This window comes from Anabrus simplex, chromosome 1 (genome assembly GCF_040414725.1).
Source record: "Anabrus simplex isolate iqAnaSimp1 chromosome 1, ASM4041472v1, whole genome shotgun sequence".
NCBI lineage: Eukaryota > Metazoa > Arthropoda > Insecta > Orthoptera > Tettigoniidae > Anabrus > Anabrus simplex.
Window position 1 is genome coordinate 1,703,976,906 of NC_090265.1, and position 72,089 is coordinate 1,704,048,994.

General features: G+C 41.4%; 1 protein-coding gene across 1 annotated transcript; it reads right to left on the reverse strand.

Annotated features, from left to right (window-relative positions):
• Positions 1-3,392: 3,392 nt before the first annotated feature.
• LOC136882054 (enoyl-[acyl-carrier-protein] reductase, mitochondrial) lies at positions 3,393-25,045 on the reverse strand. The gene is made up of 4 exons (XM_067154561.1): positions 24,826-25,045; positions 24,194-24,430; positions 23,725-23,999; positions 3,393-4,168 (listed from the first exon to the last, which is right to left on the reverse strand). The coding sequence occupies exons 1-4, from the start codon at positions 25,024-25,026 to the stop codon at positions 3,760-3,762; spliced, it is 1,122 nt and encodes a 373-aa protein (XP_067010662.1). The 5' UTR covers positions 25,027-25,045; the 3' UTR covers positions 3,393-3,759.
• Positions 25,046-72,089: the final 47,044 nt, after the last annotated feature.

A 72,089-nucleotide genomic window follows, 5' to 3' on the forward strand; every position in this document is an offset into this window, starting at 1 on the left:
GAGAAGCAATGCATTCATTTTTGAAAAATGGTGTAAACAAACAGATATATTAAGTACATACTGTCTGCCACAAATTTTCATATCAGTGTATGTTTGGAACCCTAAATGTTATGCTAATTTTCAGTTGACATTTTAGAATTTGTTATGAAGTCAACGACTACAAAAAACGGCTTCAGTGTATCGATATTATGCCATCTCATTGTAAAATATGTTTTTTAGTAAAAATGAATTGATAAAAAGGTTTATATAACTGTTTATATATCGGGTCTACCAAACCCAGCCTGACCGTGTATGTAACATTTTCCATCCAACTGCTCTATGGTTAATGTAAATAAGCAATTGAGTTACTTGTGTGTATACACACCCTACCACATAACATGCCTAATCCTAGAATATTCCAATTTATTTTTATTTTTTTGAGGTGTATACCATATAACAATTACTCATAATAATACAGTATTTACTTAGTACTAATATGAAATGTTTGTTGCAAATTAAATGTTATAAAAGATAGGTACAAAAATTGTACAGACAGCTTCCAAGTGATATTTGAAATTTACTGCATACAGAATATAAGCATAAATAATAAATTCAGGGCGCCATTCAGTGTTGAGATGTGTAATGTTATTTTGAGACTAACAGGGTTCATCACTGTCACCTCTCTTATTTATTCTATGTATGGATACATTCACAGTTGACATCCAGACACCATACCCATGGCCATCTAATATGCTGATGATGTGTTCCTTGCGGATCAGTCCCAAAGGAGTCTGGAAAATCTGCAAATTTGGAAAGACCATTTAGGGGCATATGGCTTTGCGCCTTAACATCACTAAAACCGAGTACGTGCAATGTGGCTTGCAGACTGCTGATACTATTCTCATCGACGGGCAAGATCTAGTTAAAACCAACCAATTTAAATACCTTGGATCACTCGTCACCTCAGATGAAAAGACATTACCAGACTCCCGAGCACGAGTAAATGCTACATGGTTGAAGTGGTGTAAGGCCGCTGGTGTACTATGTGACACGAAAATTCCTAACCACCTGAAAGGAAAAGTCTACAAATCCATGGTCCAACCAGTTGCACTCTATGGGTCGGAATGCTGGCCTACAACTAAGAAGCATGAGCAGGTTCTACATGGTATGGAGATGAAAATGTTACGTTGGTCACTGGGTCTTACAAGATTGGACCATGTCAGAAATGAAGATGTCCAAAGGCGATTGGAAGTGGCACCTATCTCAGAAGAGATACGAGAAGCACGACTTACTGTACATGGTATGGTCATGTCGTCCAAAGCCCTGCAGACTCAGTGATACATATAGCCCTTTGATTAGATCTGGATGTTCTCGATCCCGAGGTCATCCCAAGAAGCGATGGTTCGACTGCATCAAGAAAGACATGCGTGTTGTAGGCGTCACTGAATCTGACACCCATGACTACAGGAAGTGGAGGATGGCACGCTTAAAAGCGGACCCTGCACCAATGCGAGACTAAATGCTAGGAAAGACGAAGGTTAAATTGTTACTGTGTGGCTTAAATCATTCATAACAACCAGGAAGACATTTAAATGGACCAGTGGTTCCTAATGCATACACCTCTTCCTCCTACCTGGATGCTTCTATTTCAGGAACTAAACGTTATTCCAATTTTTATTTAAAAAAAACTATCATATTAAATATGTTAAATACACTGCCTGACAAAGAAATTAAAGCATCCAGAAAGGGAAGAGGAAATGAAATGAAACTTCACATGTTGAGAGGATATGTGATGTTATTTCAGTTATTACACAATCAAGTCAAATTTACAAAGAACTTGGCAGTACGAGCCCACTTATCAGTATGATGTTGCATTCTCTCTGGCCTGGTTGCATGCATTGATTCGGTTGGGAAAGGTGTCATAAAGCCATTGTATCCTCTCCTGAGGCAAGCTGGCATACAACTGTTGTAACTGGTCCTTGATATCCTGAATACTGGGACTGGGATGAGGTTGATGTCTGAGTTGGTCCCACACGTTCTGTCACGGACAGATCTGGGAATCTTTCTGGTGATGGGAGTACTTCAGCATCACGCAGACAGTTTGTAGAAACACGTGCCAAGTGTGGACGAACATTGTCCTGTAGAAAAATGGCACCATGATACTACCACATGAGGACGCAAGATGTCTGTGACTTACTGTTGTGTCGTCAGAGCTCCCTCAATCACTACTAGCTGTGACCTGAAGTCATAACCAATAGCTCCCCACACCGTGACGCCTGGAGAAACACCGCTGTGCCTCTCCAAAACACTGGAAGAATGGAACTTCTCCCCAGGTCACTGCCATACTCACAGATGATGGTCATCTGGGGTAGTGCAGAAGCGAGATTCATCAGCTGTCCATGCTTCCTGGTCACAGCACCACTTCAAACGCAGCAGTTTGTGTTGTGGTGTCAACGTCCGTCCATGCATGGGGTAGTAATTTCCTAGTCCGACTGCCGCTAGTCTCTGACTAATGGTGCAGGATGACATAGAATGTTGCAAGGAGTCCATTACTTATTTTAGGATGGCAGGTGCAGATGTGCTTGGTGCACAATATGGCGATCCTCCCTTCTGGGGGTCAGACATGGTTGACCAGAACCTTCAAGATGTGTATGCCTGCTCTCACATTCTCATGCAGTCCAACATCGGGCCACTGTTACATCTGACTGTTCCACAAATTTGGGTATTGCACGATTTGACCAACTGGCCAAACGGAGACCCACAATTGAGGCCCCTTTCAAACTCTGTCAGGTGCTGATAACGCTGTCTCACACAAGTACGCGGTATCTCTGTGTCCTTAACAGTGATCAATCAACATCTGATGTTGTTCATGTCTCTTATATACTCTACCATGCCTGGTAACAACACTAACGCATTCTGGTGGCTGTTCTACCAGTCACAGAAAATTGCAACTCTAATCATTTACATACCCGCCAATGGTGTGTACATGTGCAAAGTTAAATTGGTATCTGACTATTTCTTCTTTTTTTGTCAAGCAGTGTAGCACACTCCATTGCAAGTTCGAGTTTACCTCACTTATGTATAATGGTGACTCAATGTACACAGCACATACTAGTGACATCATGGCCGAACTGATTACTCGCATCTGACATTGCTGGTTTAGAATAGCAAGAACTGTTCTTGCAGTTCTAGGCATCATTCGTTCGCGTCACTACTGTAGATCTTTCCCTCAGTTAATTTGAGGGAGTTGTACTTTCCTGAAAGCAAGTGAGAAGACAAGAAAAAATTGTTAGCAATATTCCTTATTTGAGGAGAAATCAAAGAAGAATGAAATGGACAAGGCAGGAAATTCATAATTATCCTGTTGGTCTGAAGTCACAGCAAGTTGGTAAATGAGTGTATCTTCTCTGACATTTATCCTTGTAACTAAAAATAAATATTTTATTGTACATACAAATTTACATGCATGGTTTTAAACTTAACTTCAAATGCCTCAAAGAAAATTTCATAATTTACACAGGTACAATTTACAATACAGGAATGTACAATAAAATAGTACAGCACGAATCACATTTGAAACATTATATCTGATGTATTCACATCTAGATTGGTTTTCAAAGCAAGAGAAAGCATGATTAGCTCTCTCTCAGTTTTGCTATCATCACACACTGACAAAGTCAGCTCCCCAAGGTAATCTTTCAGAATTCTCACGCATGAGAAAAACAACATTCTGTTTGTTTTAAGCATTAATTATTGTATCAATAGCCTACCTAATGATTATCAATCCTTTTGAAAATCAAGAATGTATTTCATTCCTGTAAAGCCTTTAGATGACAGAGTATTTGATAAGGCCTCTTTGTAGTTGTTGAAGGCTACCAGTTTATGGGCAGGAGGTCTCAACTGTCCATTTACCATCATCTGAACGATATCATCTAACATATCAACTCGTTCAGGGCTGCTCTCATGAACAGTACTCCAACGTGTCATCCAAAATCCAAAAACTCTGATATCTTTGAAGATAAGAGAGGAAGTTGGTATACTGACAGGTTGTCTTGACATTCCACCATATGTAACCATGGTACCACGTTGATCTAAATGTCGCATCATTTCCAGAGCATTCTTGCCACCAACGCAGTTCAGTGCCAGTCGTGGTTTTGGAAGAATGGCTTTCTTGAACAGATCTATAGCCCTGTAAAGAAAGGGACAAATTGAACACAAAAAGCATTTAAATGTATTTCATATTCAAATTCTTACAATCATTTTAAAACTGAAAAAGCTCCAATTCTTTTCAAAATTGTATTTCTTAGCTGCTGCTAAATATGAAGCATATATAAATATGGCATGTTTTAGAATAGTGTTTATGATCTTTACTGCTGACTGGTGATGATCATAATCTAATTAAATGGGCTCTTAAATAATGTGAGTTTATAATACAAGTTTCATATGCAAATCTTTCAGTAAATTCTCAATGAAATGTGTAGTCTTTGGATATATCAGATGATAAGCAGTTATCACTTTGGCTACAAGACAACAGGAAGCTGAAACTAACAGTGTACAGTCCGACTAGTGCAGTAGATAGAACAGCAGCTAGAATCCTTCCCTGTATATTCGAGAGCGAGAAAGGCATCTCTACAATTTCAGTAAGAAGAAGTAATCCTGGTGAGGGTCCCACATACTGGAATCATATTCTAATTAAGGTCTTACCACGGAATTGTATGCCCTCCCTTTACATCTTAAATACCCTCGTAACCATTTGAAGAGATCTGTAACCTTTATTTACAATTCCATTTACATTATTACCACACCGAAGATCTTTCCTACATTCCCAAGTAGTCTTGGACACTAAAACATAATATTTTGAACTCTCAGCTTAATGATGTGAAGCTCAAATTGGTACTGAAGCTGATCCAATATAACTATGGAATCTTCTCATAATTGATGATATTCTTGGTATTTGATGGACAACGTAAAATTCACCAGAGAGAAGCAAGTGCAAATCATGGAAAGACTTGAGAACTGTAGATATAAAGAAAATACGTAATTAGTCCACCTTGGTCAATACAATAAATATTAAGTAAACACATATTAAAGGTACATATTTTGGCCCTACTGGGCCTTTTTCAGCCTTGAAAGAGAAATAAAATTTCCAAACATTTTTACAGGACAAAAATTCTGATGCTATTTTACATACGGATATTTATCACCAAGATTTCAAGAACAAGTGCTTTATATATATTCTTCTATATTATTTTTTGGTTATGTTTGTTTTTATGTTACAATAAGTTAAAAACATCTCAAGATGAATTATTTCATATGGACTTTTATAGTGTGGTGATTCTTTAGAGTATTCTGTAAACTTTATATTTCTTTTCCAAGGCTGAAGAAGGCCTAATGCAGCCAAAAACATGTACCTTTAATGTGTTTTTACTTAACATTTATTGTATTGACCAAGGTGGACTAATGTACATATTTTCTTTATTGTAAGATCAATACAGAGCAAATATGAGATTCTTAAATTGAATTGTCGATACGACTGAGCTGAAAGCCTTCATAGGTTTGTTATTTTACTCTGCAGCTTTTAAATCCAATACTGAAAGCATAAAGTCAATCTTTGTGATAGATAGTACCAGAAGGGAAATATACTGTTGCGTGACGAGTTGGAACAGATTTGAAACTCTTCACTCCAACCTAAGATTTGGAAACCCAGACAAAAGAAGTGAACACAAAGAGCTTGTTGCTACAGCAACATTTTCTGAGGTATTTGACTAATTTGTCAGGAACTGTCAAGAGTGCATTCAGTGTTGGATCCTCTGCCTGTATTGATGAGATGCTGGCCAGCTTCAGGGTGAGTTGTAGATTCAAAATTCCATTGTTGGGTGCACTTGTAAATGGTTAGCTGTTGAGAGTGCTCTTGCATTATCACAGTGATAGAGTAGTTAAAACCTATTGAAATTGTTTAAATTTGTGTTGTCGCGTCCTCCTGGGGACATGAACTCAGGACAGCTATTACCTCCCAGTATCGAACTGAAGGGGACGTAGGAGGAATTGCTGTACCTGATATATTAGAATCAGCCAGTCATAAAGGCTAGAACTCAGTAAGTGAATACAGGTATAGTCACACCTAGTAATATGAAGATTATAACTTAATATAATTCATATTCAGGAAATTAAGAATTGTAAGATTAGAAGTCATAATTCAACTTGTTGAGAAATATTGAGTAAGAAAAGTTTGTCATGCGTATAGAATCACAGGCATGAGGACGTGAGTCATGTTGACCGGTACATAGGTCAGGCCATAAACAATGCTAAGACGTATCAGAAATATACAGAGAATAGAGACCTCTGATTGATCAGAACTACGGAAAGTTCGGTAGTCACGTAGACGGATAATCTACAAGGTTCTAGAACATTAGGTGGGGCCACTGAGGATATATAAGGGCCGAGAAGCCATTGTTCAGGGCTTCTACTACTAATTCGCGGACGAGTTGCAGTCAGAACCCTTGTCGGTCGACAGGGCAATTACGCAATCTATAATAATAAGTCTTCTCATAACCTCATTTCGAACAGGAAAACTGAGAGACAACTTCTCACTCAAGACTTTCCAGAGTAAAGTCTTAATGTACTTGTACATAGTGTACATACTTGTAATTACATTCAGTTTGGAATATAATATCATCGTGGGATTCTACTCCATTGGCTACCTTTCTTCTCTGTACCTTAGTTGAAACTTCCCAACCCAAACGTTCCAACTGCTCAGGAACGATCCAACCAATCTGACATTCTCCTACAAGCTCTAATCCTGTCTGTCATGAAAGTGTATGTGTGTGTGATCCATTTAGCACTATTTAAAGTCATCTCCGTACAGGCCATGAAAGCCCTTGGAGGGGTGGAAGGTAAAGGCTTCTATTATCCGTAACCTCGGCACTCGATGTGGTAGAGTGGTTAGCGCTCTACGCCTGGCTGCCTTTGCCCCCAGGATGGTGTTTAATGCTTGATGGTAGAAGTTGGGAGTAGTGATATTTAATCTGAAAATTATATCAGGTGATTCAGTTAGTGTTCAGTAGATTATGTTTTCTAGGCTAAGAAGATGCCTTTGCTGGCGGGACCTAGTGTTTACAGTGCACTATGTCTTCTGGTATGGGCTAGAGCAATCTTGTTACTTTCATTGATCTGTCTCAGCTTTATCCTTGGCTTTGACAAAATGAAAGTGACTGAGGTATGAGTGATGCTAGTAATGCCATTCCTTCTGCAGCCAGTCCCTGCTCTGAATGGTGTGAAAATATTGCTCATAGGGTCAGTTGGTGGATGCATTTCAGTGGGCTTGGCAGACTGATATGTAATAGCAACTTCTGGCCCGGTGAGGAAAGCAACGGGAAACTACCTCACTCCTCATTTCCCTAGTATGCCTCTTCAGTGATGCCTAGGCCATCTATGACAGCTGATGGCAGAGCTGTTGAGGATCCAACCAGCCTTCGGGCTGAGGACTAAACAGGCTAAGAAGGCTAATTAGGTGTACTTTGTTTTGAATTTAGGTTTAGGAGATAATTTATGTAATAACATTAACTTTTTAATTTTTTTAAAAATTACCGTAGGTTCATAAGTATAATACTTACAAAGGAGTTGTAACTTCCACAGCTTACCCGACATTTCGTATAGATATCAGTTCAAACTATCACGAAGGTAATAAATTCAATTAAATAACACGGTATGCCAGTAAACTTCTATTTAAAAAGAAGTTAAAGAGAATACACAATATTTCACTGAATAATTACTCAACAGTCTTTGGATTGTTGAAGATTGTTTGGTGCATTCAGAGGTAAAAAGAAACTTGTGTCGTCATCCTGAGGTGGTGCAGCTCTTTTCAGGCACACCCCCATTGGAGATGAGCTGCATGTACCATTTCAACCACATACCAGCCCTCCTGCCATTCTTAAATTTCTGGCAGTACCGGGAATCGAACCCAGGCCTCCGAGGACGGCAGCTAATAACACTAACCGTTACGCTATGAAGACGGACATTCCGAGGTGATCAAAGAGTATATTATGGTAGTTAAGTAAAAAAAATAAATGCAAGAATAAGCTGATTACTGTATTCCAATAATTTGTAGTAATAAGTCCCCGGCATACTTTGTACTTTGCACCTTCGTTTATTCATCCAGTTAAAGTTAATAATCAAATTCCTATATCCCAAGAACATTGCAGTTCAAGTCCCCGGCGTAGTATTGTAGACAACCTCTTATTTTAATACTGTATGGTAAAATATTTGTGTAGTATATAGAAGTATCTGTAGCAACTCTCTTACTAGAATTCTGTTGTAATTGGGATAGGCTCAACTACAGTTTAGAATTGTGTAATTTTCCCGCATAGTAGGGAAAATATAACAGTAATCTACCAGCTGTAAAATCATACAGCCTAACCACATTTCAGTTGACAATTGTAGTGTAGATATGACAGATAGTATCTTGCCTGCTATATTCGTGTGTGTATCTATTAGAGCAAAGTAGGATAAAATAGTACTAATAATAATCTGTCTGCACATATAGCTTTGTTGGTAATCTTTGAGTAGTTCTTGCGAATTTCAAACTTGCAATATTCATTTCTGTTTGTGCTTAGTAGTAACATATTGTAATTAGGATACGTCTGAACGTAGTTTAAAATTATTTTAGTGTACTGTAGTATCTTACTGGAAATCAGTGTGCTTATGGTAAAATATTTGTGTAGTATAGTAGAAGTATCTGTGTAGCAACTCTCCTACTAGAATTCTGTTGTTGTAATTGGGATAGGCTTAACTGCAGTTTAGAATTGTGTAATTCTTGTGAATTCCTTTTGGTATTCTGTAATTAACAACAGTTAATATCCTGTTAGGGTGTTGCAGGATAAAGATATAGTATGACTAAGTAGTACTGTAGTGTAGTAGTATATTAATTAATTACCTTATTGTCGTGTGATCTTAGTGTACTGTCCTAGACAATATTTCTTTCCTTTCACTTTTTTTTTGCACAAATCTTTTTTTCTTTTCATTTTCCTGTACAGAATGGCTAAGTAGTGCAAGTGTAGGAACTGTGGGTGTGGTCAGGCATTAAGGAGTGTGAGGAAGGAGTTGCTAGTGGTTTTACGTAGCACCGACACAGATAGGTTAGGAAACGATGGGATAGGAAAGGCCTAGGAGTTGGAAGGAAGCAGCCGAGGCCTTAATTAAGATACAGCCCCAGCATTTGCCTGGTGTGAAAATGGGAAACCACGGAAAACCATCTTCAGGGCTGCCGACAGTGGGATTCGAACCCACTATCTCCGGATGCAAGCTCACAGCCACGTGCCTCTAACCGCACGGCCAACTCGCCCGGTGAGGGAAGGAGCTGGAGAGTTTGAGGGAGACAATTAGGATTCTCTCAGAAGACAGGAAGGAAGGTAGGCTTCCCTCAAACAATGTAAAGGATACAGTAGGTATAAACGAGGGATGGGAAGGAAAGTAGGGAATTGTATAAGACAGGTCGTCTAATGTTCTAAGGGGAAGGAGACTGCAGGCTAAGGGCTCCATTCAGGATCAGAATTCAGGACAGGTGTCTGTGAGAAATCAGTACGAGTTACTGTAGGTAGAACAACAGAGGGAAGATAAGGAACAGGGCACTGTTGCTAAGAAGTGTGGAAGTAGGAGGAAGGGAAAAAGTAGGAAAGGGAAATGTAGAGTAGAGGATAGGAAAAGACAGGTGGAACAGGGTAATGGGAGGGAGAAAAGGGAGGAGGAAGTAGCTTCTGCTGCTGTCAGAAAAGATAGGGCTGACAAGGAGAGGAGGGAATCAAATGAGGTGGGTAGGGTTGAGACTCTGGTAATGCGGGATTCCACTGTTAAACATATGGGGAAAGTGTGTGGAGGAAAGGTAACCAGGGTAGAGTGTTATCCAGGAATTAGGTTGAGGCAGATATTGAGGAAAGTAGAAGAGAAGGAGGAGGGAAAGGGGACGGTGGTAGTGTTTCACGTTTGTACCAAAAACGTAAGGCAAGCAGGTACAAGTACCTACATACTTGGGGATGTGTGGGATCTGGTAAATGCAGCACGGGTAAAGTTTAAGGAAGCGGATATTGTTTCAGTGGAAAACTGTGTAGGAGTGATACTGATTGGAAGATGATTGGGGATTTAAATGAGACTATGGAGTGGGTATGTGGAAAACTGGGAGTGAGATTTCTAGATCCTAATGGGTGGGTAGGAGATAGGGATATACGATCAGATGGCCCTCACTTAAACCGCAGTGGTATGTTTAAGTTAGGACATTTGTTTAGAAGGGTTATAGGGAGGTACATTCAGGGAAAAGGGGTGGTCTAGGGAGTGGTGATAAGGGTACAGGGATCTGGAAGTCAAGTAGGGATGACATAAAAATGTTAGTGTTGAAGTATTGTATATAAAGGAATATAATTAAGTAATTTAATAGATACTAGATATTATAACAGGAGTTGAATCAAGGCTGAGAAATTATATAATGGATACAGAAATTTTCTCACGGAACTGGAGTGTGTATCGTAGAGAAAGGATAGGATGGTAGGAGGAGTATTCATTCTGATGAAAGGAGAATTTGTAAGCTACAAAAAGGTTACAGATGACAAACATGAAATTCTAGGTGTAAGGTTCATTTCTAAAGATAATAGGCAACTTGAGTCTTTGGAGTGTATAGACTGGGATAGGGTAGTGCTGATGCTGATTCACAATTATTCAATAAGACAATCAGCTATGTGGGAAACGACATGGAAAGGAAAGTGATTGTAGTGGGAAATCTCAATTTACCAAATGTCAATTGGGTAGGTAATGTGAGCGACAGGAAACATGACCAACAAGTGGTAAATAAGTTAATATGGGAAGGACAGCTGATTCAGAAAGTGATGGAACCAACTAGAGGGAAGAATATTCTGGACGTGGTACTGGTAAAACCAGATGAACTCTATAGAGAAACCGAAGTAATTAATAGTATTAGTGATCAGGAAGCTATTTTTGTTGTACTTAAAAATAAATGTGATAGAAAGGAAGGGCTTAAAAGTAGGACTATTAGGCAGTACCATATGACTGATAAAACAGGCATGAGGGAGTGTTTAGAAAGTAACTATGATCGGTGGAAAACGGTAAATAAAAATGTAAACCGACTCTGGGACCTTTGAAGGTGGTAAGAAATGGTAAAGACCCATTTTATTATAACAGAGAAATAAAGAGACTAAGAAGGAGGTGCAGGCTGGAAAGAAATAGAATTAGAAATGGTTGTGGAAGTAAGGAGAAATTGAAGGAACTTACTACGAAATTGAATCTAGCAAAGGAGTCAATCAGGATAATATGAGGGCAAGCATAATTGGCAGTCATATAAATTTTAGTGAAAAATGAAAGTGTATGTATAGGAACGTTAAGGTGGAAACAGGTTCCAAGGACATTCCAGGAATCAATATTGAACAAAGGGAGAGTGTATGTGAGGATCTTCAAAAGGCAGAAGTATTAGTCAGCAGTATGTAAAGATTGTGAATTTACCTATGATAACAATGACATCTATATATATAAGAGTTTTGTCTGTACATTGCTCAGAATTTAAAAAGGATGGTATTTCTGTATCAGTTGTGCCCACAGTAACAAGGAAATGCACTTTTTAATTTTCCGTAATTTCTGTCTGTCTGTCTGTCTATATGTATGTACACGCATCACAAGAAAACGGCTGAAGAGAATTTACTGAAAATGAGTATGCAAAGTCGGAGAATATGTCGCTACAATCTAGGCCAAAAATAATTTTGTTCACGCTGAGTGAAATGGTAGTTTAGAGGAAGGCCTAAAATTTAATTCTCAAATAAGTATGTTATTAGCGGTCGTATCTTAATGAAAATCTGTATGCAAAGTCGGGGGAATAAGTAGATATAATATAGGTAATAAATAGTTGTATTTACACAGACTGAAATGGTAGTTTAGGGGAACACCTAAAATTTAATTCTCAAATATTTATGTTATTACTGGTTCTATCTTAATGAAAATCAGTAGGCGAAGTCGGGGAATAAATCGCTTCAATCTAGGCTATAAATAATTTTAGTCACGCTGAGAAAATGGTAGTTTAGGGGAAGGCCTAAAATTTAATTCTCAAATATGTATATTATTAGTGGTCATATCGATGAATACTACATAACTAAAGTTACACAGTATTAAATTTTTGATCATTTATGTCTTATACATTGTTACTGTAACAGCTATGATCACAGAGATATTAATGAATTTGGATTATCGTTACTAAGTCCATATCAGCGCCGAGTCACGAGAAAATGGTCAAACAGAATTTAATGAAAATCGGTATGTAAAGTCGGAGAATAAGGAACTACGGTCTACGCAATGAATAATTTTATAAGACGCCCTAATATCACAGAGTCGAAAGAAAACTAAATGTGAAGGTCTACAATATAAAAAGCTCACAAAATTGATCAACAATAACATTACATTGACCATTGTTTGTTGTGATGTGCTCTGTCTTGTCTGTTGCCACTCATCTCCGACAGACAGGATTGCTGCTGTGTACCGAGTTATTTAAAATTTGCTTTACGTCGCATCAACACAGGTAGGTCTTATGGCGACGATGGGATAGGTAAGTGTGTAACAGCCGGCTTGAATATTGGCGGGAAGTAGCTGGGGAGTTAGATAACTTTCTTCTTTAGCATGCCACTCCTCTGGTACGTAAATTTTCTGATGCTACTGGTATGTAACACACTGGTTCATCGTAGCATTCGAGTAATTCAATCTCTACTCTGAGGCACTGATTGGAATGAGCAAAGATGGGATAGGAAAAGTCTAGGAGTGTGAAGGAAGCGGCCTTGGCATTAATTAAGGTACATCCCCAACATTTGCCTGCTGTGAAAATGCGAAACCACAGAATACCGTCTTCAGAGCTACCAACAGTGAGGTTCGAACCCACTATCTCCCGGATGCAAGCTCATAGCTGCGTGCCCCTAACCATATGTCAAGTCGCTCGGTAGTACGGAGTGTAACAGCCGGCTTGAATATTGGCGGGAAGTAGCTGGGGAGTTAGATAACTTTCTTCTTTAGCATGCCACTCCTCTGGTACGTAAATTTTCTGATGCTACTGGTATGTAACACACTGGTTCATCGTAGCATTCGAGTAATTCAATCGCTACTCTGAGGCACTGATTGGAATGAGCAGTGTGCATATTTAATGGAATAATGGCAGAGGGGTGCTCACGGCAGTCTGCAGCCTGGTCATTCCAGCTCTGGAAATTTGGACTGTTAGATTGGCACCGTAGTACTGTAATAACAAAGTTTTTATTCTAATCCACCTGTTCAATACATTATAATGTTGTCACATTTAAAATACCTTCATTAATTGACAAGTTATTTGTGGGACATGTTTCGCTCCCTTACAGAGCATCATCAGCCAGATCTGAAACTCGAAGAATGGTTATGTTCGTAAACAATGACTGCAGAACTATTGAAACATTTTTCACAAACTTAAACCTACTCTATTAGAATATCATAAAATACATACACTTTGATCATGCCTTAATAACATGGGCTTTAGTAGGAGATACACATTAAAATTGTGGTAGAATGAGTTATTCTAAAATACTTAAAACAAGTAGCATGATTAACATCTTTGAAATATGTGAAATTCAATCTTAAGAACTAGATTTGAAAGTTTCTTTGCAATGAGATCTGGTAAAATTTTTTTATATCCTTTAAGGATAAGACTCTATAAACATTCAAAGATCTCGTCGATTTGATAATTGGACTTGTGACAGGATCAACCAAATCTGAATATTGAAGAATGGTTAAGTTACATTTGTAAACATTGACTCAAGAACTATTAAACCATTATTTCACAAACTCAAACTTGATTTACTAGAATCTTTCAGAATCTTTGGTGACATGCCTTAATAACTTGGGTTTAGTAGGAGAGACACATAATTGTGGTAGAATGAGTTGTTCTAAAATACTTAAAACAAGTAGCATGTCTAACATCTTAGAAAGACTTGAAATTCAATCTTAAGAACTAAATTTGAAAATTTCTTTGCAATGAGGTCTGGTGAAAGAATTTTATATCCCTTAAGGATAAGGAGTCTATAAAGATTCAAAAATCTCGTCGATTTGATAATTGTATTTGTAACAGGATGATATTGATCTTCATGAAATTTAAATACTTGTTGTCATTTGACCACGGCAAGAGCTGTTGAATAAATAGCTCTGGTTGACGTCGGTGACCATACGTTGAAATTGCAGATTTAAAAAGGTATGTGAAGGGATGTAAATCGACGATCGTGGTTAAAAGTTGTTAAGTAGTTTATCTTGTTGTATTTCTGTAACAAGAAAAGGAACCTTGTAAGTAATCGGAAGTTGTATTGCTTGTTAATTGCGTGCTTCTCGAACTTTACTTACCCCTGCAACTGCCGTTTGTCAATTTGGTGTTAACTAAGGTTGTATGGCTACTGCTTGCTGTTCCGTGTCTACTCCTTGTGTTGTATGAGTGAGATGGTAGGAGTTGAGGGGAGGGAGTAGGGGTACGAGGAGAACTGTTAGTAGGTTTAGTTTTGGAAGGGGAATGTCTAGTAGGGTCGCAGGGAGGGGTTGTGTTCCATGATTATTATTTGTTTTGGGGATAAAAACTTTGGCAAAACTGCTTTTTTCTAGATTAAGCATTTGTAAAAGTTCAGGTAATTGTTCGTGAAAAGGATTTCTTATTTCGATTTCGTCATTTAAATTTTTTCTTTATTGAATATTTTTTTACAAGTTGTTCTACGTCGCACCGACACAGATAGGTCTTATGGCGACAATGGGACAGGAAAGGCCAAGGAGTTGGAAGGAAGAGACCGTGGCCTTAATTAAGGTACAGCCCCAGCATTTGCCTGGTGTGAAAATGGGAAACCACGGAAAACCATCTTCAGGGCTGTCGACAGTGGAGTTCGAACCCACTACCTCCCGAATGCTGGATACTCTTTATTGAAATGCTGGTCTAAACGGATATAGATATTTTCTAATCCTGTCATTAATTTTCCCTTTTCTATCTTTTTGATAATTTTTAGGTCTTTTTCTACAGTTGTAAAATTTAGTTCTTAAGATTGAATTTCAAGTCTTTCTAAGATGTTAGACATGCTACTTGTTTTAAGTATTTTAGAACAACTCATTCTACCACAATTTTAATGTGTCTCTCCTACTAAACCCAAGTTATTAAAGGCATGTCACCAAAGATTCTGAATTTTATGATACTCTAGTAAATCAAGTTTGAGTTTGTAAAATAATGGTTTAATAGTTCTTGAGTCAATGTTTACAAACGTAACAATTCTCCAAGATTCAGATTTGGTTGATCCTGTCACAAGTCCAATTATCAAATCGACGAGATCTTTGAATCTTTATAGTCTTATCCTTAAAGGATATAAATTTTTTTTAACCAGATCTCATTGCAAAGAAACTTTCAAATTTAGTTCTTAAGATTGAATGTCACCTATTTCAAAGATGTTAAACATGCTACTTGTTTTAAGTATTTTAGAATAACTCATTCTACCACAATTTTAATGTATATCTCCTAAGCCCATGTTATTAAGGCATGATCAAAGTTTATGTATTTTATGATATTCTAATAGAGTAGGTTTAAGTTTGTGGAAAAATGTTTCAATAGTTCTGGAGTCATTGTTTATAACATAAAAATACTTCGAGTTTCAGATCTGGCTGATGATGCTCTGTAAGGGAGCGAAACATGTCCCACAAATAACTTGTCAATTAATGAAGATATTTTAAATGTGACAACATTATAATGTATTGAACAGGTGGATTAAAATAAAAACTTTGTTATTACAAATAACACACTTCAATACGGATTAAAACATGAGATTAGTCACTTGCAATCGTTGTACTGTTCATTAAAAGTGAGAAAATGTGCAGTTTTTCATTTGATGAATTATTTTTTATGCTTTTAATCGCTACATTCTTACTGACGTTTTTGTAATGACTTATGTTGACTTCAGTTAGGAAAACCACAAAGTCAGTCTGAGAATTCCGTAGCGAAGCACGGGTACATCAGCTAATTTACAATAAGGTACAGAAGTTGAAAACTAGAAAAGCGGCTGGAATTGATAAGATTTTGGAGGATATACTACAACAAATGTGTTCGGATATAGTACCATATCTGAAGTACTTATTTGATTATTGTTTGCATCAAGGAGCTATACCAAATGAATGGAGAGTTGCTATAGTAGCCCCTGTGAATAAAGGAAAGGGGATAGATATAAAGCCAAAAATTACAGGCCAGTCAGTTTGACATATATTTGGCATGTAAGTTCCGGGAAAGCATTATTTCCGATTATATTAGACATGTTTGCGAAATTAATAACTGGTTTGATTTTTTTTTTTGCTAGTTGCTTTACGTCGCACTGACACAGATAGGTCTTATGGCGACGATGGGACAGGAAAGGGCTAGGAGTGGGAGGGAAGCGGCCGTGGCCTTAATTAAGGTACAGCCCCAGCATTTGCCTGGTGTGAAAATGGGAAACCACGGAAAACCATTTTCTGGGCTGCCGACAGTGGGGTTCGAACCTACTATCTCCCGAATACTGGATACTGGCCGCACTTAAGCGACTGCAGCTATCGAGCTCGGTAACTGGTTTGATAGAAGGCAGTTTAGGTTAAGGAAAGGTTATCACACTGAAGCTCAACCTGTAGGATTCCAGCAAGATATAGCAGATATCTTGGATACAGGAGGTCAAATGGACTGTATGACGATTGACCTGTGTATGGTATTTGATAAGGTGGATCATGGGAGACTACTGGCAAAATAAGTGCAATTGGACTAGCCAAGAGTGACTGAATGGGTGGCTATATTTCTAGAAAATAGATCTCAGAGAATTAGGGTAGAGGAAACTATTTGACCCTGTTTTAATTAAGATGGGAATTCGTCAAGGTAGTATTATTGGACCTTTATGTTTTCTTATATATATATATAAATGATATGAGTAAAGAAGTGGAATCAGAGATAAGGGTTTTTGCAGATGATGTTATTCTATATAGAGTAATAAGTAAGTTACAAGACTCTGAGCAACTGAAAAATGACCTCGATAATGTTGTGATATGGACAGCAGGCAATGGTATAATGATAAACGGGATTAAAAGTCAGGTTGCGAGTTTTACAACTAGGAGAAGTCATCTCAGTTTTAATTACTGCACTGATGGGGTGAAAGTTCCTTATGGGGGTAATCACATAAATGAGATTGTAAATAAAGGATACAGATCTCTGCACATGGTTATGAGGGTATTTAGGCATTGCAGTAAGGATATAAAGGAGAGGGCATATATGTCTCTGGTAAGACCCCGAACAGAGTATGGTTCCAGTGTATGGGAACCTCATCAGGTTTACTTGATTCAAGAACTGGAAAAAATACAAAGAATAGCAGCTTGATTTGTTCTGGGTAACTTCTGACAAAACAGTAGCATTACAAAAATATTGCAAAGTTCGGGCTGGGAAGACTTGGGAGAAAGGAGGCGAGCTGCTCGACTGTCTGTAATACCATATAAAGGGTCCGTTATTGGACATTATAAATTTTCCAGCTAGCTCATTTGTGATATCATAAGTTGTATGTTCCGAGCTGTCAGTGGAGAGATGGCATGGAATGACATTAGTAGATGAATAAGTCTGAGTGGTGTCTTTAAAAATAGGAAAGATCACAATATGAAGACAAAGTTGGAATTCTTTCTTTTTTTAAGTTGCTTTTTCGTCGCACCGACACAGATAGGTCTTATGACGATGATGGGACAGGAAAGGGCTAGGAGTAGGAAGGAAGCAGCCGTGGCCTTAATTAAGGTACAGCCCCGCATATGCCTGGTGTGAAAATGGGAAACCACAGAAAACCATCTTCAGGGCTGCCGACAGTGAAGTTCGAACCCACTATCTTCCGAATACTGGATACTACTGAAATAATAACAATAAGTGATTTTATTAATTTGACCACCTAATCAATCCAATAAATCTTGTCTTTGTTGAATTACATTGACATGTTAATTAAAATGGTACATTTTTGCCTTACATATAGGCATCATCAGCCATGGTTTAACCTTGAAATAAAATCAGGCACCTGATTTACATATAAATAAAATAAAACTAATTTATAAAAAGCCTTGAAAAGAGTTGAAAGAAAATTAACATATGGTAAAAGACTAGTACAATGTTGGTTTTAAAAACTATGCTATGAGTTAGAAGTTTATGTTTGGTGGAAGTATTTGCAATAGTGACAATGGAAGACTACTAAGTAAAATGAATAAAGCAACAGTTTGTTATAGACAAGTGGTAAAATTGCTATAAAATGATGTTTACCGACTAGCGGTTAGAACTAGATAACAATGAGAATGACGATCAAAATAGTATCTTTTAAAACATGATGTTGAATAAAATAATGATGAAAGATGGTCAAGTGCCTGTAATTATTTGTTATCGTAAGATAAAAGTCAAAAATCAATAGCATATGGTGATGATGTGGTTCACTTTGATGAAGAAGTACGAGGTTGTAGTTGAAGGTTAATATACAATGTTGATATTGGACCTCTATGGGCCATCTCATTTGATATGATGCTATAATATTGTTAAGACATGTAGGTTTGTTGACATGCTGGTCGAAAAGCCAATGTGACAGTTGAATGTAGCTAACGTGTTTTACCATATGTTAATTTTCTTTCAAGTCTCTTCAAGGCTTTTTATAAATTCGTTTCATTTTATTTATACGTGGGTAAGTCAATAAATAAGTCGCAAACATGTGTGGACCTTATACCATTTGAAATTCAGTGCGCAAGTTTTGCCAGCAGATGGCAGCATATGTATGCCTGTCGTATGACACCTCGCAGGCACTCAGTCAGTCAGAGGCTGTTAGTGCATGATGGCACATGTGTTGCATGACTATACACGAGAACAGCGTGCAGTTGTGCGTTTTTTTTTTTTTTATGGGCCAAAGGATTATCCACAGAAGAAGTGCATCACGAAATGCATCCCGTCTATGGTGAAAACTGTTTCTCATGGAAAGCTGTGTTCAATTGGATCCAGAAGTTTAACCATGAAAGGAAAAACATCAGAGATGGGGTGTGTCCTGGTCGTCCTGTGGAAGTGTCAACTGCAACCACACTGCAGTGTGTGCATCAACTCCTGACTTAGCCCCCAGTGATTTTCATCTGTTTGGGCCCCTAAAAAAATCATTTGGGTGGCCGTCATTTTGATACAGATGATGCCATAATCTATGAGGTTACACGCTGGCTGCGACAGCAGCCAAAGGACTTCTTTGCTGCTGGCTTTCAAGGACTTGTAAAGAGATGGCGTAAGTGCCTGAATGTACAGGGTGAATATGTGGAAAAGTGAAATAAATGTCAGAAAGTTACTTTGTTTATTTTTGCCTCAATTCAGTTTTGAGACTTATTTATTGATTCGCCCTCGTATGTAAATCAGGTGCCTGATTTTATTTCAAGGTTAAACCAATGGCTGATGATGCCTACATGTAAGGCAAAAAATGTACCATTTTAATTAACATGTCAATGTAATTCACCAAAGAGAAGCTTTATTGTATTGATTAGGTGGTCAAATTAATAAAATAACTTATTGTTATTATTTCAATCAAATATCATCAATATGGATAACGAATTATATTTATCACATGTAATATTGGATACTAGCTGCACTTAAGTGACTGCAGCTATTGAGCTTGGTGAATTTGGAATTCAGGAGGACAAATTGGGGCAAATATTCGTTTACAGTAAGGGGGGTTAGGGATTGGAATAACTTACCAAGGAAGATGTTCAATAAATATACAATTCCTTTGAAATAATTTAAGAAAAGGCTAGGAAAACAACAGACAGGAAATCTGCCATCTGGGTGACTGCCCTAAATGCGAAGCAGTATTGAATGATATGTCCAGTAAGCCGTGTAAGTATGGGCTAAATCTGAATTGCCTTCTGATGTAACAAACAATATTATTTCCAGTAGTAACATCTATTGTAGTAAGAACTCTGATAGGTCAATACTAAGTGTACAAGAACAATGTCTTTTGAAACCTACTCGAGCAGTACTTCAATAATAATAATAATAATAATAATAATAATAATAATAATAATAATAATAATAATAATAATAATAATAATAATAATAATAACAATAATAATGTTACTGGCTTTATGTCTCACTAACTACTTGTACGGTTTTCGGAGACACCGAGGTGCGAGATGCTGGAATTTGGTCCCGCAGGAGTTCTTTTACGTGCCAGTAAATCTACCTCCAAATACTACCGGACTGAGCCAGGATTGAACCTGCCAAGTTAGGGTCAGAAGACCAGTGCCTTAACCGTCTGAGCCACTCAGCCTGGCTAAAGCAGTACTTCGACCCAGTGCCCCCCTACATGGATCTAACAGAAATATAACTACAGACAACTGGTTGGAGTGAAAGAAGTCGTGAAATATGTCAAAGACAAGAATGCAACATACATAGGAACTCTTTAAAAGAATACACAGGGAATTCCACTGGCATTTTTGTCAACAAAGTCAAGAGAAGTAGGATCATCTCTATTTGCATTTATCGGAGACATTAACTTTGGTGTCAGAAGTCCCAAAGAAGGGGCGAGCTGTAATTGTCTGGTCTTCAATGCACAATGACAGTGCAATTGATACAGAGTTCATAATTTGAAATCACAATATACTATAACTGCAACAAAGGAGGTGTATATGCCTTGAATGAAAGTGTATGGTTTATTGCATTGGATGATGCACACGTTGGTGACCTAGCCTATGGCTATTTTCTACAGGGTCTTGGAAATCAGTGTTGTCAATGCATTCATGGATAATCCAGTGAGAACAAGGTTAGATTTCATGTTGGATCTCGCCTCCTCTTTTGTGAAACCGCAGATGGAAAGAAGAGTGAACAATTTTCATCTTATTTTCGAGCTGAGATTTTGCATCCACAGAGTAATGAGAATATCATAAGAACCACTACCCTCGAATGAAAAGCTACAAAAAAGGAAAATGTGTTATCTGTGTGATCCAAAATAGAAGAAGAGGAAAACCTCAAACTTGTGCCACGGGTGCAAGAAATCAGTCTGTTTGGAGTGCGCCTGATGCACTCAACATGAGTAGGAATGGAGACTAAGTTCCTACCTTTCAGATTTTTTCTGTGCTAATAATCTTAATTTCCACCATTTTAAGTTATTCATGTCAGTGTTCTAAGAAACTGCAGTAGAATTAGTCATGTTACTTTGTGATATACAATTTTTTTTCGTTTATTGCTACCTTTCATCACAATTAAAAAGATTGTCAACAAACGGTACATTATTTCATTACTATGTGCATACTTCCCCATCAGAAAAGGTCATTATTGAGTACTAGACAATGGTAAAATTTATACAAATTCTGACTGGACCTCGTGATTAGTGTTACAAATCAAGACCTCAGTTATTAGAGGTTAATTAAGCGGCAAATATAACTAATGCCAGATATTAGTTTTTCATCAGACAACTTCCTCAAGGAGGAAGCAGAAACAATACTTTTCTAAATGTGGTACCTTATTCAGAGTTTTTAATACTGAAAATCAGAAATATCAGTCAGTTACCATACTAGTAATAAATGTACATTGTAAAAATTAACCCTTAAACTTGAATTTGTTTAGCTGGTCACATACTTTTACTTGCATTTATAGTTCTGGAAATATTTGGCTATACTGCTATCTGTTCTCAAGGCAAAAACAATTTTTGTTGCAAAACTTTAGTTGGAATGAAATACTATACATATTTTCACAAACACTGAATATGCAGAATTTTATTTACTTGTACACTTTTGCATTATGTGGGAACTTCATAAAATCAGCATAGGCAGGCTTGTACGTTACTGAAGGTTATCATGTTCTGATGATCTGGAACCTTCAACTTCAGATTCACTGAATATTTCTGAAGCACCCTAAATCAAGTTCCAGGAGACAATCTTCATTCAAGTTCAAATCTTTCACAATTACACCAATTACACTAATGCTCAACCCACTTAATTTGTACGAGGCCATTTTACACCTTCCAACCGCAAACATAGTGCTCGATATATGTTCTCGGATTGCCTGCCCCCAGACCACGCGAAGAATTATATTCAGAAGGGCAGGGATTATTTACATTCTATGCAATGCTCGAGAACTCCTAGCTACTTAAATTCTTATGTTAAAACAAGTTATTCTTGGAGCAAACATTATGTCGGAACATTTGTGATCATACAAACACAACAGAAGAGCTTTAAAAAGTTCTGTTTCCGTTCTACGTATCTACAGAACTGCTCAACCCTTAGCATTAACGTTAAAATTGAATAATTGAAAAAGAGGTTCAACCTATTCAATACATAAGAGAAAGAAATGTAGTGATTACATTCTTATTTAATAGTAATTAGAATTGGGACCGGTTTCGACCATAGTCCAGGTCATCGTCAGCCGATCAAAACATAAAAAACATGAAAAACAATGCATATGAAAAAGAAAAGGATTAAGTGAACTCTGGATCGGTATAAGAGGCAATATAAAATGATGATGGGGGTAGAAACTGTGAGTCACTTAAAAGAAAACAGTGCGTAATTTTATGAATGGTGGTATGGTACACGCAATGATAGGTAAAGTCTCACAATGTTTATGAACAGCGGAGAACGGTCAAATGGGTCAGTTTTTACACACCGTCAGGCACAAAGTCACAACACTATCGAATAACATATGAAGATCTATCAATATGTTGAAGTCGAAGACGAATAGATTTATAGAAGCAAACTGCCAGTTCCCGGTGATCAGCGTGGCACACTCAAGGTCATGCGCTATAGTCTCGAACGCTAAAGTAGAATGGAGAATATCCTGAAGATCCAGTATTTGCCTCGGTTGCGGGAAATTAAGTATGTATATATAGATACATACAACGCAATTCAGTATAACTGAATGAGTAATTGTGTTACGTACTGACCAGGAGATTCTTAGCACCCCCTGGCCACTGAAGGCCTGCCAGGAACTGGGGACCGAAGTATTTGTTAATTCAGCCATAATGATAATATTCTGGGGAATAAATTAAATATCTTGGCTACATAATCTACGAGAATGATATGGGCTCAGTACCCCCACTCTTTTTCCAGTTGCTGAGAACAAGAACCATATTGCCCTGATGGCAGCCGACATCCAATGAGGATATGGTAGAAGAAGAAAAAGAATATATTCAGCACGGTGAAAGAAGGAGAGATATGGAGAATTAGAACTAATGAAGAAATAAAATCCTTGTATAAATTGCCTGATTTGGTAAGATCTGTTAAAGTTAAGATAGTTAGGGCTTCTGCAACAGATAGACTAGAAGAAGAAAGGTATCCATAGAAGGGTCTAATGGAACATCTAGGTGGTAGAAGAATGAGAGATCGGCTCTGTGTGAGATAACTGGATGATATAGGGGCAGATTACATAGCTACTGGTACAAGATGATGGCAGAGGCATGTAGAAGACAGAGTTGACTGGAAATTTGCGGTCAAGGAGCTTGAAGGTCATCAAAGAGCCATAGAGTGAGTAAGTAAGTACTGTAAATAAGTACCATAAGTAAGTAATCTTAACCTAGATTGCATTCTAGATCTAGAAACGTTGAGGTTAACAGGCAGGTGGACATAATTTCCAAGTGTATAAAAAGACAACATTACACCGAAGTTACGTTTGAATACAGAGCATACCTAAGTAATAGCAGATAAATAATGATAACTAGGCTATGCTGTAAATGAATAACTTGCCTCACTTCTTCCTCTGTAAAGACATATGTAGCACCTAAGTCTTTGAGATAGCCTCTCAGCTCGCAAATATTGTCCCTGTTTCTCACAATGTTAATAGAATTTATTCCCCAGGCCTTGCACATCTGAATCACATTCTGGCCACAAGCACTGTTGGCCCCGTTCTGAATAACTGTATCTCCAGGCTGCAATTTCACAAAATCTTTCAACATTCGATATGCAGTGCAAGGATTTACTGACAATGTAGCAGCTTCCACTACACCAAGCTGATTTGGAATCTGTAAATAACAAGAGTATAACATTTATTTTAAACTAAGTTTGGATAGATATATAATGATAAACTTAGATGTCAATAAGAGATATGTTTCCAAATGAAGTTATTCAGTAGAACATTACAGCATTGAAAATAATGAGAGGACAATAGTTTTTCTATTTCCTAATAAAATAATACAATAAATACATGTAAGCCTACCTTGATAAGGTCATTTGCATCACAAACTGCTCGAGACCGCCAGGTGCCCCAAGCAACACCTTTAGGCAACACTCTGTCACCTTTTTGAAGTCCTACAACTTCTGAACCCATTGCTTCTATTTCACCGACACCTTCATTTCCTGGAATTGCTGGAAGAGGTGGTTTGATAGGGTACACACCTTGTATAGTATTAATATCTGCAGGGTTCACAGGGGCTGCCAGCATTTTTATAACAACCTGAACACACAAGCAGGGCATGTTTATTAGGAATATAATCAGATATAAAGAAATAAGTTAGTTTACAACTTTCCAACCAATAAACAAATGTTAATAATGAAGAATACCCTATAAAATTATCCAATTATTTGTGACTGTCTGAAATGCAATATACGCAATCATATTTGAGTACAGGGAAGAGTATGTTCGTAACTATGGCCGTTCTTCCCAGCAAATACAAAAATTTGTTTTTTCAGCCGAAAATTCGATTAAGACAAATCTCTTAATTAAAGCCAATTTTCAAGCTTCCCTATAACCGGTGAAGGAGATCTCTCTTTGCTGGCATCAAGTTATGTGAAATCTTTCACACAGTGAGTGACATAACCTGCAAATGCATGGTTATCATGTTTACCTACCTCATTTGGTTTTGGAGCTGGTAGAGGTTCTTCTTCTTGACGAACAACCTTCAGAGCATCTCCGAATTCGGAAAATACAAGCTTTTGGGTTACATGTCGGCTGTCAATTGGCAGTTTAGTTGAAAATGCTGCACAGTTTCGTAATAACCGGGCACTTCTACCAAAACGCAACGCCATGATTTTAACGCATATGGTCATCATTGATCGATAACAACAGCTGTAAATGTTTACCCCCGAAGTCAGAAACTGATTCATAGATGGCTCCGGTATCTGGCGAATGGCGGCGGGCAATACAAACGGAAATTTTTAGTTCATTCATTTTCTGATAGAATCAGAAATCTTTATTCTCATCAGTTTCTGACGGTTACATAGCAACCAAGAAACAAAGCAATTAATAATTGATTGGAATTTTTTATAACCTATAGGCTAACAGATAGGTAGCATAGAAGAATATAACGGGAGCATAACAACTGTATTCTGCGTAATCCTTACAATATCCAGAAATGTCCAAAATCGATCCCATTGTCCTCGCGACTCTTCGCAATAAATCAGGTAATGAAAATCTAAAAGAGCAGCTGGCTAGAGTGGATAGAAATAACCAGTGTGAAATGCGTATGATAAAGACGGCACAGCAACGTTTAAACCGTAAATACCGGTTTCAGAAGAACGCAATCCTTGCATCTCCAAAAGTTGCAGAGGTAAGATTTGCTATCATATTTCGATCCGTAGAAATTGTCGCTATTATCAACATTAGGTTGGGTTATAGTGGTCATTATTCTGATGCATTTGGGCTCCATTATATCTGCTATTTCCTGACATACGGTATGTTATTTCGATTAAGAATTCCACAAAATATACACCATGACAGACTTTTCACCTTCATTTTTCGAAGTATTGGATCCCTTCCATTTATCCTCTCCGATTAGTGTTAACAGAGAAGCCTCCGTGGCTCAGGCGGCAGTGCGCCGACCAATCACCATCGAGTGTCGTGGTTCGAATCCCGGTCATTCCATGTGAAATTTGTGCTGAACAAAGTGTAGGCAGGGCATGTTTTTCACCGGGTACTACGGTTTTTCTAGCCAATTTTCATTCCAGCAACGCTCGATTAATATTTAATTTCATCTGTCAATTATTGCCCCAGAGGAGTGCGACAGGCTTCCTATTCTCGCCGCTAGGTAGATGATTCATTCATTCCCTTCCTTATCCGGTCGAATGATTGGAAACATGCTGTGGATATTTTTTTGGGGGGGGGGTGTCAATAGAGGATGGTTACACAGTTGTACTTTCTCTTAAAACAATAATCACCACCACCACATCCACAGTATCCTTTGCCTGTCGTAAAAAGCGACTGTAAAGGGATAGGAGTGTGAGTTGGCGACCACGGGTCTCCTAACTGAATCTGGCTTTAGTTCCACTTACTTGTGTCAGGCCCCTCGCCTTCACCTTTCCTATCCGACCTCCCTTGGTCAAATCTTGTTCCTTTACGACTCCGACGGTATTAGGTTATCGAGTCGTAGGGAATCTTTTATTTTCATGTCCTACGTGACCCTTCCCTTTCTTTTGCCGATACCTTCATTCTTCAAAGTGTCGGACCTCTTACAGTTTCCCTTCTGATTACTGTTAATTCGTCTTAAATCCCCACCACCGCCACCTCCACCTGGTGGTGAAGTAGCGTTATCTTTGCTGTAGCACGTTGGGCACAATACTGACCTGTTCGTCCGCCAACTGGGATGATTGTGCAGATATGTATGTCATATTTGGAGAGTGTCCGACTCGTTGGCTGAATGGTTAGCGTACTGGCCTTCGGTTCAGAGGGTCCCGGGTTCGAATTCCAATGGCCCGGGGGATGGGTGTTTGTGCTGTCCCCAATATCCCTGCAACTCACACACCGCACATAACGCTATCCTCCACCACAATAACACGCAGTTACATGCCAGATGCCGCCCACCTTCATCGGAGGGTCTGCCTCACAAGGGCTGCACTCGGCTAGAAATAGCCGATGTGTCGATGTAGGGCTATCATGCTGCTGAAAGTGCTGACAGGATTGATTCCAAGATTTGAGATGAGTATTTCTGCTAACGAGGGAAACTTCGAACAGTTACTCTAGATCAGCCAATGAAGTGTGTGTGTATTGCTTTGCTAGGATCCGAGTTTGATCGAATGGTTTTATTTAACAGATAAGGAATCTGTCACCTTGGGTGACTGCCCTAAATGCAAATCAGTAGTGACTGATGATGATGATAATAATAATAAATAATAATAATTATTATTTACAATGTTAATTTCACATCTGCACGTTACTAAAATTACTGGTACTGTTTTAGTTGATACAAATGTGCACACTTCCAAATTTGCAATAATAGAACGCGTTCCGGTAAACTGTTAGGTACCGGGCGAGTTGGCCGTGCGGTTCGGAACGCGCAGCTGTGAGTTTGCATCCAGGAGATAGTGGGTTCGAGCCCCACTGTCGGCAGCGCAGAAAATGGTTTTCCGTTGTTTCCCATTTTCATACCAGGCAAATGCTGGGGCTGTACCTTAATTAACGCCACGGCCGCTTCCTTCCCACTCCTAGGCCTTTCCTATCCCTTCATCGCTATAAGACCTATCTGTGTCGGTGCGACGTAAAACAAATTGAAAAATAACTTATAGGATTTGTCTTCTTCACGAAATGTTAAGTTTCGTTGCAGTTTGTTCCTTCATCATGAGGATAAGTGGAAAGGAAGACAATATGTACATTTATTAAAGGCTGTTACAATATCGATCTAAATATTTCTCTACATTGCTGTTGCCCAATTCTTGGCGTATTCTGCAAAAGTTGTAGAAACTTTCTTGACACCGGTACCACATTGTGAGAATTTAGTCCGTACTCTTTCTTATAATGTTTTATTGTTTTTGTTGTGGCTTGTGTTTGTTGCCGCAGTGTAGATGTTTCTTATACTGAATAAGGCATTAGCTGTGTCAAGCTCCTCTTTTTCATCTTTCTTATAGTTGGGCTCACGAGAGCTGGAGGCTGACATTTGAGCGGCGAAAGCAGTAACTACGAGGTACGGTGATGATGATGATGATGATGTTTTTACGACCGAGCTCGATAGCCGTAGTCGCTTAAATGCGGCCAGTATCCAGTATTCGGGAGATAGTAGGTTCGAACCCCACTGTCGGCAGCCCTGAAAATGGTTTTCTGTGGTTTCCCATTTTCACACCAGGCAAATGCTGGGGTTGTACCTTAATTAAGGCCACGGCCACTTCCTTCCCACTCCTAGCCCTTCCCTGTCCCATCGTCGCCATAAGACATATCTGTGTCGGAGCGACGTAAAGCAACTAGCAAAAAAAAATATTTTTACGTCCCACTAACTACTTTTTGATGGTTTTCGGAGACGCCGAGGTGCCGGAATTTTGTCCCACAGAAGTTCTTTTACGTACATCTAACAACACGAGGCTGACCTATTTGAGCACCTTCAAATACCACGGAGTGAGCCAGGATCGAACCTGCCAAGGTGGGGGTCAGAAGGCCAGCGCCTCAACCGTCGCTCAGCCCGACACGAAGTATGCTGCGTTGTCATAGTTACCTCCATCTGCGGCGTATCACCGTTTCATACAGGCTGCGTGTTTAATCTAAGATGTAGGCCTATAGCAATTCAATAAACTTTGACTTGTTCCTAATATCGTGCTAATAATTCCAGCATTTAAGGCAGAACAGTCCATTGCCGATAAATATGAGATATAATCGCCCACAAAATCATAAGTTTCTGACAATGACCTTAACGAATGCACATGTTAATACAGAATAGAACTGTACAACCAACCGCTGATTAACCAAAAACTAAGAACTAAAATAATATTCAGAAAACAAACACGTAAATATATAAAGCAGCAACAGCTAACACAATACCACTCCGAATAATATCACAAACGTGATTGAGAGCAATCCAACTCACGTAGCGATAGCTTACTTAAATGTGGCATCGCTATTATCGTTGCCATAGCAACAGACCATTTTTGAGCAGCGTTAGTCAACTTTTTCTCGTGGACCTTAGTATCACACATAATTTCTTTTCTTGGCTTTACGTCGCACCGACACAGATATGTCTTATGGCGACGATGGGACAGGAAAGGGCTAGGACTGGGAAGGAAGCGGTCGTGGCCTTAATTAGGTACAGCCCCAGCATTTGCCTGGTGTGGAAATGGGAAACCACGGAAAACCATCTTCAGGGCTGCCGACAGTGGGATTCGAACCTACTATCTCCCGAATACTGGATACTGGCCGCACTTAAGCGACTGCAGCTATCGAGCTCGGTACTTTCCATTTTCGTAGCCGATACCCACATTCTTCGACTGGTTGAACTTCTTTCTGATCATAACAATTTCATTTGCTTTCTTTCTAGTCTCGAAATATACGAATGTATGAAACGCACAATCCTGGGTTCTGCTATCGCAAAGATGGAACTTGTCGTAGAACGATTGCTCCAACAGAGGAAGAGAGCCATGCATACGAGGTAAGTGTTGGAAGCTGCTGATATTTCAGCTCTGGTTGTACGCTCCTTAGTCTACGCGGATGAATAGTTACCCGCATTGTTATTTAATTGCTTTACAGTCAGGTTGATAAGATATATTACGGGATGAGCAATTTCTTTGGCTCCAACGGGTTTCTCCACTCCTGGGCGAGGAGATAAGTGTTAGGTAGGTGGCCAGGTTGCAAGCTCGCTGAGCTCTGGGAAAGAGAAGAATGCTTAGTTTACACATCTGAACTAGTTGTGAGCACGAGCTTCGCTTTGCGACTACGCAGTGGTGGGAAAATTTGAAATTACCGACCTATTTGGTCTTACATTGCATTTTGACGCGGAGGCTCTTATATCGTGGACTGTTAGTTGTTTGGTAAACTTGGTGTATTAGACTGTAGGGTGAATTAACCTACTGTTTGAGGTGTGTTCGGCAGGATGTAAAATGGTTTGTTTTCAAGTTGGATTTTTGGTGGGGAAGGAAGCAGGGTGTTGACTGTAGAGTTGTCAGATACCTGAAATCAAAATACGGGACAGATGTGCGATCGAAGAAATCAACGGGCTCGTATTTTACAAGTTATAAACTTCGTTTCAAAATGATACGCTTATTATTATGTTGACATCACAGTGCAGTTTATTAATGCATGCCTTAACATGAAACTTATAGTTGGCCGCGCGGTTTGGGTCACGTAGCTATGAACTTGTATTCGGGAGACGATTGCTTCGAACCCCTCTGTCGGCAGCTCTAAGGATGGTTTTCCGTGATTTCATATTTTATACCCGGAAAGTGCTGGGGCTGTAGCCTGTCTTAAGGCCACGGCCGATTCCAGTTCTAGCCTTTTTATATCCCATCGTCACCGTATGACCTGTCTCTGTTGGTGTGACGTAAAACAAATAGGAAAGAACTTAGTTTATTTAATTATTCATACCAGTCCTTTCAGTTTCAATATATATTATTTCTCTGAAGAGCTGTTAATATTTTTTATGCCATTCTTTGGGGTAGCAGCCTTTCGGAAGTTGCAAGGGCGGCAGTCTAGGTGATTGACTGATATGGCCTTGTAATAATACTCAGCATGGTTTAACTGTGTTGAAACTGCTACACGGCTGAAAGCAACGGGAAACTACAGCCGTAACTAACTCCCGAAGACATGCAGCTCTCTCTGCATGAATAATGTACTGATGATGGCTTCCTCCCGGGTAAAATATTCCGGAGGTAAACTAGTCCTCCATTCGGATCACCGGGTGGGGACTACACGAGAGGGGCTATCATCAGGAAGATTGATACTGATATTCTGCTATTTGCTTTACGTCGCACCGACACAGATAGGTCTAATTGCGACGATGGGATAGGAAAGGCCTAGGAATTGGAAGGAAGCGGCCGTGGCCTTAATTAAGGTACAGCCCCGGCATTTGCCTGGTGTGAAAATTGGAAACCACGGAAGACCATCTTCAGGGCTGCCGGCAGTGGGGGTCGAACCCACTATCTCCCGATTACTGTATACTGGCCGCACTTAAGCGACTGCAGTTATCGAACTCGGTCTGACATTCTGCGAGTCGGAGCGTGGAATGATAGAAGTTTGAATCGTTGTGGTAGATTAGAGAATCTGAAAAGGGAGATGGATAGACTAAAGTTAGATGTAGTTGGTATAAGTGAAGTACGTTGGCAGGAAGAACAGGGTTTTTGGTCAAGCGACTACCGAATTATCAACACAAAATCAAACAGAAGAAATGCAGGAGTTAGTTTAATAATAATGAATAAGAAAATAGGGTAGCGGGTAAGCTACTACGACCAGCATAGTGAAAGAATTATTGTCGTCAAGATATACACCAAACCAATGCCCACCACAATAGTGCAGGTCTATATGCCTACTAGCTCAGTGGATGATGAGGAAATCGAAAGAAGCGATAGAAGATTTAATACAATATGTAAAAGGCGACGAGAATCTAATTGTGATGGGAGACTAGAATGCAGTGGTAGGCCAAGGAAGAGGAGGTAATACAGTAGGAGAATTCGGATTGGGACAAAGGAACGAAAGAGGAAGTCGGCTGATTGAATTCTGCACTGATCATAATTTAGTCCTTGCCAATACTTGGTTCAAACACCACAAACGCCGGCTTTATACGTGGACGAGACCTGGAGACACTGGAAGGTATCAAATAGACTTCATTATGATTAGGCAGAGATTCAGAAACCAGGTGTTGGATTGCAAAACTTTTCCAGGAGCAGACGTGGACTATGACCACAACTTGTTGGTCATGAAATGCCATCTGAAGCTGAAGAAAGGAAAGAATGCAAAAAGATGGGATCTAGACAAGTTGAAAGAAAAGAGCGTGAGGGATTGTTTCAAGGAACATGTTGCAAAAGGACTAAATGAAAAGGCTGAAGGAAACACTATAGAGGAAGAGTGGATAGTCATAAAAAATGAAGTCAGCAGGGCTGCTGAAGAAACGTTAGGAAGGAAGAAAAGATCAACTAAGAATCAGTGGATAACTCAGGAGATACTAGGCCTGATTGATGAACGACGAAAATACAAGAATGCTAGAAATGAAGAGGGCAGAAAAGAACACAGGCGATTAAAGAATGAAGTGGATAGAAAGTGCAAGGTAGCTAAGGAAGAATGGCTGAAGGAGAAGTGCAAGGATGTCGAAGGTTGTATGGTCCTAGGAAAGGTAGATGCTGCATACAGGAAAATCAAGGAAACCTGTGGAGAAAGGAAATCTAGGTGTATAAATATTAAGAGCTCAGATGGAAAGCCACTTCTAGGGAAAAAAGACAAAGCAGAAAGATCGCAGGAACATATCCAACAGTTGTATCAAGGTGAAGATTTAGATAATTTGGTTCTGGAACAAGAAGAGGCTGTTGATGCTGATGAAATGGGAGACCCAATTTTGAGGTCAGAGTTTGACAGAGCTGTGAGCGACCTAAATATGAACAAGGCACCTGGAATTGATGACATTCCCTCTGAATTACTGACTGCCTGAGGAGAAACCAGCATGGTAAGGCTATTCAATTTAGTGTGCAAGATGTATGAGACAGGAGAAGTCCCATCCGATTTCCGGCAGAATGTTGTTATACCTATTCCCAAGAAAGCCGGCGTTGACAGGTGTGAAAACTATCGCACCATTAGTTTAGTATCTCATGCCCGCAAAATTTTAACACGTATTATTTACAGAATAATGGGAAAACAAGTTGAAGCTGAGTTGGGAGAAGATCAATTTGGCTTCAGAAGAAATGTTGGAACACGTGAAGCAATTCTGACTTTACGTCTGATCTTAGAGGATCGAATCAAGAAGGACAAGCCTACGTACGTGGCCTTCGTAGATCTAGAAAAGGCATTCGATAATGTTGATTGGACCAAGCTATTTAAGATTCTGAAGGTGATTGAGATCAGATACCGAGAACGAAAATTATTTACAATCTGTATAAAAGTCAGTCTGCAGTGATAAGAATCGGGGGCTTTGAAAAAGAAGCAGCAATCCACAAAGGAGTGAGGCAAGGCTGCAGTTTGTCCCCCCTCCTTTTCAATTTTTACATAGAGCAGGCAGTAAAGAAATCAAAGAGGAATTTGGAAAGGGAATCACATTCCAAGGAGAGGAAATCAAAACCTTGAGATTTGCCGATGATATTGGTATTTTATCTGAGACTGCAGAAGATCTCGAGAAGCTGCTGAATAGTATGGACGAAGTCTTGGGCGAGGAGTACAAAATGAAAATAAATAAGTCAAAACAAAAGTAATGGAGTGCAGTCGAACGAAGGCAGGTGATGCAGGAAATATTAGATTAGGAAATGAAGTCTTAAAGGAAGTAGATGAATATTGTTACTTGGATAGTAAAATAACTAACGATGGTAGAAGTAAGGAGGACATAAAATGCAGATTAGCACAAGCAAGGAAGAGCTTTCTTAAGAAAAGCAATTTGCTCACTTCAAACATTGATATGGGAATTAGAAAGATGTTTTTGAAGACTTTCGTGTGGAGCGTGGCATTGTATGGAAGTGAAACATGGACGGTAACTAGTTCAGAAAGAAAGAGAATAGAAGCTTTTGAAATGTGGTGTTACAGAAGAATGCTGAAGGTGAGATGGATAGATGCGATCACAAATGAAGGGGTACTGAATCGAATTGGTGGGAGGAGATCGATTTGGCTAAATTTGACGAGAAGAAGAGATAGAATTATAGGACATATCTTAAGACACCCAGGACATGTTCAGTTGGTTTTTGAAGGAAGTGTAGGTGGTAAGAACGGTAGGGGTAGACCAAGGTATGAATATGACAAGCAGATTAGATCAGATGTAGGATGCAGTAGTTACGTAGAAATGAAAATGTTAGCACATGATAGGGTGGCGTGGATAGCTGCATCAAACCAGTCTATGGACTGATGACTCAAACAACAACAAACAATGTCATTATTAGCAATTTCATAAAATCTCTGCATGATATTGAAGAAAAATTTACAGAAATGAACAGCTCAGACCTAATCAAGTTAACAGAACATAATATTTCTCACAGTTGACAATTTCACACGAACATGCGGTGGATTCGGACTACCTCCGGTAGCTGTCCGCTATTATGCGTCTTATTCGCCAGGATGGACAACCCGAGAACTGCAAACAATAAAATTTTTAAAAAATCTACGAACTTACGCCAGATAAAGAAACCAAGGAGTGAAGAAATGTGTACTCTTTGAAAGAAAGAAGAAAATCTCTTTGTACTTATCAGAAGTGGAAACACTGGCGTATTTCTCTTGATGTTCAAAATACGGGACAATTGCCGGGGACGCGGGTCATTTAACACGAATACGGCACTGTCCCGTAAAATCCGGGACGTCTGGCAACTCTGGTTGACTGAGACCAAGGTTCGAAGGAGAAGGAAAAGGGTCTCAGGAAAGATGGCTGAAGGGTGGTTTGTTCTAAGTGTATTCTAATCTATATATATAAAATAACTTGTCCTGACTGACTGACTGACTGACTGACTGACTGATTCATCATCGCCGAGCCAAAACTACTGGACATAAAGAAATGAAATTTTGGGGATATATTCATATTAAGATGTAGGTGCTCGCTAAGAGAGTATTTTTGGATATTCCATCGCTAAGGGGGTGAAAAGGGGGGTGAAATTTTAAAAAGAGTGTATCTATATCTCAAAACTTTAAAAGTTTACAGATGTAAAAATTGGTATTTAGAATCTTCTTTTAAAATAAGGATACACGTATTTTTTTGTTTTCTGAAAATCCCAATAGGAGGGGTGAAAAAGGGTGAAAATGGGTAAAAATGGGTTGAATGCCTTCAATCAGGATACCGGTACTTATATCTCAGAAACTGAAGATATTACAGACCTGAAAATTGGTACTTTTGATCTCTTTTAAAAATAAAGAAACACGTATTTTTTTGTTTTTGGAAAATCCAACTAATGGGAGGGTGAAAAGGAGGTGAATTTTTAAAATGAGTGAATCTATATCTTCAAACTTTTAAAGTTTGCAGATGTAAAAACTGGTATTTGGAATCTTCATTAAAAATAAAGAAACGCGTATTTTTTGGTTTTCGAAAAATCGCAATAGGAGGAGTGAAAAGGGGTGGAAAATGGGTTGAATGCCTTTAATGAGGCTACTTATATCTCAGAAACTGAAGATATTACAGACCTGAAAATCGGTGTTTGGGATCTCCTTTAAAAATAAAGAAACACGTATTTTTTGTTTCTGGAAAATCCAATTAACGGAGGGGGTGAAAAGGGGGTAATATTTTAAAATGAGTGTATCTATATCTCAAAACTTTTAAAGGTTATAGATGTCAAAATTGGTATTTAGAATCTCCTTCAAAAATAAACACGTATATTTTGTTTTCGGAAAATCCTAATAGGAAGGGTGGAAAAGGTTGAAGAAGGGGTCGAATGCCTTTCAAGAGTCTACTTATATTTCAGAACCTGAAGATATTACAGACCTGAAAATTGGTGTTTGGGATCTACTTTAAAAGTAAAGAAACTCGTATTTTTTCGTTTTTGGAAAATCCAAATATTGGGGGGTGAAAAGGGGGGTGAATTTTTTAAAATGAGTGTGTCTACATCTTAAAACTTTAAAATTTACAGATGTAAAAATTGGTAGTTAGAATCTCCTCTAAAAATAAAGGAACACGTACTTTTGTTTCCTGTAAATCCCAATAGGAGGGGTGTAAAAGGGTGAAAAATGGGTTGAATGCCTTTAATGAGGATACATATATGTCAGAAAGGAAAGATATTACAGAACTGAAAATTTGTACATGGGATCTCCTTTAAAAATAAAGCAACACGTATTTTTTAGTTTTTGGAAAATCCAATTAATGGCGGTTAAACAGGAGTGACAAATTGGGGTGAATTCTTTGAAAGACTATATCTACAGAATATCTTGGAAACGTAAAATGTTACATACGTAAAAAGTGGGTGTTTGGAATTTCCTGTAAATGTAAAGAAACATAGGTGATTTGTTTTTGGAAACTCCACTTAAGGGGAACTCAAAAGGGGTGAAATTTTAAAATGAGAATTTTTACAGTATATCTAAAAAACTTAACATGTTACAGAAGTGAAAAATTGTATTTTTTATCTCTATTAAACACAAACAAACGTGCATTTTTAGTTTTCGGAAATATCACTTGGGTGGAAGGGGGGGGGGGTAAAAGTGACTGAAAATGGTGTTGAATTCTTTTAATTAGGCTACTGATATATCAAAAATGAAGATGTTACAGACGTGAAATTTGATATTTTCAATCTGCTTTAAAAGTAAAGAAACACGTATTCTCTTAAAATCCAATGAAGCGGGGGAGGGGGGTGAAAGAATTGAAAAATTAATTGGCTCAATTGTATGAGAATACATACATCTAATAAAAACTGAAGTTGTTACAGACGTGAAAATTGGTATTTGGATCTCCTTTAAAAACAAAGAAAAAACGCGTTTTGGGCGGGAAACCATCTTGGAGGGCGGGAGTGTAAAGGAGTTGAATTCCTTTCATGAGGACACATAAATAAAAAACTGAAGAAGTTAGAGTCGTGATAATTGGTATTTAGAAGATCCTTTACTATTAAAGAAACAAGTATTTTTTGCGGGAAAGTTCACTTGGGGGGGGGGGGGGTAGTGTGAAATGAAGTGAAAAAAGTAAATTACTTTGATCGGGATGCTTATATCTCAAAACTGAAGGTAATAGACGTGAACATTGGTGGTTGGAATCTCCCTTAAACATAAAGAAACAAGCCTTCTTTTAATTTCTTTTTTTTGGGGGGGGGGGTGGTGGCGGTAAATAAACTTAACGGCGGTGGGGTGTAGAAGGAGGTGAGACCAATTGATTTTACTGTTATTAATGTACTTATAAGGATCTTCCGTTGCTCAGGCGGCAGCGCGCCGGCCTCTCACAGCTGGGTTCCGTGGTTCAAATCCCGGTCACTCCATGTGACATTCGTGCTGGACAAAACGGAGGCGGGACAGGTTTTTCTCCGGATACTCCGGTTTTCCCTGTCATCAGCCATTCCAGCAACACATAATAATAATAATAATAATAATAATAATAATAATAATAATGTTCCGGACCGTCGTCAAATGTGCGGACCGCGCTGGTAACGGCTCCTGGACGGGTAATGACTAAGAATGCAGTCCAGCCGCGGGTTCAGTGTCGCCAAGGCACCCAATATGGCACCACGTCGGATCTCCTGAAGGATTTTATCCATATTAAAAATGATTAAACGAAAAGATAGCAAAGATTTACGGACCCAACTGACCAGGAGGAATACCTGAGCCTAGCCCGGGAAGTACGAAATCGATTGCTGGAAAGGAAGATTGAAAAATGGGAGGAAACGTGCTGTAAAATAATAGAAAACGAGTCAGATCGGGAATTTTGGTGGATTCTCGCAGAAAAAGAGTCAGATCGCGAATTTCGGCGGATTATATATCCAAAACAATAAGCATTCAATTATAAATTTCAGTATAATACCGTAGCGAAGCACGGGTATCTTGCTAGTGTACAAATATATTTACAGGCTATATGCAAGTGCTATGGACATATGGACATGATTTTCTAGGATACTTATTGCTAGGTATTTGCAACGTTAGTACTATTATGTAATGTAATAGATGTATGTTGGAGTTACGCTAGTAGAAATAAGGTAACGCGATTAAGCCGGCATTAAACCTACTGAGTACTCGGCCGAGACAGTGCATTCGGCCGAGTTCTCGGCTAATGTGATAAGTACAGTCAGTCAGTACTCGGCCTAGTAGCGAGCGAGTGATTTGGGCGAGACAGTGGATAGAAACGTGGCCCCACTGCTCGGCCGAATGAGTACCCCCACCACCTACCTACTCACCTCGGCACTTCACTCGCTCTTCAGTTGGTCAGTGTAATCAGTCAAGTCTATTGTGAAGGAGTATTCTTGTGTTATCTGGCGCGCTGTGATTTAATTTCTTCAATTTAAATGACTCGGGGCCTGTACTACGACTGTCAGGTAAACAGCCAGATGCGTAGGCTGCAGTTTTGCAAACTAGAAGTTAAATATTTTCTTGCGTACTACCAGCGGATTTTAACGACGGTATTGTAATGCGGGTCCGCCTCTGTGGTGTAGTGGTTAGCGTCATTAGGCCCGGGTTCGATTCCCGGCTCTGCCACGACATTTGAAAAGTGGTACGAGGGCTGGAACGGGGCCCACTCAGCCTCGGGAGGTCAACTGAGTAGAGGTGGGTTCGATTCCTACCTCAGCCATCCTGGAAGTGGTTTTCCGTGGTTTCCCACTTCTCCTCCAGGCGAATGCCGGGATGGTACCTAACTTAAGACCACGGCCGCTTCCTTCCCTTTTCCTTGCTTATCCCTTCCAATCTCCCATCTCTCCACAAGGCCCCTTTCAGCATAGCAGGTGAGGCCGCCTGGGCGAGGTACTGGTCATACTCCCCAGTTGTATCCCCCGACCAAGAGTCTGCAGCTCCAGGACACTGCCCTTGAGGCGGTAGAGGTGGGATCCCTCGCTACGTCCGAGGGAAAAACCGAACCTGGAGGGTAAACAGATGATGATGATGATCTACACATACGAAGAAATGTTAAAATTAATTAACTACATAACGAAACTGAAACTGTTATAGCAAATAAAAAGACTGAAAATGTAACCTGGACGCCAAAGTTAAGATTCAGGTTATGTATCTTTTTTTGTCTAGTACTATTTACGAGAGGGGCTGCCTGGCCGAGGCGGTAAAAGCTAACCACTCCACCCCATCACGTGCCGAGGTTAACAATGGTGGAAGCCTTTACCTTCCACTCCTCCAAGGGCCTTCATGGCCTGTATGGAGGTGACTTTGCTTTTGCTTACTATTTACGAGGATGCGCGTTACGGCAAAAGTAAAGTCTATATTCATAATTAATGCCACTGATGCAGCGTAGGATCATTAATTTTATTATTAGGCCAAAATCAATTTATTGTTTGCTCGTTGAATAAGCAGTTAGTTTCTTTCTTTTCAATACAATCTTAGAATAGTAACTGGCAAAGCATTTATCTTACTTTAGTGTAAATACTTATTGGTAGCAAGTTGTTATGAACTCAAAGAAATACAACCTTCTTAACATCATCATTCGATGGACGAATCACCATGAACAACGTCGTATACCTTTACTCCATATATGCGTCGGGGATAGATTTGGAATTGAACCCACGCTGTTAACACACATTCTAATTATTAGGAAATGTGTACGCACTATCACCTCTAGTACCCTACCGACTAAGATGTAGAAGACCGGGCGAGTTGGCCGTGCGCGTAGAGGCGCGCGGCTGTGAGCTTGCATCCGGGAGATAGTAGGTTCGAATCCCACTATCGGCAGCCCTGAAAATGGTTTTCCGTGGTTTCCCATTTTCACACCAGGCAAATGCTGGGGCTGTACCTTAATTAAGGCCACGGCCACTTCCTTCCAACTCCTAGGCCTTTCCTATCCCATCGTCGCGATAAGACCTATCTGTGTCGGTGCGACGTAAAGCCCGTAGCAAAAAAAAAAAGATGTAGAAGGTAAAAAAAAAAGGTATAGACTATTGGGACTTGAACCCATGCATAACTGCAATAGCAGCAAACGATGCTGCCCTAACGACCACGGCTACCCATGAAACGTGCTGTTGATTTTTCTTGTGTACAACTCATATAGTCAGTAGCAACAACTTGCTAGCTTGGGAAATCTTTAAGAATTCTGTGATAAATATATGCGTAGATTACATTATAACAACTTAGTTTCGTACAGCATCAGGCAGATGTAGATTCATCTTAATGTTTAGCCATCTTGATTCTTACAGTAGCGTCCCCGATAGGAGCGAAGTCCCAGATAAGAGCGTCATCTGCCTCTACAACTTCGGCATAGCTAACCTCGAGAATATTCTCCCAGATTGCACATAAACGAAAGTCGTAGTACGCTTTTTTCAACCGAACTTCCAGATAAATGTGCAAGAGTGGATTGTTGTCCCATAAGCTCTGTACTCTGACCGGCCAACCGAGCAGAGGAGAGGTGGTCACGGCTCTAACGTGGCTCTACGCCTCTGCATTCGGGGGACGGGCCTGGGACACAGTGCTGCATTTCTCGCCTGGCCTCGCCCGTCGGCTGTCCTGAGAATGGTTTTCCGTGGTTTTCCATTCTCCTGCACTAAGGCGAATGCCGGGACAGTTCGTGGTATAGGCCACGGCCGCCTACCCCCTCACCTTCTCCGCACATCTCCTTCACCGTAACAAATCTCCCGCCTGAGAGACGGCGTAACTGTCTAAGAGTCCCGCCTCCCCCTTCAGGGAGGAATGAAAACGTTTCGTAGTAGTAGTAGTAGTAGTAAATGTGCAAACTGCCACATAAATTTAAACCGCACTTTTATCTGGCTGTCGTAGTAAAGGCCCTAAATGTTTTAGTGAAACAACATTAACATTCATTCAAGAGTACAAAACACACGAATGTTTATGGAACTTCAAATCTTCTGTGTTCAAAGACAAAAACATGCGTGATGCTGCTTATCACAAATTGGTAGAAACTATGAATCTACCTGACTTTGGTGCACCAGATGTAAAAAATAAAATAAAAAACTGTTGCTGCTAATGTCATCTTCGATTTCCTCTATTATGGCAGGTGTTATCATGTTGCAATGGTGTTTAAAAACTATCTTCTTTTTCCTACTTCGCATAACCATGTTCCCGCACCCTTTTAACGTTTCAATGCACTGACTCGTCCACTGTCTCTTCCCCGTGTAATCACATCTACTCCTCAACAAGTTATTCGGCCGAGTAACAAAGCAAGTGACTCGGCCCATATCATCATCATGAGGTGTCCGACTCGTTGGCTGTTCAGAGGGTCCCGGGTTCGATTCCCGGCCGGGTCGGGGATTTTAACCTTAATTGGTTTATTCCTACGGCACGGGGTCTGGTGTATGTGTTGTATTCATCATCATTTCATCCTCATCACGACGCGCAGGTCGCCTACGGGAGCCGAACCCGTCCTGGGTCATCCCGGCACTAAAAGCCATACGACATTTCATTTCATTTCATCATCATAAGTTTGGTTCATTCCTACCCCAAGTTTAGGGGAGGTGGGCCACCAGCTGAACTTAGCAGCTCTTTGGCTAGTGAAGACGGAATACATATGCATTGAAATGTACAGTAGAGAAGTAGAACGTAAAGGAGCGAAATTAGAGCATCTGGCGCAGAGGGAACTGCAACCCCACAGGGCAGATCCGCATCGCACCCGCCACAGTAAAACCCCACTAGTCCCCCGTTTATTGATCAAAAATAAAGTACAGACATATGAACATAGAAAATATACAATATACATAATATAGTACAGAATGTAGAGTATTTGCACAGTAATTGGTCAGGTAGCAATACAGATTATACACAATATATATGCAAGGGAAGAAGTCCGAGCCAGAACTTGTGGCGCTGATAAGACGAACGAAATAAGTTGCAAAACTGTCTTATAAACTAACTAGCAAGATACCCGTGCTTCGCTACGGTATCATACTGAAATTTACAATTGAATGCTTATTGTTTTAGATATATAATCCGACGAAATTCGCGATCTGACTCGTTTTCTGCGAGAATCCACCAAAATTCCCGATCTGACTTTTTTTCTATTATTTTACGGCACGTTTCCTCCCATTTTTCAATCTTCCTTTCCAGCAATCGATTTCGTACTACCCGGGCTAGGCTCAGGTATTCCTCCCGGTCAGATGGGTCCGTAAATCTTTGCCATCTTTTCCTATAATCATGTTTAATATGGATATAATCCTTCAGGAGATCCGGCGTGGTGTCATATTGGGTGCCTTGGCGGCACTGAACCCGCGGCCGGACTGCATTCTTAGTCATTACCCGTCCAGGAGCCGTTTCCAGCGCGGTCCGCACATTTGACGACGGTCCGGAATATTATTATTATTATTATTATTATTATTATTATTATTATTACTGTGTGTTGCTGGAATGGCTGATGACAGGGAAAACAGGAGTATCCGGAGAAAAACCTGTCCCGCCATCGTTTTGTCCAGCACGAATGTCACATGGAGTGACCGGGATTTGAACGACGGCACCCAGCTGTGAGAGGCTGGCGCGCTGCCGCCTGAGCAACGGAGGATCCTTATAAGTACATTAATAACAGCTGAAATCAATTGGTCTCACCTAGTTCTACACCCCACCGCCGTTAAGTTTATTTACCCCTCCCCCCCCCCAAATTAAAAGAATGCTTGTTTCTTTATGTTTAAGGGAGATTCCAAACACCAATGTTCACGTCTATTACCTTCAGTTTTGAGATATAAGTATCCCAATAAAAATAATTTACTTTCTGCACTTCATATCACAATACTCCCCCCCCCCCTAAGTGAATTTTCCCGCAAAAAATACTTGTTTCTTTAATAGTAAATGATCATCATAAATACCAATGATCACGACTCTAACTTCTTCAGTTTTTGATTTATGTGTCCTCATGAAAGGAATTCAACTCCTTTACACTCCCGCCCTCCAAGATGGTTTCCCCACCAAAACGCGCTTTTCTTTGTTTTTAAAGGAGATCCAAATACGAATTTTCACGTCTGTAACAACTTTAGTTTTTATTAGATGTATGTATTCTCATACAATTAAGCCAATTAATTTTTCAATTCTTACCCCCCCCCCCCCCCTACTTCATTGGATTTTCCCAGAATACGTGTTTCTTTACTTTTAAAGCAGATTGCAAATATCAAATTTCACGTCTGTAACGTCTTCATTTTTGTGATATCAGTAGCCTAATTAAAAGAATTCAACACCATTTTCAGTCACTTTTACCACCCCCCTCCACCCAAGAGGTATTTCCGAAAACTAAAAACACACGTTTCTTTATGTTTAATAGAGATAAAAAAATACCTTCACTTCTGTAACATGTTAAGTTTTTTTTAGATATACTGTAAAAATTCTCATTTTATAATTTCACCCCTTTTGAGTTCCCCTTAAGTGGAGTTTCCAAAAACAAATCACCTATGTTTATTTACATTTACAGGAGATTCCAAACACCCACTTTTTACGTCTGTAACATTTTACGTTTCCAAGATATTCTGTAGATATAGTCTTTCAAAAAAATTCACCCCAATTTGTCACTCCTGTTTAACCGCCATTAATTGGATTCCCAAAAACTAAGAATTACGTGTTTCTCTATTTTTAAAGGAGATCCCATATACAAATCTTCAGTTCTGCAATATCTTTCGTTTCTGATATATATGTATCCCCATTAAAGGCATTCAACCCATTTTTCACCCCTTTTACACCCCTCCTATTAGGATTTACAGGAAACAAAAAAATACGTGTTCCTTTATTTTTAGAGGAGATTCTAACTACCAATTTTTACATCTCTAAATTTTAAAGTTTTAAGATGTAGACGCACTCATTTTAAAAGATTCCCCCCCCCCCATTTCACCCCCCAATATTTGGATTTTCCAAAAACGAAAAAATATACGTGTTTCTTTACTTTTAAAGTAGATCCAAAATACCAATTTTCAGGTCTGTAATATCTTCAGGTTCTGAAATATAAGTAGCCTCATTAAAGGCATTCAACCCATTTTTCACCCTTTTACACCCTTCCTATTGGGATTTTCCGAAAACAAAAGAATGCGTGTTTCTTTATTTTTAAAGGAGATTCTAGATACCAATTTTTACATCTATAAACTTTAAAAGTTTTTAGATATAGATACACTCATTTTAAAAAATCACCCCCTTTTCACCCGCCCCCCCCCATTAATTGGATTTTCCACAAACAAAAAAATACGTGTTTCTTTATTTTTAAAGGAGATCCCAAACACCAATTTTTAGGTCTGTAATATCTTCAGGTTCTGAAATATAAGTAGCCTAATTAAAGGCATTCAACCCATTTTTCACCCCTTTTCACTCCTCCTATTGCGATTTTCCGAAAACAAAAAAAAAATACGTGTTTCTTTATTCTTAAAGGAGATTCTAAATACCAATTTCTACATCTATAACCTTTAAAAGTTTTGAGATATAGATACACTCATTTTAAAATATTACCCCCCCTTTTCACCCCCCCCCTTAATTGGGTTTTCCAGAAACAAAAAAAAATAAGTGCTCCTTTATTTTTAAAGGAGATCCCAAACACCAATTTTCAGGTCTGTAATATCTTCAGTTTCTGAGATATAAGTAGACTCATTAAAGGCATTCAACCCATTTTCACCCCTTTTCACTCCTCCTATTGCGATTTTCCGAAAACAAAAGAATACGTGTTTCTTTATTTTTAAAGGAGATTCTAAATACCAATTTTTACATCTATAAACTTTAAAAGTTTTGAGATATAGATACACTCATTTTAAATATTCACCCCCTTTTCACCCTCCCATTAATTGGATTTTCCAAAAAACAAAAAATACGTGTTTCTTTATTTTTAAAAGAGATCAAAAGTACCAATTTTGAGGTCTGTAATATCTTCAGTTTCTGATATATAAGTACCGGTATCCTGATTAAGGGTATTCAGCCCATTTTCCCCCATTTTCCCCCTTTTCCACCCCTCCGTTTGGGATTTTCTGAAAACAAAAAAATACGTGTTTCCTTATTTTTAAAGAAGTTTCTAAATACCAATTTTCACATCTATAAACGTTTAAAGTTTTGAGATATAGATACACTCATTTTAAAATTTCACCCCCCTTTTCACCCCCTTACCGAAGGAATATCCAAAAATCCTCTCTTAGCGAGCACCTAAATCATAATGTGAATATATCCCCAAAATTTCATTTCTTTATGTCCAGTAGTTTTGGCTCGGCGATGATGAATCAGTCAGTCAGTCAGGACAAGCTACTTTATATATATATAGATTTATAAGCACAGAGAATAACTGAACGAAAACTTTGTTTAAACACAGTTTGCTATTACGTTGGCAGAAAAATGCATAAAATTGAAGATGGAATAGAGAAAACCACTCAACAGAACTGTAACACTGGTCTAACGGTTACCATAATACACTGCACTCGGTGGAACACTATATGAACACACGATCAAGATCTTCAGCACTTAAAGGCTGTGCACTATGATAACACCATGTATAGACATAGTATTTGAAATTCAGCCGCCTCTGTGGTGTAGTGGTTAGCGTGATTAGCTGCCACCCCCGGAGGTCCGGGTTCGATTCCCGGCTCTGCCACGAAATTTGAAAAGTGGTATGAGGGCTGGAACGGGGTCCACTCAGCCTCGGGAGGTCAACTGAGTAGAGGTGGGTTCGATTCCCACCTCAGCCATCCTGGAAGTGGTTTTCCGTGGTTTCCCACTTCTCCTCCAGGCGAATGCCGGGATGGTACCTACCATAAGGCCACGGCCGCTTCCTTCCCTCTTCCTTGCCTATCCCTCCCAATCTTCCCATCCCTCCACAAGGCCCCTGTTCAGCATAGCAGGTGAGGCCGCCTGGGCGAGGTACTGGTCATTCTCCCCAGTTGTATCCCCCGACCAAGAGTCTGAAGCTCCAGGACACTGCCCTTGAGGCGGTAGAGGTGGGATCCCTCGCTGTGTCCGAGGGAAAAGCCGACCCTGGAGGGTAAACAGATGATGATGATGATGATGATTTGAAATTCATAGTATTAGCAAAGAGAATACCAACATAATTATGAATACGGAGGTAAAGATGAAAATGTAAGATGAGTGTGATGAAAGTACGAGAAGGGAAAAAAATGCTGGAATAGAAGGGTGGTGACAAAAACAAATATATGACTGCAATGAAAGAAAGTAAGTGAGAACATGGGTAGTGCCTTTGGATCAGTTACGCTGGCATTGAAGGCAAGTGCCACCACTGCCAGGAGCACCCTACAAATAAGAATTAAAGAGCGCTAAATAAAGTTGCAGACAGGACAATGGGGCAGGAGATGAAACTACGTGACATCGGAAGAGAATAAGTGAGACGAGGAAGGGGTGGGAGAGTGTCAATGAATGGCTTTTGCGAGGAGTGAGAGACTACTCCCCTGAAGGGGTAGGCGGGCTTCTTACACGGTGACGCCCTCAGGCCGGGAGATTTGTTGCGGTGAAGGAGATGTGCAGAGAAGGTGAGGGGGTGGGCGGCCGTGGCCTGTACTACAAACTGTCCCGACATTCGCCTTAGTGCAGGAGAATGGAAAAACACGGAAAACCATTCTCAGGACAGCCGACGGGTGGGACCAGGCGTGAAGTCCGGCACTGTGCCCCAGGCCCGTCTCCCGAATGCAGAGGCGTAGAGATACGATAGAGCCGTGGCCAACTTTCCTCTGCTCGGTTGGCCGGTCAGAGTACAGAGCTGTTGGACCACGGGCAAGCCGTGGCCTCTTAAGGGATGAAACCCAAAGGCCGAAACCCACTCTGCATCCACCGACGGGGTGAGAGAGTGAGCGCTTCATTGATGATCAGGATGGTAAGACCTTTGGTGAGATAGGCGAGCCGGAGGTCGTGGATATGGGTGAGAATGGAAGGGAAAGAATAGTACGGTTGAAAGGTTGCGGTAGGAGTGTCGTAGGGGGAGTGGTAGGCAATACGAATAGCGTGCCGGTCTAAGGTGAGAAGTTTCGTATAGTATTTAACGTCAGCAGTCAACCAAGTCAATGAGGCATACGTCACTACGGGGCGAATTAAGGTTTTATATACATTTAAGATTTGGGAAGGTCGGAGTCCCCACGTATTTTCGGAGAGAATACGCAGGACCCGAAAACGTTGAAGGGCTTTCATATAAACTATGGTGAGGTGATGGAGCCATTTAAGGTTGTTTTGGAAGGTGATATCGAGATATTTAAGGAGGGGAGTTTCAGTTAAAGGGATATGGTACAGGGTTAGGTGAACACTGTGGCGAGGACGGCAAAGGCGGGATTTGGTGCGGAAAACAATAAATTGGGTTTTAGTAGGGTTACCAGTGATGTGCCAGGAATTCAGCCAGGAAGCCAAAATGTTTAGATAAGTTTGAAGTTTACGGGAAAGGGTAGTGACTGTGGGAGCAGGGCAAGGATAGCCAGATCGTCAGCATATTGATAAAGTCGTAAGGGAGGATCAGGATGGGGAATGTCGTAAATGAATATGACGTACAGGATTGGGGAGATGGGTGATCCCTGGGGCAGTCCAACTGTCACAGGGAAGGAAGAGGAGGAATTGAAATGTATGAGGATTTGTGCAGTACGATGATGAAGAAAGTTATGAATGAGGCGGATAATGGTAATGTGAATCGGAAGGGGGCGGAGTTTGTAGAGTAAGCCTGGATGCCAAACAGAGTCAAAGGCTTTGTTGACATCAAGACAAACCAAGGCAGCGGTGCGTCGGGGGCGAAGGTAGGCATTAAGGGAGGCGGAAATGTGAAGAAAAAAATGGTCTTGAGTGGCATGGAGAGAGCAGAAACCGATTTGGGATTGGGGGAGAAGTCCTAGGGAGCCGAGATAAGAGGATAATCTCTTACTCAAAATTCCTTCTAGGATCTTGGAGAGGACGGTCAAGAGGGAAATTGGAGATCAAATTGAAGGTCAGAGAGGGGTATGGCTGGTTTGGGAAGGAGGAGAATATTGGCATTACCCCAATGGATGGGGTAGTACCCGGTATAAAGGATAAAGGTATAGACTATACTGAGTTGTTCAATGAAAGTTGGAGGAGCTTCTTTAATATGACGGTAGGTGAGACGATCTGGGACGGGAGAGGTATTTTTCTTATTCCTGAGATAATGATGAATGTCGGACGGAGTGATGGGGGCATTTAAAGGGTGAGCATAATCAACAGTAGGAAAGTGATGAAAAGATGTTTGAAGTTCAGGTAGGCGGGAGTGAGTGTATTGGTGAATTAAAGGTTCATCGGGGTGGAGCAATTCAGGAGCTGCGGAAGGAGTGAAAACTAAGCGAAAATGGTCAGGAAAGAGGTCTGCTTTGTCTTTATCGTTAAGGGGACGGGGAGGGAGGAGGGGTGTAAGTATAGGATAGGTAGGAAGAGGCTTGTTTGTTTCTGTGAGGAGTCGGTAAGTGTACCAGAATTGTCGGGGGTCGTGGTAGTCAGCGAGTTCACTACATTTATCTGTCCATAGTTTACGTTTGTTAGCTTTTATGTAAGAGCGAGCGTGGCGTAATATTTGACGGTGTTGTTGTAAAGTAGTAGGGTCCCGAGTTCGAGTATAATGATGTTAGATGATGATGATGATAATGCTTGTTGTTTAAAGGGGTCTAACATCGACGGTCATCGGCCCCAATGATGATAGAAGTCATGAGCTAGTCGTAAAAGTTGTAGGGCCTTAAGGGGGAATAGGGAGTTTGGAATGATGGTAGGAGAGGAGTGGCGAGGTATATGGAGAGCGTCAGCAGTAATAAGAGCCTGTTCTAGTTGTGTAATAATGGTTTGAATGTTAGGAATTGAAGTAGGTGGAGGTAGATTGTGGAGTCGATTAGTTATTGTGAGGCGATAAGCATGCCAATTGGTATGTTCGAAACGACGGGTGGGGGGGGGGGGAGGACGGGGAGAGGAGTAATGGGGCGGAGGGAAGAGGTCGGGGAGGGTGACAAGGGCGGGAGCGTGATCACTACCAACAAATTGAAGTTTACGTAGTGATGTGCGCGAGTGATGCCTGGAATCGCGGTACTCGACACTTTCGAGTCCAGGCTCGGACTCGTTTCGATTGCGAAGACTCGATGACAGCATGACGTCACACGTTCGCTCTCTCGCCCGCTCTTGGATGGATGGAGCATATGCACAAGTGGTCTCTGGGGTTTTATGGGATTGCGGTAGACCGGTACGATATAAATATTCTTAATGAATGAGCAAAATAAACAATCTGAATTTGTTGATGACTTGAGAACGATAACACTACAACTACGTATACACGCATAATAAAGTATGAAAATATCCGTCCACGGCGTTTCTCACCCACTCCACTGAATATGCCATCTATTCTAATATTGATAACATTGCTTATCTGGCCTTCTGAGCCCAACTTGGCAGGTTCGATACTGGTTTAGTCCGGTGGTATTTGAAGGTGCTCAGATACGCCAGCCTCGTGTCGGTAGTATTATTGGCCCGTAATAGAACTCCGGGGGGACTAAATTTCGGCACCTCGGCATCTCCAAAAACCATATAAATGTACGTAGTTGGACGTAAAACTAATAACATTATTATTGTCATTATTATTGTTACGGAGTTTTGTGGATTTGCAGAGGTGAAAGAAGGTGCGGGTTGGAATGGGTCTCAACTACATAAGCACGGAAGATGAATTAAAATTTTAACAAGGTTATATTTTCAAAAACTTAACAATGGTAGCATAGAATTTTGAGCATACAACAAATAACAACAAGTTAAATCAGGTACACAATTTAGAGAATATTTAACCGATTCCCACTAGGGGAAATAACAAAGACAATCAGGTATACAGCCGCTGTACCAAAAACCAGTTAAGTGATTTTTACATATATTGGGCTACGGCCCGAATTCATTAACTCTTGAGCTCTCAGCTCACAATCACAAAAGCTACAGGGCAGAAAAACCCCTAAGTACAAGGAGCACTTGCTCCTAATTACAATGTTAAAGAAAAGAGCAGAACCGCTCTCAATATTACCAGCCTATCAAAGGCTACAACCTTCATTTCAGATTGCCCTCAAGGCACACTAAGAAACAGGGGTATTTGATACCCAACCTACAGGGCCTTTACATGAGGAAAACAAAACATCAGGTTAAATTACTGGCCATAATACAAGATTGAATGGAGGCGATAACTTGCACTCCTACACAAAGTTTTGTCTAAAACCTATGTGGCGCTAGGCCGATGATACAGGGGCTAATCCCAATCTATGGAGGTGACTAGTTGGGAAATAAGTTTAAGACTTTAAGAAGGAAGAGAAAAGCGGTTACGAAAACATAGTCACCTCAAATTCAAAATGAAGGGGAGATCGAGAGGGTGAAGCACTCTCTATCCCCGCTTTACAGATTTGTGATTTGTAGATAGACAGAAAAGAATTTACATTTTAAAAGGGTAGGTTACATACTAAAGGTCTCGAACCCTCCGCGAGAGTTAAACTGCTGAGCTAGCAAGAAATGAAGATGTTAACAGGCCATTATCTTGTAGATGAACTGTTGCTTGGAGAAGGAGGCGCTTCCCGCCCCCTGCTATATATCCATACACTAAGAAAGATGTTACAGAAGTGGCCCCGAGACCAGAAAATCAGCAGTTTATATATCCTCGTTGAACATTCGAGACCTTTCATGAATGATAACAACCCGCCCACAAACTTTTATTGGTCGGCTAAAGATTACAAGTCAAAACTGAAGAAGAAATTTAGGATTGGTGGAAAATTAATTTAGAAAATTTAGGATTGGCTAAATTTAAAACTGGCGGAAACAGAGATCAATATTGCCAACCCAAAAAATAAAAGAAAGAAATTTTGGCAAAGAACAAACTTATAGATACAAAATTTCTTCAAAAAAAAAAAAAAGTTCGTTCACTTCGCACCAGGGTGCACCGTTATAGTTTTTAAGTAGTGACATCTAGAAGAGAATGTCCACACTTCTTGCTACAGAGCAAACAAACACAAATCGAAATAGACACAGTTCAGAACACTTCAAAATTTACAGTAGTGACATCTTCCAAGAAACCTTTGATTTAATAAAGATTTTAAAGTTCAGAGTTTCTCCAGTAGAGAGGTTTCAACTGGCGCAATATTTGAATTCGCGGCGTGGAGGTGTACCGCCCGGTACAATTATTATTGTTGTTGCTGTTGTTGTTGATGTTGTTTAAAATCACTGTCACGGTCTGTATGTTGTAACCATAGTCTATGTGTGTTGTGACCATTGCTAACCGCGCCAAAGCCTACAATCACCCGAGGGGACAGGTGCATAGTTTATATTTACGTCATACGTTCGGTAGATATAATGTAGGGTATTAAGATTAGGCGTTTAGAATGCGATGTATGTACACGCAGCAAATCATCAGACAGAACGTCATTCTGTTCTAACTAAACAGCTGATGGAACGCAATGAACAAAATACACCCTCCGTTTTGACGTTTATCATTGCAACACATGACTGTGCAAAGGAACAAAACCGAGTGTAGTCTTCAGACGTTCAGCGAAGGTCGAAGAATAGCGGCGGGATGTAAGCAGCACTGCAAACATTGACAATGTCAAGTAGGAAGAGATCGGCTGTATGGGAGTATTTTGATGTCCCCTACAGCAACAGTAATATATAATATTGTAGTTCCGTTGATGGTCAAGGGTGATCGAAGCGCTCACAGTTGTAACAGGGTTCTGTAAATACAGCAGTTCTCTCTCACAAAGGAAACATGATGTAGAGCAACAATGATCGACACCTACAACCCTAATATTGTCATTTAAAGGTTGATATGAACCCAGTTCATTGTGTGTTGTCTGAAGAAATACACATTACAGTACTTGTTTCTTTTTTTTTTTTTTTTTTTTTTTTGCTAGTGGCTCTACGTCGCACGGACGATGGGATAGAAAAGGCCTAGGAGGCGGAAGGAAGCGGCCGTGGCCCCACCATTTGCTTGGTGTGAAAATGGGAAACCAGGGAAAATCATCTTCAGGGCTGCCGACAGTGGGATTCGAATCCACTATATCCCGGATGCAAGCTCACAGCCACGCGCTCCTAACCGAACCGCCAACTCGCCCGGTTTTTCAGAAAGCACCCCACTTAGCCACTGGCCAGTGAATGTTAATGTGATTTACTCAAACAGGAAACAGATGAGATTTGCATCTTATTTATGCAGAATGCGTGAATACAATACCAATAAGTGATACTTCTTCTTCTTCTTTTCCTACAGCTTTTCCCACACCTGTGGGGTCACGGGTGCGAACTGTTCGTACATGTGGATTTGACCCTGTTTTACTGCCGGATGCCCTGCCTGACGCCAACCCTATATGGAGGGATGTAATCACTATTGCGTGTTTCTGTGGTGATTGGTAGTATAGTGTGTTGTGTGGATATGAAGAGGAGAGTGTTGGGACGGACACAAACACCCAGTCCCCGAGTCAGGAGGATTAATCAGAAGCGATTAAAATCCCCGACCCGCCCGGGTTATGAACCCGGGATCCTCTGAACCGAAGTCAACAAGTCGGACAATACCAATAAGTGATACTACAGCACATATATGTTTCTGAACGTCCTACACATGTATCTTTGCAATAAATTTCTCTGGCAGTAATATTGTCATTATTTCGCACAATATTTTTACACGTTTTCCTACAAGGACGTCGCGGGAACAATATTTCAAAGCTATCCATATCCACAAATTCCTGGTGGCTACTTCCAGACTGCACAGTAATAATAATAATAATAATAATAATAATAATAATAATAATAATAATAATAACAATAATAATAATAATAATAATAATAATAATAATAATAATAATAATAGTGAAGAACGCACAAATTCAACCTGAAGAAATTTTGAATCGAAATACACTGACTGACAGAGCAAATGCAACACCAAGAAGGAGTGGTTCGAAAGGGATGGAAGTTGGGGAAAAAACAGAGACGGCACGGACGAATAATTGATGTTTATTTCAAACCGATATGCAGGTTACACAATGCGCACGGCATCGACTCAGTAGGATGTAGGACCACCGCGAGCGGCGATGCACGCAGAAACACGTCCAGGTACAGAGTCAATAAGAGTGCGGATGGTGTCCTGAGGGATGGTTCTCCATTCTCTGTCAACCATTTGCCACAGTTGGTCGTCCGTACGAGGCTGGGGCAGAGTTTGCAAACGGCGTCCAATGAGATCCCACACGTGTTCGATTGGTGAGAGATCCGGAGAGTACGCTGGCCACGGAAGCATGTGTACACCTCGTAGAGCCTGTTGGGAGATGCGAGCAGTGTGTGGGCGGGCATTATCCTGCTGAAACAGAGCATTGGGCAGCCCCTGAAGGTACGGGAGTGCCACCGGCCGCAGCACATGCTGCACGTAGCGGTGGGCATTTAACGTGCCTTGAATACGCACTAGAGGTGACGTGGAATCATACGCAATAGCGCCCCAAACCATGATGCCGCGTTGTCTAGCGGTAGGGCGCTCCACAGTTACTGCCGGATTTGACCTTTCTCCACGCCGACGCCACACTCGTCTGCGGTGACTATCACTGACAGAACAGAAGCGTGACTCATCGGAGAACACGACGTTCCGCCATTCCCTCATCCAAGTCGCTCTAGCCCGGCACCATGCCAGGCGTGCACGTCTATGCTGTGGAGTCAATGGTAGTCTTCTGAGCGGACGCCGGGAGTGCAGGCCTCCTTCAACCAATCGACGGGAAATTGTTCTGGTCGATATTGGAACAGCCAGGGTGTCTTGCACATGCTGAAGAATGGCAGTTGACGTGGCGTGCGGGGCTGCCACCGCTTGGCGGCGGATGCGCCGATCCTCGCGTGCTGACGTCACTCGGGCTGCGCCTGGACCCCTCGCACGTGCCACATGTCCCTGCGCCAACCATCTTCGCCACAGGCGCTGCACCGTGGACACATCCATATGGGTTATCGGCTGCGATTTGACGAAGCGACCAACCTGCCCTTCTCAGCCCGATCACCATACCCCTCGTAAAGTCGTCTGTCTGCTGGAAATGCCTCCGTTGACGGCGGCCTGGCATTCTTAGCTATACACGTGTCCTGTGGAACAGGACAACACGTTCTACAATGACTGTCGGCTGAGAAATCACGGTACGAAGTGGGCCATTCGCCAACGCCGTGTCCCATTTATCGTTCGCTACGTGCGCAGCACAGCGGCGCATTTCACATCATGAGCATACCTCAGTGACGTCAGTCTACCCTGCAATTGGCATAAAGTTCTGACCACTCCTTCTTGGTGTTGCATTTGCTCTGTCAGTCAGTGTATATACAGAAAGTTGACAAGTGGGAAGTTACTCCAGAGAATGAAGTACCAAAAAGAGCAGTGGACGGAAGAAGGGAAGAGGATGTTTAGTCAACAGATGAAAGCATCCTGGATCCTCCGCAAACGAAATCATAAATAAAGCTTCGTGTGTTCCGAAAGGAACCATTCATGCATAATAATAATAATAATAATAATAATAATAATAATAATAATAATAATAATAATAATAATAATAATAATAATAATAGTAATAATAATAATAATAACAACAGAACTCTGCCGTTATCGACATTAGAAAAGGTGGGGTACCCAGTGTGTAAATTGTCCCCATCCCACGCTCATCTTCGGTCCTACTTATCTATCTTTCAAGTTGACACTTTGTTAGTAAGTCATAAATGTTTTGCCTATGATGATAATAATTATCTTAACAATGAAATTATTGACGGCCGATGACTCAACAAAACCAATCATTTGCAGCAAAACATATTGCAATTCACATCATGAATGTATTCTGTGGGTGACCCTGAATGCCGTGCACTCCAGTACAATAGATTATAGTTCTAAGACATGTCCACAGATAGCGACACTAGTATGCTTGAACTCGAGTCTGGAGTCGAGTATACCGATTCAAAGAGCACATTACTCGATTCCGTCGTATTGTTACGGAAGTGGCTAAAGAGGGAGAGACCGAGCTCGATAGCTGCAGTCGCTTAAGTGCGGCCAGTATCCAGTAATCGGGAGATAGTGGGTTCGAGTCCCACTGTCGGCAGCCTTGAAGATGGTTTTCCGTGGTTTCCCATTTTCATACCAGGCAAATGCCGGGGCTGTACCATAATTAAGGCCACGGCCACTTCCTTCCAACTCCTAGGCCTTTCCTATCTCATCGTCGCCATAAGACCTATCTGTATCAGTGCGACGTAAAGCAAATAGCAAAAAAAAGAAAGAAAAAAAAGAGGGATAAAGAAGAAGAACGTCGGGAGTGGTCTGGTATAAGGGTAAAGTGTGGAACGGGAAAGGGAAGTGCATGCTCCGGATATGGGTACTGGGGCCTTTCCAATCATCGCCCACAGCTCATGGGACCATGTGAACGACAAAAATGTAACCCTGTCGGGTCATGAACACGTGGGACCATGCTCCATAGAAGATGACAGTCAAGGAACCTTTTCGGCCTAGTGACAATGTCGCCTCACCGGGATTTTATATAATTAATCCACTCACGTGGGACGACAAATGCCCTTACGGCTCAGCAAGGTCATTGCTATTCTCCCGTTCCTAAGATCTGAACCCAGGATTCTCAAGGTCGCTGACCGTCCGCGGCTATGAAACATACTACTTACAACTACCTTAAAGGCTACAGTGAACGGAAGAGGTTGTGGATGCTAAACGTTCGACAGAGATAGGCACAAATAACTTTCTATAAATTTACTAGGCGCTCGTTGAAACATATACAAAATCTATTACAACCTTGATAGACTAACACAAAGTTTACAAATATTAAAAAACACTTGTTTAGCAACGGAAAAATCCGTGCTACCATTCACATCAGCTATCTCATCCACATTCCAAAGAAAACATCTATGTGGATTACAACTGTTCGCTGATAAAATTTATGATACAAGAAATCCTACCTTTCATGATCAACGATTTGATTGTTACCTTCCTCTCTATAAAGACAAAATGTCCGAGAGGATGACAATTCTTGTTAACACATCACTTTTCTACCTTTTGTTTTTGTGGTCTATCAACCCGCTGAACGTTTAAACTGTTGAGTACGACAAAAACAAACATAATAACCCTTATATATACACAGTTATAAGCTATGCCCCTCCAAATGCAAGTATTCCACGGGACTGAATCCCACATTACTTATTTTAAAAATTTATTTACACTGGGAAAAATTCGTCTTCGAGTGATCGCCTAACTTCAGTTTACCGCCACTTATTATCTATAAAATAACTTAAATTGGAGAAAATTATCAAATACTCCGACAATAGAATAAAATCCCTTTCGTCTAACATGAAAATGAATGATATGGTTACGAGTCTCCCATAATAGAATGAAACTGTACACAGACTAATCATCGGAACTCATCATTTACAACAACTATCAATGGACTTTCACGAAGTCTAAATTCAAATAGAACACTAATTTCTAAAAACATGTTCACACCCTGAAAGAAAAACATATATTATATACATACAAAGAAAACAATAGCTGTATTTTATCTCGTAAAAATCCGCTGCATGTGCGAGTTGCTGTTCTCATCTGTGCCACCGAGGTTCGAACACAGGACACTGGTCGTCTCCATCAAGGATGCTGAAATCAAGCCCTAACTACCGTAATCATCCATAATGGCCCTACAGGAAACAAGGTACTCAGATGAAGAGATCTTTAAATCCGAAGGCTACCGATTTTTCAAGAGCAAAGCGCAAAGAGGAATCCTCAATGGAGCTGTGATGCTTGGAACCGCGTTTGCTGTTAGAACCAAGACCCTTAAATCCGTTGCAAATTTCTAACCTGTGAATGACAGATTGTCTATACTCACAATTAAACGCGCGAATAAAACCTACGCCCTAGTTAACCCACATGCTCCTACAAACGATAAGAACAAGCCTGATCCAACGAAGTTGATAATTTCTGGGACCTACTGGATGAAAAATTAAACAAAATCCCCAAACACCATGTCAAGCTTCTTTTGGGTGACTCCAATGCCCAACTAGGTCGTGAACAGAAGTACAAGAAAGTTATAGGGAATTAACCTGTTCACAAAAGAACCAATCCCAACGGCAAAAGACTGGTGTTCATTTGCGAAAATCACAACCTGCAGGTCATGCCGACCCACTTTCGCCATCTACCCAGAAAGCAAATGACTTGGCGTTCTCCCGTCCAAGCTCTCCGAGAGTTCCAAATTGATCATGTTGCAATATCCAGGAGAAACAGCCCTGAGGTTATGAATGTGAAGGTAAAGAAAGGCATCAATGTGGCCTCAGATCATTATATGTCTCTTATCAAATTCAAACCAATTCCCGCAAACACAAGGAAGACAACCAAACAGATCACACGCTTCGACAATGATAAACTTCGGCAAAGGGTCGAGGAGTTCCAGGAGAAGGCTAGACCAAATGACTGTGACTTTAATAACGCCAAAAGTCTCCCTGTTGAGGCCGCCAAAGACGATGCAGAAATCAAGAGAAGCAAAAAGCATGCCTGGTGTAATGGTACCTGCGAATCAGTCCTCCAAGAAAGACTAAATGCTTGGAAACAGTATTACTCTACATAATCAGAAAATGATTGGGAAACCTAGAAAACCCAACGTGCCCAAGCAGCTAGGGTGTTCAGAACTGAGAAACGTACACTGACTGACAGAGCAAATGCAACACTAAGAAGGAGTGGTCAGAACTTTATGCCAATTGCAGGGTAGACTGACGTCACTGAGGTATGCTCATGATGTTTAATGCGCCGCTGTGCTGCGCACGTAGCGAACGATAAATGGGACACGGCGTTGGCGAATGGCCCACTTCGTACCGTGATTTCTCAGCCGACAGTCATTGTAGAACGTGTTGTCCTGTTCCACAGGACACGTGTATAGCTAAGAATGCCAGGCCGCCGTCAACGGAGGCATTTCCAGCAGACAGACGACTTTACGAGGGGTATGGTGATCGGGCTGAGAAGGGCAGGTTGGTCGCTTCGTCAAATCGCAGCCGATACCCATATAGATGTGTCCACGGTGCAGCTCCTGTGGCGAAGATGGTTGGCGCAGGGACATGTGGCACGTGCGAGGGGTCCAGGCGCAGCCCGAGTGACGTCAGCACGCGAGGATCGGCGCATCCGCCGCCAAGCGGTGGCAGCCCCGCACGCCACGTCAACCGCCATTCTTCAGCATGTGCAAGACACCCTGGCTGTTCCAATATCGACCAGAACAATTTCCCGTCGATTGGTTGAAGGAGGCCTGCACTCCCGGCGTCCGCTCAGAAGACTACCATTGACTCCACAGCATAGACGTGCACGCCTGGCATGGTGCCGGGCTAGAGCGACTTGGATGAGGGAATGGCGGAACGTCGTGTTCTCCGATGAGTCACGCTTCTGTTCTGTCAGTGATAGTCACCGCAGACGAGTGTGGCGTCGGCGTGGAGAAAGGTCAAATCCGGCAGTAACTGTGGAGCGCCCTACCGCTAGACAACGCGGCATCATGGTTTGGGGCGCTATTGCGTATGATTCCACGTCACCTCTAGTGCGTATTCAAGGCACGTTAAATGCCCACCGCTACGTGCAGCATGTGCTGCGGCCGGTGGCACTCCCGTACCTTCAGGGGCTGCCCAATGCTCTGTTTCAGCAGGATAATGCCCGCCCACACACTGCTCGCATCTCCCAACAGGCTCTACGAGGTGTACACATGCTTCCGTGGCCAGCGTACTCTCCGGATCTCTCACTAATCGAACACGTGTGGGATCTCATTGGACGCCGTTTGCAAACTCTGCCCCAGCCTCGTACGGACGACCAACTGTGGCAAATGGTTGACAGAGAATGGAGAACCATCCCTCAGGACACCATCCGCACTCTTATTGACTCTGTACCTCGACGTGTTTCTGCGTGGATCGCCGCTCGCGGTGGTCCTACATCCTACTGAGTCGATGCCGTGCGCATTGTGTAACCTGCATATCGGTTTGAAATAAACATCAATTATTCGTCCGTGCCGTCTCTGTTTTTTCCCCAACTTCCATCCCTTTCGAACCACTCCTTCTTGGTGTTGCATTTGCTCTGTCAGTCAGTGTAAATACGAAAAATCTCTCATTGAAAAGATAGAACAAAACTTTAGGAAGAATGAAAGCAGAGAGTACTACAGAGTCTTCAAACGCAAACTCACTTTCTATAAACCACCATCTCTATGCTTTGAGCGAAAAGACAGCACACTGGCGACGTCAAATGAAGAAAATTGCAGCATTCTGGCAGATTACTTCAAGAATGTACTTAATTGCTCTAAACCGCTAAGCGCCATTGAGACCAAGGAACCCTTACTCAGGTACCCAGATTCCAGACCACCCGACAGAGATGAACTCATGCGCCACATTTCCCGTCTCAAAAATAACAAAGCGCCGGGGGAAGACTCAGTAGTAGCAGAACTATGGAAATATGCCCCCGAGGAATTACTTGATATTTAGCAAAAGCAAAGAGAAGAAATTAGGAACAAGGAGACCCTACCCGAAGATTGGAAAATAGCTTTGATCCATCCATTACACAAAAAAGGCAGCATGAAGAACATCAACAACTACAGAGGAATATCTTTGCTACCCGTGACTTAGAAAATTCTATCACTTGCCATCCTGGAACGTTTGGAAGCACAAGTTGAACATCAAATAGGTGAATACCAAGGAGGGTTCAGAAAAGATCGCTCAACAGCTGAACAGATCAAAAATCTCAAAACGATCATTAGATATTGTACACTAAGGTCCAAGCAGTATGTGTCTGTCTTTGTGGACTTTAAGAAAGCGTACGACTCCATTGACCGGGAAGTCCTGCTGAATATCTTAAATGAATTTGGAGTTGATTTGAAACCGCTGGCATTAATTAGAGCCACCCTGACCGATAGAAAATCCAAGGTGAAGTTCCACGGATGTCTCTCGCATTCCTTTGACATCAAAATAGGAGTCCGACAAGGTGATGGGCTATCCCCGATACTCTTCAACTGTGTTCTTGAAAAGATCATCAGAACCTGGCGGGTGAGATTACAGGAAACCAACTACAGTCCATTGAGAATAGGAACCAAATCCAAGGGGATCGCAACAGACTGCTTAGCATTTGCCGATGATATTGCTGTTCTCTCAAACGACATATAAACCGCTAGAGCTCAAGGTGCAATTTTAAAGGAAATTGCCCAACAAACTGGTTTGCAGATATCGTTTGAGAAAACAGAAGTAATGACTAACATCAAAGAGGCTCCACCAAAACTCCATACAAAATACGGGGACATCACCCGAGTAGACAAATTCAAATACCTGGGTGAGATCATCATGAAAAATGGACTGGACAAAGAAGCACTTCAGGAGCGAGTACGCAAACTGGAAATAACCTACCAAACATCCCGCACAATCTACAACAAAAATGCCTTTCCCAAAACACCAAGATACGTCACTATGAAACAGTTCTGAAGCCAGTAGTTCTATATGCAGCCGAAATCCTGTCTCTAAATGCCAACAAAGGACTCCTTGAAGAACTGGAGAAAAGAGAACGCAAAATTGTGAGAGGAATCTTGGGATCAAAGTACAGAAATGGAATCCATCAAAAGAGATCCAACAAGGAAGTCTACAGCAAAATAGAGAAAATTACCGACACAATCAGAAAAAGACGGACACGATTTTACGGTCATCTGAAAAGAATGGACGGAAGAATGTTAACTAAAGAAATCTTTCACTTTTTTGATTCAAACCCCAAAACCACAATTCCCTGTTTTAGAAATACCAAAGAAGACCTGCAAATGCTACATATCTCAGCTGAAGACGCCCTGAACAGAGATCTCTTCCGCAAGAAAATATTGACGAACGGGCTAAACCGAGACGAGCAACCGAAGAGAAGTTACGGTGCCCTTTGGGCAGAGGAGCGTAAGCAGGCCCACTCACAAAGAATGAGGGAAATTTGGGCTCTAAAGAAGGCCAAGTTCAGTGTCAAATGCAACAAGACGTGGTCCTTGATGGCCTCAGCGAATTATATATATAATGATAATATTAAAATTAAAATAAAATATCAGAATTTACTAACACACTAAATGGACATTTACACATGTAGCCTAACTTGTGTGTGTGGGAGGGCGGATATTCGAACCTCTGCATAGAACTCTTCACACAACTTCAAATACAGCCCAAATCTTACACTAGCATGCAGGGCAATCTACTGTTTGCTACTTTTAAAATAGAGTGCTGTAGCTATACCACGCTTATGTCTGTTCAGGCACATGTTGAGGATCCTGTCGCCCAATAATCCCTACTCATCTTATCCAGTCACACAGATGAGGTCCACGACATTAAACTGCCAAAATTTCGACTTATTTTACCCCAATGCTCCTTAACAGCACTCGTCAAACCCAAATACAATAACATGCTCATGCAGTCACTAAAAGGGTTCCAAATTTTATACATTCCTCCTAGTTCATTTCCTTCCCATATACAATCAAATTATTTAAAGTAAACTGGACTATACCGACCACTCTAAGCGAACAAGCCTATCAATTATACATCATAATTAACCCTATCCTTACATTAATTTCTATTTACAAGGGGAAATACTAGCATTGGAAGAAAAACATAGTTCAGTACTCAACAGTTTGGTGCATCCTGGCCCATCCGGATTTCCAGGGGCCTGCCGATGGCGATTACTCCATGACGCTGGCTCGTGGAGTCCTGTGTTCTAGATGTACCTTGACGTTTCTTGAATGATCCATATTGGTGGTATTGGGATCACTGGAAAATATATTTTACACAGCTTTACACACTTCTTGTTCACACCGACACCATCAAACTTCCCCTTCTCCTTTCTCTGGCTAATTAACGTTACGTGTTGGTAATTTTAATAGATAACTCAGCTAGTCTACTTCACTTGAGTAAGATATGACGGACATTCACGGTATTCTCACTGCTAAGTTTATCGCCTCGGATTGCCGTGACGTCAGCTAACTGTATTTATCCTAATATCCTGTCTAGTTCGTCTGTTCTTGAACACTTATCACTCCCCGTTATTTAGTGCAATAATTTCATCATAATATAACGTGGATTTTTATAGTACTTTATCACACGTCTACTTCCCTTTAAAAACAAAGTTTTCCAAATACTAGAATTATATTCGTCGAAATTGGCCTCTCTCACTGCTACGGAAATTAGTCTCATATTTAGCGTTCTCCGTCCGGAGTTTGATACTCCATAGTGTACCCGATGTATTTACTGGACGTATTCCAAAATGGCGCCTACGGAAGGTAGAGACCAGCCAAGGCAAACGAATATGTAGCAGAGTATCGATATTTATGTATGTTAGAAGGCCATGACTGGTTTAAACCTACCACTAGGAAGGCAATGTACAACAGAGTAGAGTCAATTGGATTGTTTTTAAAAAAATAAGGAGGATCGAACAGATTATTATAAAAACTTACTTAAAAAATTGACTTCGTAACTACAAGACGTGCTGAACATAGCTCTAAAGAATTAAGCAAGATTGATAGTTTCTAACGAGAATATTAAGTTGAGACGACGGTAATATTGAAGGAAACGAAGTGCTAAACCCTGAAATACAGTAAGGAGGATATAAACCCCAGAAATTCGGAAAAGTTTGTCCGGATACTTATACGCTAATCGTCTTGAAGCAAAAGGTTGACCGAGACGCGAGAGCTGGAGATTGAACTACAACAGGAGAAAATAATAGCAACGGCATCGTAAATAAAGAGGCGATCATTGAAAAAATATACTTTACAAAGGAAAATAAGCTAACTTTGAATATACGAGTAGACGAAGCAAATAGTCTTCTACTGGCCTCAATGAATAAGAAAATATTTCTGCAGAGGAAGGCTAGCAAATATATATACAGTTATCAACGATAAATACTAAGACTTCACAGAACCATGATGAATACATATGTTTCAGAATTGATGTATATTATCTACAGTATTCCTGAGGAAATGATGGCTTGCTAAATCGGCATAGACCAACCTGGAGAGAGATGTCGTCCTGGCAGTTAAAACCAACCCTACCCGAGAGGAGAAGGTCACTCAACCCGAGCTACCAGAGATGAGGGACCCGTCCAATTCTCGATCCAAGGCCTGTGACCAGACCGTGGAGCAGTTGAAGAAGAGCAACTAAGGCCCGAGATATTGAATGGCGAGCTAAGTAATAGTAATAAGTAGTATAATTTCTTATGTAAAGTATTACCAGTATATGCAATAGAACTGAATAGCCTAAGCGTGAATTAATTAAGTGTGCAATTAATATAAGGAAATGCAGTGTGAAATATTTAAGATGGTATTAACATATATTAAGTCAGTGTGAACTTAAGACGATATCTCGTGATATAGTGGTTACGTATTTACTATATTATCTTAACCAGAGGAGTGAGAATACGATTTTAAAAGTGACATAGTGTAACAGATGTTTACAAAGAATCCCGGTTAGCTAAAAAAATCCATGAATGATTTAGTACCATCCGAACCCAGATTACGTCATAGAGGGACGCATGTTTTGAATTGTTTAATTTAAGTTACCATACTCTTTGCTGAATGATTATATTGTAAGAGTAGATACCGTATTTGGGGTTATGTGTTGAATTATACGATAAGTCGTGTTGCAAGAAATGAATTCTGCGCTAAAAGAATGTCACGTCTCGTTATATTTAATGAATATTGGAGGTTAAACGCGTTAATTGTAGATGTTGAATAAGTTAAATATAGGTTGAAATGAAGGTTATAGATGAAATAATGGAAGTGTATATGGTGTTTTAAGTGAAATATTGCGCAGAATAATAAGAAATGAGACGTATATGATATAAATAATGTGCGATATAAGGGCACAATTAAAGCAACTACGGAAAGGAAATTTACCCCAGGGAAGAACTATAGCAAGGTATGGATAGTAAAATTATATATATTTAGATGAAGTTTGAGAGTGGTTTGACAGTAGTAACAACTGGTGATGAGTAGATTTATGCATGATTATGTCGTATTCTGAGTGAATGTTGATTGCATGGAAGATGAAACTAGTATGTAACCATATGATAATATAATATTGAGATATCGTAATGTAGGCACTTGCATATATATATCTGATAAAGGCTTATTGGCTGTATGCATATTGAGCTGGAATACGTTACATAAGAAATTATCTAGCTAGAGCAGGGAAATAATATGAGATTTACGTAGGATATCATCGATGTTTTTAATTTGAAATACTATAAGAGCGAATATTAAGCTAGGAGCCGTATTTTAAATGGCAATCGGACCAAGAAACTTAGTACGTCATTCGATTTCTCATTTTCTTCACTTTATTCAACACCAACGAACTCAGATAATTTTTAATATAATTCAGATCACCGATATTAGAACTCAGGGCACTTTTATTGAAATTCAGATCATTCCTACAATAATATGAATACTGTAATGGTAGCATTTTTGATGATGGTGAATAGTTAACACCGCAAGTGATATAATTATTTATTGAAATACTGAACTTTGACCGTGGTCAGAAGATTATGATATATTTGTGTACATAAACGACCAGACTTAAGTTTTGATAGGAAGATGAAACAAAATGTGAATTCATTTCAGGAATACTCAACCCAGAATGTTGTGATATGCAAACGTAGATTAGAAATAAGCCAGCGCTGCTTAAAATAATTGATTCAGGAGTTAAAATACTTGTTTTATCAGGTTAATGACTGAAAGTTCACGAACTATTTTGACATTTAACCATTTTTTTCGCGATTCTCAGTAATTTAATAAATATGTTCTTGATTAAGTTTTATATAATTGAACGAGTTCTCATTTGTAGTGATAGACTGCAGTTGTATTTAGTGAATAAGGTACCCGATAAGCGGATATGTCTTAGGAAATTTTGATTCGAATACACGTATGTGGAGTTCACAATTGAGCGTTGAATTACGGAATTTTAACTGCGTAGGGTGTCACTATTTCTCTTTGAACGCACGTTAAACGGAATTATAGAAAAATTAACCATTTTTCTGGAAACATGGATACCCTGAGACGTTTATCTGACTAGTTGGGAAAATAACTGTGGTCACCCTGACCCGAAGGGTGCAATAGCGTAATGACTACACAGTCATAATATACAACGTAACTTCGCGTACTTACTGGCTGCTTCACTGCCGATATGTCACGCACGCATGACTGTCGTGCGATTACTTTCTCTATTACCAATGCACAAGAGAATCTATCTGAATTTCACTCCCGTTTTCGATCACTTTTACCATACAATGGAATGGCAATACCGCTCGCGAGCCGGCCGTCGTTTCGCCTCTGAAGCTCCTTCTCGACTCTCCGCCACCCTCGGAAGGTAAGGTAAGGGTTATTCTGCCCGAAGGCAGGTCCGAACCTCCGCAGAGGTGTTCCTGAGCCGGAGTTTACGTACGGTAGGGTGGCCAGTTCCTTTCCGCTCTTCCATTCCCTTACCCCCCGCCAACAGCGCGTGGCAACCCATCCAACTCCTGACCACGCCCAATGTTGCTTAACTTCGGAGATCTCACGGGATCCGGTGTTTCAACACGGCTATGGCCGTTGGCAACCCTCGGAAATGCAAGCACTTATAGGGCTAACCAGGAGTGGGGTGGTTCCACGGACGTTGTCCCCACTCTAATTTTGACATCTCCTGAACCAACACGTATATGAAAATCAGCTACGCGCCGGATTGTGTGACCCAGTAATCGCAAGTACTCAATGTTATGCGAAGTTCGGAACGATCAATAGTTTTGTAGTAATTTATTCACAAAAAAATTGGAGTGGGGAGGGGAGTCCCCATTAGCATCTGGCTTCACAGTTAGCGTGAGGACGCCAAGCCAGTTACGTAATCTTATTTAAACGGATTTTAGTAAGTGACATTCTTCTACCTTGATTTCTAATTTTGCCATTTATCCAATATTCTTCTCATTGCTCTGACATGTGCTTTCTGGTTAATTTAGCCTTTATTAAGCCGAAAACACCTCTGCAATCACCTCCTCGCTTTGGTATCACTGTGCGTTGGCATTTGTTTTCAAGGAGGAGTCAGCAAAAACGGTATTCTTCTTCTCCTTCTTCCACGACGCGCGCTCAGTTCGGGGTTTTTCTGAGCCCTCAACTGCGTGCTCTAGGCGCCTCTGTGTCGCGAAGTATTGTGCAATATGATGCAACTGCCAGCATCCACACAAAGAAAGGTACAAGCCCACTTCTATCCCAGTTATATAAATCGAAATAAATATTCACTGTGACGATACGGTCACAGTACATAGTAGCCTACATTAAATTCATCACGTTCGGCAGGACTGTAAGATTTAATATTAATATCAGCTAATATGACATCGTTTTTGAAACGAGAATAAACATACTTAACAAAATTTACTGCTACGGTTATATTTTCACGTTTTCATTCCTCGAAGGGCGGGGCGGGCCCCCTAGAGAGTGACGCTCTCGCTCGGGCCGGGAGAAGTGAAGAGAACTGGGAGGTGTGAGAACTGAGGAAGGTGGGTAATGCGATTTGAGATTAGGTGGAGAAGTGATTAGGGCTTCTTGGTTGAGAAGATGTGGGCTGGGGAGTAGTGAAGGTTCAAACTGGAGTTCCGATGTGTGGAAGAAGGAGGTGAAGCGTGGCTGAGATGTTGCATAGGGAGGTGGTGAGAAGTCGGAGTAGGTCAGCTGTTAGAGGTGATGGGATGAAGGAGGACATTGGTGGAAGGGGTTGATTGACTGGTGGCAGAGGTCGATATGGGGTGGGAGTTCGGGGTCGATGACGTGAGGTGTGTGAGGGTCTGGGAGGGGAGAGGGAAGGTTCCACGGTGAGTTGTCGACCATAGAGACGTGCGCCGTTGGTGATGAGGCGTTGGACTTCTCCTTCAATTTGCAGGTGAAGACGGACTATGTTGGCCCCGAGGTATTCCAGATGCGGAAGGCTCACCGGACAGGGATACCTTCGTGGTTGAGCTCGTGGATGACGTCTTGGTCAGAAATGAGGGGATCCACGCCGTGAAGGACACAACTATACATGATGTTGCGGACTGGTTGTAGCTGTGGCGATTGTTGTGCGGCATCTGCTTGAGGTGGTGGCTGCGATGCTGGTGGCGTCGTAGAGCTTTCTTCGGCGTTGGTTGGCAAGTGCTTGAAGTAGCGGGGAGGGATGTAAAGAAAACTGGGTGGATCAGAGTATGTTGGCTGAGGAAGCGTCGAAGTAGCAATAGGTGAAGGGTGGGACTACGTAACAGTTGTGATGGGAATGGGAAGAAAGGTAAAAGCGGAGGTCGTGGTTGTGGTGGTGGTGGTTGTGGTGGTCATGATGGAGAGGCTAACTTCCAGTGCGGAGTCGGCCTATATGCTTTATTGGGTCGGCGGGGAGCTGACAGTAGAGATGAATGAAGAGCCACCCAGCCGATCAAAAATGAAGAAGTGTTGCGTCGGAGGTCGGAGACGTGCAGTTGCAAGAGAGATCTCACCAAAATCAGATGTGCGATGATCACTGGTACGGTGTGCGTGCGTGCGAAAAGTTTTCATTCCCCACCCGGAAATGGTGGGGCGGGCCACCTGAAGGGTTACGCCCTCCCTCTGGCCGAGAGCTTGGGCGCGGTGGAGGAGATGTGTGGAAAGTGGGAGTTGCGAAAAGGTGATGTGAAAAAATATGGGAGGTAGAGGTCTCTTGACTAAGTGAGGTGTAATGATACATATGCCTTTATTAGTAGATTATGAATTAAGTACAATACAAGTGAATCATACAGCTATACATATAAACTAGATTTAAAGAGTTGTGCTAGGGAAAAGTGGAGAGCGTAGAGGTGATAAAAGGAGAAGTGCGCAAGTGACGTATGGAGAAGGCAAAGATTGTCGGAGGGCAGCAGATGTGGGAAAGAGGAACTGGATGGAGGTGGGGGAAAATGGTGATTGGAAGTAGAAGATTGGGGAGGCCGGGGACGTCGACGATATGAGGAGATTGGGGAGGAGAGCGGGAATGTTCAACGCGGTGGTGACGGCCGTAGAGGTATAAGCCATGATGGACGAGGCGGTGAACGTCGTCGGGCGTCGGTAGATGGAGCCGCAGCAGGTATGTAGGTCCATCGGTGTTGAGGATTCGGGAGGCGCGTTGTACCGGGGGTCCTGATTGGCGAAGTGTATGGGCTATGAGGTCAGAAGGGAGACCAGGGTCTACCCCACAGACGACGCAGCTGAAAGTTGGCTGTTGTTCTGGCTGTGGTGGTGGCGATGGTAGGCAACGTGCTGTAGTTTCCTCGGTCGGTGGCTGGAGCTGAGCGGGATTTTGAGCAGGGGAAGGAGAAGCGGGGGAGGAAACGTCATAAGGGGAAAGGGGTGGGACATTACGGAAGTTGTGAGAGGAAAGTTAGGGGAGGTGTGGGCAGAAGTGGTGGTGGTGGTGGTAGTAGTAGTGATGATGGTAATGACAGGGGGGTGTAGTGAGGAAGCGAAGGTAGAGGTGGTGAGCGGCATGAAGGAGGTGTTGCTGGAAAAGTAGTGACTGATACAGGCGTTTCTTGGTCGTTGTCGGGGAGCTGTGCCTTGATGTTTGGGGGCGTAGCTACCACACGATGAAGACGATTGTCGATCAGTGCTCCATGATCAATGATGTGGTCCCGGTCGGCTGAAGAGGCCAAATAGAGCAGTACTACGTCTGAAGGTCCTGGACCGGCGAGGAGCGGGGAAGCGCAGTGGACTCCAGATGGTGGAAGGGCAGTGAGAATATCCTCCTCCAGAATGTCGAGGTGGACATCACAAACGAGGCAAGTGTAGGTAGAGGGAAGGCCGACCTCCATCTCGGTGCCAGCCTATGTGCTTTATTATGGTCAGCGGGGTGCGAAAATATAGGTGAGGCGTCACCCGGCCGACGAAAATGAGAATTGTGAGTCCCCTGGTACGGTTACGTTGCGTTAACACGTTTACATTCCCCACCTTGAAGGGGTGGGGTGGGCCCCTTAGAGAGTGACCCTCTCGCTCGGGCCGGGAGATGCGAAGAGAACTGGGAGGTGTGAGAAATGAGGAAGGTGGGTAATGCAGTATAAAGAAGTTAAGGAGATGAGGATAACGGATGTGTAGGTTATTATTTAACGCTTTATGGACTGATTAACAAATACTTGTATAGGAGAAAAGCCAAGGGGGAAGGTTTAACCAAGGTTGCAAGGGACAAGATGAGGTGCAAGGATGTGATAAAGGGAAGAGAAGTTAACAAGAGAAGTGAGTAGGAAGCCAAGGAGGTGAGAGGTCGGGGATGGCGGCGAAAAGTAACGGGGTGGGGGTGGATAAGGTCGGAGATGTGGACTAGGTGGTTGAGGAGGAGGGGCAGGCCGGGGACGGCGACGAGGTGTGGTACGTCGGGGCGAGGTTTAGGGAGACGAGCGAGATGGTTAAACTCGATGGTGGCGGCCATAGAGGTTTATCCCGTTGTCTATGAGGCGTTGAGCGTCTTCGGAAGTTGGAAGATAGAGTCTGACTGAGAAGGTCGGACCGTCCATGTTGTGGATGCGAAACGCTCTTCCCACGGGCAGTCCTGACTGGCGGATTTCCTGGGCGATGACGTCAGCTGGTATACTTGGTTCCACACCGCGAACGACGCAGCTATACAGGATATTACGGTCCGAAGGCGGTGGCGTCGATGGTGGACGTAACATACTTCCAGGAGTATCAGGAATAATAGTTCCCTCGGCAGGTGGCTGAATAGATGTGCTCTGGGGACGTGATAGATCAGGGGTGGGAGGAATGGGGAGAGAAGGGATCATAAGGGGGAAAAGATGGGACATCGTTGAGGTGGTAATAAGAGTGTTGAGTGAGGTGTGGGCAGAGGTGGTAGTGGTGGTAGTAGTAATGGTAGTAACGGGGGCCATGGGCGAAGCGGCTATAGCAGGCGCGTTGTCCATGAGCTGTACGAAGACGTGGGAAGGAGTAGATTCCACACGGTGAATGCGATGTTGGATGAACACACCATTATCGTGAATGTTGAAGTGGGTATCTGCAGAGTCGATATACAGAAGTACATCCTGTGATGGTGCGGGGTCGTCGTAGAGTCGTGCGGCACTATGAACACCGAGGATGCGCAAATCGGTCTGGATGGCCTCGTCGGAGATCGCAAGGTCAACATCACGGACTATACAGGTATAATACATGGCGGGAAGGCCGACTTCCAACTTGGTGTCTGGCCGATATGCTTTGTTGGGTCGGCTGGGTGCGATGTTAGAGTTGCTGCATCACCCGACTGAATCAAACATAGTTTGGGATGAGGTAATGGAGAAGACAGTCCTCTGTAGAGACAGACGACGAAGGCGTGTTTTTGAGAAGTGATGCCTGGTACGGGGTTACCTGACGGGTGATAAAGAGTAGCAATTGTAAATTTCTAGGATGAGGTATTCATAAAACGTATTGTGAAAAGCTGGGAAACTGTGTTGGATGACTGTGAGATCTTTTCTGACACCTATTGCAACGCCGCCTCGCGATGCATAAGGACGGTCACGAAAAAGGTTGAAAATACTGAACTTTGGATTTTGACGAGAGGTCAGAAAGGTCTCATTGAGTACAAATATATCTGGGGTATACTGAGAAAGGTAGGTGTCAAATAGGGGTCGGTTGGCATTAAGAGAGCGAATATTAGTGTAATAGATTTTCTTAGTACTAGTTTATAAAAGAAAACGTATTCAAGGGAAAGAATGCAAAATGCATTCTATTCCCGGAATATGCTATGTCTACATGTGTACTGAGAACCAACCGAGCCGCTAGTTGCACTTGATGGAGGATATGATGGCGGTGGAAAGGCAGAATGTTTTGGAGTACCATCGTGATAAAGCGAGTAATATTTTCATAACTGGGAGGGGGAAGGGATGAAGAGGAGACTGGAGTGGGGAGGTCCTGGGATTTAACAGGAACGACCGTTTCGGGCTGGGAAGGTTCAAGGGCAGGTTTCGTTCTACATTTATAGCTAAAGGCCGGATGGGCTTGACCACAATTAATACACTTGGGGTAAGCTTTGTTAGGACAGTAGTAGTAGGGTGCTCCTGACTAGCACAAATGGCACATACCTCCTGCTGCACGCAAGGCGCTCCCGGTGGATGATCGTAGCGGTTGCACCTCCCGCACCGGATCCTCTGCGGGGGGAGCTGCGTGACGGTTCCACCACACGATGGTGACGTCCATAGATAAGAGTGCCGTGCCAAAGCAGGGCATCCAGCGTGGCGACGTTCCGGGAGAAGATCCTGATCAGGCTGGTTGGACCCTGGGCGTTCCGGATCCGGATAACTCGGTAGATCATGTGACCGTCCAGCTGAAGCTGTGCGGCCACCTCGTCATTGGTGTAGTCCCTATCGACGCCATAGGCGACGATAGATAGTGTTGGCACTGATCTGGTAGAAGACTCGGGACATGGAGCCGGACGTTGCTGGGTGATGATTTTAGCGTGGCAGTGTGGGCCAAGTTTGTGAGCCCCAATATTAGCAGTGAAGTGATTGAAGAAAGGTCTGGAAGTTTTTAAATTGAATCCCTCTCGAGTCTTCTGTATCTCCAATTTGTACTCTTGCAGGTTGGGTGTGAAGCGGGCGATAAGCTGATAGATGATGCGGGTGTTGGCCTTAGTGATATCGAGGTTGGTGAGTTTGATGATATAGAGTGGTGGGGGGAGGAAGAACAGTAGACAGGGTGGGGGTCACAATACTGCGGTTGCGGAAATGAGGAGGTAAAGCAGGATTTTGAGCGGCTTGAGCATAGTTTCTGACGTTGACTGGCATATAGGCTGTAGCAGACGAAGTACCAGGAAGGTTGTAAGATGGAGGCTCCGTAGATCCAAAAAGAGTAATTCCCAGTCCAGATGGTTGTTGAACTGCGGAAGAAAGAAGAGATGAGCCTCGAAATGAACTGGTCCCAGTGTACGTTGAGCCGGAGGAAAGTTCAGGTGGTGGCGAGACAGCAGAGATTTTCTTTGGGCGACCAGTATCCGAAGCAGGACTGTCACCCTCCTCTCGGCGGCGACTAGCCTTAGCCTGCTCAGCGTCCATGTCTCGTTCCGAAGGCGTAGGAGACAGCGGTGGAGTCCGTTGGCGTTTTGGTGACGGCAATGACTGGCGACTCATTATACTAGAAGTCTGTAGAGAAGTCACGAAGTTTCTAGAGGGTTCTCGAAGAGTGGCCGGATGATGCGACGCATTGCAGCTCATGCACGCGCGTAGATATATGCTGATCCATGACTCGGCCCATTACTCGGTAGGTGTAATTCCGGCCTTATTAGCTATTTGTACGGTTTTTTATGTACACATATACTCTACATGTACCCTTAAGTGTGTATAGTTAGGGGTATTTAGCCATAGTTGGGGTAGGTACTGAATATATTTGCAACGGTGGATATCAGATAGCTGTGTGTTACGTGAGTGGATTTTTTGAACGCGTATGTTAAGGGGCTGGTTAGGTAATTTTCTGGGTACGTTAGGCAACCCGCCCAACTCTTCTTTCTTTCTTTCTTTCTTTCTTTCTTTCTTTCTTTCTTTCTTTTTCAAATACATTCCGGTTCGAGTTCTTCTTGTCCTGCTTAAATCCTCGCAGAACCAAGCCAGAATATGTAACATCGTGGACCAAGGGGCGGGTGTCAAAATAATAAATTTTTTTTACATTTAAACTTGCTATTATGCTATATAATGTATTTTGAAGCACATGAACGATGTGGATTAATGTATTCAGCGACGAAAGAATTCCATAACAAAACAATACGCCCTGGTGGAAACATGGCACTCATTTCTTATGGAAAACTACAGATAGAAACAAGAAATTCAAGCGTACTATCT

Coding starts and splice junctions, on each gene's coding strand:
- LOC136882054 (XM_067154561.1), bottom strand. CDS start 25,026: ATGATGACCATATGCGTTAAAATCATGGCGTTGCGTTTTGGTAGAAGT. Junction 24,431..24,825: donor CAGCTCCAAAACCAAATGAG/GTAGGTAAACAT, acceptor TTGTGTGTTCAG/GTTGTTATAAAAATGCTGGC. Junction 24,000..24,193: donor ATGCAAATGACCTTATCAAG/GTAGGCTTACAT, acceptor TGTTATTTACAG/ATTCCAAATCAGCTTGGTGT.